At 34.1% G+C, this 72,089-nt stretch overlaps 4 protein-coding genes across 5 annotated transcripts in view; 2 read left to right on the top strand and 2 right to left on the bottom strand.

Moving 5' to 3' along the window:
• The first annotated feature begins 1,598 nt into the window (after window positions 1-1,598).
• On the top strand, window positions 1,599-11,157 carry LOC144964646 (uncharacterized). The gene is made up of 5 exons (XM_078899136.1): window positions 1,599-1,718; window positions 2,662-3,726; window positions 6,116-6,233; window positions 8,454-8,558; window positions 8,797-11,157. The coding sequence occupies exons 1-5, from the start codon at window positions 1,715-1,717 to the stop codon at window positions 9,053-9,055; spliced, it is 1,551 nt and encodes a 516-aa protein (XP_078755262.1). The 5' UTR covers window positions 1,599-1,714; the 3' UTR covers window positions 9,056-11,157.
• Window positions 11,158-14,495: 3,338 nt separating this feature from the next.
• Window positions 14,496-36,328, bottom strand: LOC144964645 (uncharacterized). Of its 2 annotated transcripts, none has more exons than XM_078899135.1 (11): window positions 36,279-36,328; window positions 31,591-31,757; window positions 30,460-30,606; window positions 26,930-27,175; window positions 24,963-26,250; window positions 22,268-22,358; window positions 21,331-21,412; window positions 20,223-20,293; window positions 19,301-19,396; window positions 18,192-18,332; window positions 14,496-17,255 (listed from the first exon to the last, which is right to left on the bottom strand). In XM_078899135.1, the coding sequence occupies exons 4-11, from the start codon at window positions 26,968-26,970 to the stop codon at window positions 17,176-17,178; spliced, it is 1,890 nt and encodes a 629-aa protein (XP_078755261.1). In that variant the 5' UTR covers window positions 26,971-27,175; window positions 30,460-30,606; window positions 31,591-31,757; window positions 36,279-36,328; the 3' UTR covers window positions 14,496-17,175. The 2 variants fall into 2 exon arrangements, with proteins under 2 accessions (XP_078755261.1, XP_078755260.1); XM_078899134.1 differs by having other exon boundaries at window positions 35,983-36,306.
• A 239-nt stretch (window positions 36,329-36,567) lies between these two features.
• On the top strand, window positions 36,568-46,212 carry LOC144964644 (uncharacterized). The gene is made up of 6 exons (XM_078899133.1): window positions 36,568-36,672; window positions 40,949-41,382; window positions 42,243-42,357; window positions 42,940-43,066; window positions 44,247-44,445; window positions 45,797-46,212. The coding sequence occupies exons 2-6, from the start codon at window positions 41,152-41,154 to the stop codon at window positions 46,082-46,084; spliced, it is 960 nt and encodes a 319-aa protein (XP_078755259.1). The 5' UTR covers window positions 36,568-36,672; window positions 40,949-41,151; the 3' UTR covers window positions 46,085-46,212.
• Window positions 46,213-57,164: 10,952 nt separating this feature from the next.
• LOC144964642 (V-type proton ATPase subunit B) overlaps window positions 57,165-72,089 on the bottom strand; it is a 16,967-nt gene continuing 2,042 nt past the window's right edge. Inside the window, exons 2-13 of the mRNA XM_078899130.1 lie at window positions 70,629-70,684; window positions 69,606-69,704; window positions 68,617-68,710; window positions 67,981-68,058; window positions 66,885-67,024; window positions 66,079-66,183; window positions 65,077-65,174; window positions 64,417-64,691; window positions 63,347-63,429; window positions 62,424-62,528; window positions 61,877-62,006; window positions 57,165-60,060 (exon numbers count right to left, since the gene is read on the bottom strand). Coding sequence (XP_078755256.1) covers window positions 59,888-60,060; window positions 61,877-62,006; window positions 62,424-62,528; window positions 63,347-63,429; window positions 64,417-64,691; window positions 65,077-65,174; window positions 66,079-66,183; window positions 66,885-67,024; window positions 67,981-68,058; window positions 68,617-68,710; window positions 69,606-69,704; window positions 70,629-70,684 — 1,436 coding nt within the window. The 3' untranslated portion in view covers window positions 57,165-59,887. The remainder of the gene's footprint in view (window positions 60,061-61,876; window positions 62,007-62,423; window positions 62,529-63,346; window positions 63,430-64,416; window positions 64,692-65,076; window positions 65,175-66,078; window positions 66,184-66,884; window positions 67,025-67,980; window positions 68,059-68,616; window positions 68,711-69,605; window positions 69,705-70,628; window positions 70,685-72,089) is intronic.

Genomic DNA, 72,089 nt, shown 5'->3' with positions numbered 1-72,089 from the left:
CTCGATGGGTGACAATAATCACAAAACTCTGGCCACGGCAGCGTGTCTGTCCTTAGGTAAGCATCTTACACTCCCGATCCCGGATAAAGTCCATGCGTTTTTCTGACCCCTCTGCCCACTGAACAGTGACTGAGTAGCTGGGTCTCTGCTAGATCTAACGTAAACAACTTCACAATAAACGTGCTGCTGTCGATCCGATAGAACAGTGAGCAATCCTTTTTTCTTTGAGGTCTCGGGTTTAAGATGTTGTGCTAAGATTTGGGTCATATGAATTCATTGGTATTTGAATTTATTTTTTAAAATGTTTGGACAAAGTGCAAAAAATGGCGTTTTAATATTGCATTGCAGTATTGATGCTATTCGTTAATGCTCATCTGTTCTGCCACCAGATTAGTTGTCCCACTACAAATAGTTGAACGTTTATATAGCGCAATATCCACCAAATGTGCTCAAAGCACTTTACAAAAAGTCCCAAGCCGACAGTAACACTTAACATGTAGGTCGTAACATGATACCTGTATGGTGATATTACAAATTTTTTTTCAACAGATCCCATGCTGTTAACGGCAAGGCACTCATTTTACACCCATTTGCGATGAGAGAATCTGAGTAGAGTATTTTCCAAGGACTCAACCAGGAACCCACCGATTTGAGGGCTATTGTCATACCACTAGACCACAATGCCGCAGTAAAAAGAAACTAGGTTTAACATTTAACGTTTATTATCTGATTGAGAGAATTAAGTGAAAACTACTCATCCAACCTGAGGTCTAAACCCAATAGCAAAGAGCTGAGTTACGTCATCTTTATTCTTTCTTTTGCTTATAGAGAAGACAAGAGGGGAGGACTGGTGACTTTAATAAGTCTAGTGTGAATAGTGAAGGGGGTTGGCGGAAAGCGCGAATTGGGGGGGGGGGGGGGGTCGGTGCCAGATATGTTTCAGGTGATGAATGGGAATGTGGTAGGAAGCTGAGAATGACAAAAACAAGCTGTCGGACATTAGCAGTCAACAAAATAAGCGGCAGCGGCAGCAACAGCAAAGTAACTATTGCATTCTCACAAAACATCTTTTTCTTATTTTAGCAGAGAACCTTTACGTCCAGTATCGTAAAAAATCGTAAAAGGTTTATATGGAACAGTGCTAGACGGAACAGAAATAAAAATACTTGAAAAATAATCATCTTAAAATCGACTGGACAGTCTGATTTTGGGGATTTTTTTTCCTTTTCTTTTACTCCATGATTTGACTGACACTACTTCATACACATCTTTCGATTAAAACTTGCCAAACTCTCTCAACCCTGAGACTCATTTGAACAGTTTTTGACAAGTCATGTATTTAAAAACGAGTTTTTGATAAAATGAAGGTCAGATTTTTACAAGTCGTGTATCTAAAAAGATGTTTTGACAATTGAAGCTCATTTTAATCAATCGCTACTTGAAGTAAGTTTTCTTGCCATTTAAAAAAAAATGTTTTGTCGAAGAGGAAGAAGACGAAGAATAACGTAGTATCATTATAGTAGTGGTTGATGGTGGTGGATGAGGCGAGGGTGGTGGAGGTGGTGAATGTACAACATGCAAAGTTGTGGCTACGGGTTTGTTTACACGATCGTGTCGTCATCGTGTGAGTAGAGATAGGAGACTAGGGATATAACAGACATCTCAGCCAGCATATCCAAGCATTTTGTGGGAGACTTCAGTACGAACAAGATCCATGGGTAAGACATTGATTGCTTTCGCTTTCAATATTTAAACTTGTATAAGAGTTGATATATTCAGATATTCAACATTTATTCAATATTTTTTAAAACGTTGATACAGTACCAATACAGCACGTAATATTTGCAGGTCTGATAAACGAACATAATTAAGGGCTTCGTTTAACCCTCTCCTTACCAACAATAGTAAAATCGTCACAATCGATACGATGAAACCAACAATTTTATCTTTTTTTTTTTTTTGCATTATAACATTGAACGAAAATATTTTGTTATAATTATAAAAACTTGACACTGTGTTGTAGATATCATTTTGTTGAATAATATTATGTATAGGAGAAGGTACCTGTTGCTTTTCTGTGTGGGTAAGATAAATCTGTTTTTGTGTTGTGTGGGTGTGACCTTTTCCCATTTCATATTGCATTTTAGATAAAAGAGATTATTTCCGCCTTTTATATTATATGCCATGTTGTTTTGTATGTGACCAATGGTATCAAAACGGTATTACGTTGGAGTGCACATAAAATATGCAGGTCTGATAGCCGAACACAATTTTGGACCGATTTAACATTCGTATTAATGGACAATATTTTACGTTGGTTTGAGTGTATTTACATTACTACAATGAGACCAGTTTGGGTTATCAGACCTGCAAATAAGTACGCTTCTGGTGAATCTATTGTTTTAAATTGAATTTTGAGAGTAACCTACAATATGTTAATTAAAATAAAAGCCTTTACTAAGGTGGCACAGATTTGATTCTTAAATTTCTAAAAACTGAAATTTCCTGAGTATGGTAATATTTTTTTCTTGAAACGTTTTTTTTTTCCTTCATCTATTTCATTCCAACATAATACTTGTTTGTTGTGGTAGGTCACATATTTGTCTCAAATATCGTCGATTAATGACTCATCAAATGTTTTTTTCTTGTTTGACTTTATAGGTCACAAAATGATTTCAAAATCACCAGCAAAGACTCAGCTGTCGTTTAGTATCGATAAGATTCTTGGCTCGGGACAAGACAGCAAACAGCTTGACGACGATGAATCGTGCCTGGAAGCGGCAGGTAGTCGTGCCTCTGATAATGTTAATAATGATGACAAAAATGTGAAGCATAGAAGTAAAATTGAGAAGTGCTTAGATTGCATGACATGTTCGTCTCATCCTCATGGCTCACATCCAACAAGAGAATATGAATGCAATGGGAGTGGATTTATTGAAATTCCAAAGTGTCTGATTCGTTCTAGTGACCTAATTTCCCCAGTTTCATCGTTTGAACCCAACCGGCAAAATTCACAAAGTTATTATACAACTCTTCAAAACATACCAAAGATAACGCCTCTGATTCCTGACTCGGATTCACGACCTTTTGACTTGATGCTAAGTCCCCAATCCGGAAGGGTGATGACAAATCCAGATGACAAAGGAAACATGACAGCACATATCCCCACAAATCAAGAACGTTTTTCCAAATGTATCACAGATGTAGAAAACCACTCAGCAAAAAACACGGAAATCACGAGCTCAAGTCAATCGCAAAGAGTCGAAATTTTAAACAAAGAAGCTCAGTCAGCTTTTCAAGACGTACGACTGCTCAGAAAATCCGGTGAATCTAACAACTTCTTACACCTTCAAAAATCACAACTATTTCAAACACAATACTCCAGTGATAACAACGACAAATTGCCTATTTTCTTTCCAAAACCATTCCATGTACCAATCACAAATGACGGATTATTTCTACCACCAACTCCCCCTAAACCAACATTACTTCCGGTCAATTCCAGACTTACACAACCCTCTGACAACAGTTCTCCAACCTGCTTGGACAATTGTGGTAGTTTAGTTTCGGCGTTTAGAGTAAACCCACAGTATTACCCTCATCAAAGACTCGCCATTCCGAGAGATGCAGGCAAGGAAACCCCAGTGCTCGTCGGGTTTCGGCCAAGTCTCCCCATCCTCTCTGGACTTTACGCCACTGGACAATCACGTTACTGGAAAGACGCAGGTATGAAAATTGTCAGAAATAATGATCTAAAACGATGTGTACTTATTGTAGGTCTGATAACCCAAATTGTTATGAGCTCATTGTTGAAAAGGAAATAAGCTCAACCCGACGTGCACCTATTTGCAGCTCTGATAATCCAATTCATTATGGGCTCAGTTTTATCATGGAAATCTAAAAAAAAAAAAATTTAAATGACGCCCAATATTGTCCATTACAACAATGTTAAAATAGGCCCATAATAGCGTTTGGATGTCAGATCTGCAAATATGTCCACGTCGGCTCATACCAACAAAAATATATTACAGCAATGTTAGATCAAGCTCATTCAAAATTGCTTTAGTTTATCAGACATACACCTGCCCAGGGGCGTGGCTATTTTGGTTGATTTGGTGCCTGGCACCGCATCCATCTTTTAAAAACGGATTACAGCATATAAAACAAAAATAAAACTGAGAAATGGTATATACCAACTCTTACTTATTTGAGTAAATCTTTTCTTCATTTTCCCCCTTTCTTTTGTATTTACAAATATAGCATGTTTTAAGTCATTTTCTTCTGATTCTGGCACCACCTTATACTGTAATCACGCCACGCCACTGCACCTGCCTGATTTGCACTTAGTTGTAAAACTAAGTAACAGTCTGCTCTTTTTGTTTGTTTGTTTGTTCTGGTTTTTTTGTTTTGTTTTGTTTTGTTTTGTTTGTTTGTTTTTTTTTTTTGGGGGGGGGGGTTGTTTGTTTGTTTTTTTTGGTCTTTTTTTTTCTCTTTTTTTTTGTTGGGTTTTATTTATTTTTATTTTATTTTTTTTGGCAGGGGGGGGGGGTTGTGTGTGTGTGTGTGTGGGGGGGGGTGGTATTTAAGTGAACGGAAATAATATAGAGGTCTGAAATGTTATTCCCGGTCAAGAAAAGCTGGGTTTTTTGTTTGTTTGTTTGTATATATTTGTTGGGGTTTTTTTCCTTCTCTTTTTTGTTTTGTTATCTGTTTGTTTGTTTTTTGGGTTTCTTTTTTGTATTTTACATATTTGTGTTGTTTGTTTTTTTTTCAGTGAGGCGTTATGGGAGTGGTGTCTTGTATTTTTCTCCTTCTACGTTTGGTATTTTATTATAACATTGTATATCCATTTTCATTTTGTTCTAGTTAGTGCCTGCTCCTCAGAACAACAACAATAATGTATTTTCAATGCTCGCATGTATATTAGTCGATTTAGATTATCTATCCGCAAAACATACGTCTCTTCATGAAAAATACTAAGTCTCAGGCAATAAGACTTTTTGGGGGTAATTTTAATCTTAATTACAGTTATTTGATGTAAATGATTTTTAGTCAAAACAAAAACAAATATTTAATTTTGTCATGTGCGGCAGTTAAGCAGACCTGTCTCAAAGGCTCCCCTCCCCCAAGAAAATCTTCAATTAGTCACGTATCGTAAAATATCACATTCCTTTTTCTAAATGAGCAGTCACAAACTCAAGACAAGATATGTAAATAAATTGTCAATGCCAAATCCAGTCATTTGTTTGTTTTTAAGGGTTTTACGGCGCTTGCCACACATTTAGGTCATATCAGCGCCAGTAAAAAGGATGTACAATTAAAAGGACTTAAGGAAAAAGTAAGACAAGGGGAAAATGTTTCCAAGAGCACACTAACGGTATACTGAATCTGAGATCACCTAAAAGTCTCACCCAGGCACCAGTAAGTCCCCACTAAGAGGAATACACTCAGATGTTTACAAATCATATGTTCAGAATAAAACAAAATAACAGTACATAACAGAGAGATGATTTACAAGTTTTAAAAAATATCATCTCCCAAAACTAACTATACATTTGACTGTTTCCCTCCCAGTCAAGGACTCCGGCCAGGATCAGGACAAAACTAAGTAATCTCATTCCAAGACAAAGACAGAAAGCAATTGGAAAACAGATACAGAGGGAGAGAAGACACAGTAAATACCTCCCTGCCCACTATGGGAGGTCGGGAACCCCACCCAGATAGGGTCATTTGCTTGTTGAAAATAGAACGATGGGTGGAAATAAAAATTCGAAAAACCCGTAAGCATGATATCAGCCTGGTGGCAATGTTGATGGTTTGCCATGATGATGTGATGGTGGTGATAGTGATGATGGTGATGATGATGATGATGATGATGATGATGATGATGATGATGATGATAAAGATAATTATAATGATGATGATGATGATGATGATGATGATGATGATGATGATGATGATGATGATGATGATGATGATGATGATGATGATGATGATGATACTGATAAAGATGATGATGATGATGATGATGATGATGATGATGATGATGATGATGATGATGATGATGATGATGATGATGATGACGATATTGATAATACGTGTATGTCAATTCCAGACTCCCGGCGTCCAAACCTGTCTACCTGCCAGGGCCGATGTGCTCAAGCCAAAAGAAAGAAACCACGCACGTCATTCACAAGATTACAAATATTGGAACTTGAAAAACGATTTCATAGGTAACTATCCTTAATATTTTTTCTCTTCCCCTCCTCATCCTCCACTCACCCCCTCCCCATCCACCTTCTCTACGTCCTCCTCCTCCTCCTCCTCCTCCTCCTCCTCCTCCTCCTCCTCCTCCTCCTCCTCCTCCTCCTCCTCCTCTTTTGTCTCCTTTTTCCTCTCTTTGCCATCCCCATATCCTACACATCCAAGATAATAATCAAAGTGATAATGATGATGATGACCATGATGATGATGATGATAATAATGATAATAACAATACATTATTGCTTAAATTTACAATAATAATAATAACAATAATAATAATAATAATAATAATAATAATAATAATAATAATAATAATATAATAATAATAATAATAATAATAATGATAATGATAATAATAATAATAATAATAATAATAATAATAATAATAATAATAATAATAATAATAATAATAATAATAATAATAATAATAATAATAATAATAATATTATAATAATAATAATAATAATTATAATAATAATTCTCATCAGCATCATTACCATCAAATTATTATCACATTGATAGCGGAATCTCAACATATATTTTCTCCTATTACCTTATTACCTGAAATATGTTGACCGTAGGCCTACAGATGGTATAACTGCTAAGCGACCCAGACTTCAATGAAATCCCAGTCGCATTGCACCTACTATTATTTTGGTAAAAAATAGGTGAAATGTCATATTATCGTTACATCAGCTGTAATTTACAGCATTGAGCCAATGGAGCAGGCGTTTATCCAGGTTTATGTAGAATCAAACGGACAATAGCAATTGCTTGCCACCCTCTAAATAGGACGCTAGTCAATAGCAAAAATACGTTCTGATCACACCCAGCACGGAGCACTCAATACGTAACTACATGTGTCAGATGGACAGACAACAACAAAAATATCGGCTACACACGGAATCGATACTGGTTCCTTTGCTTTTGTTGTGAGCGCTCTACTTTTGAATAGAGCAGTATAATTAGGTGCCCCAAACGTAAACAATAACAAGTTGCTAATGTTTTCGTTAGGGACCGGAAAAAATTACGCACAATATAGGTCTCCCAATTTTGTAGTTTGAGTTGTAGGCAATACACTTTCAGTATTGAAAATATGTTTACATAAAATCTAACAGTTTCAGAAATAATAATATAAGACTAAATTATTCTGAAAATCAGGCTCCGAATAATTCTCGTTTTGTTCACACCAGCGCAATAATTTGCTCTGGTCTAAAAATAGATAGACTGTAACTTTTGATAAATTTTACCTTTTGTTCCATAAAATATCCATATCTAGACATTATTTGATGCATGATCGAGTATTTATGAATATGTGTTTCTTTTGCCACCTAACAGCCAAATTTTAAAGGTTATTTTTTTCTATAATTTACATTGGAACTTGAGCTGTCAAGACAGGAACATGTGGTTTGCCATGTGCTTCTAGACCTTTGTTTACGTTTGGGGCACCTAATTATACTGCTCTATAAAGTAAAGAGAAGGATAAAGGGAGCCTGAAGTGTGGGGTTGTTTAATACTAATGAAAATGTGAAAAGATATAGGGTCGGAGTGCAACAATACAAGCAAATGACGTTTCGGGGCAATCCATTCGTCAGCTTAACATAAAGAGAAAGGAACGATGAACACGACATGTAGTAAACAAAATGTAATGAGTATTGTAGCAGGTGTGTAAAACTCCTGCTACTATTATCATTGCATTTTGTTTATTTCTTTTCAACACTGCCCTGTTTGTTTGGCAATTTAATTTTTTTTTTTTTATTTTGTCCTTTTGCTTTGTTTTTTTGTTGTTTTTTTTTTTTGTTATTGTTTTGTTTGGTTTGTTGTTTTTTTTTTGTTTTCGTTTTTTTTTATTTGGGGGGGGGGTGTTTTGTTGTTCTTTTTGCTTTTTTGCGTTTTCTTGAATTTAATTTTTCTTTTCTTGCTTTTTGGGTGCGGCTTATATTTTTTATTGCGGGGGGGGGGGGGGGGGGGGGGGGGGGGGTTAAAAGCTGATGATGGGTTTGCGCGCAAAACTAGCATTATTTATATTGCTTCGTTCCGAAACTTTACCTTTTTACCTTTTCGTTAGTATTTCTACTTCTGATACCTATATTATTATATAAGGTTATATAGGATAAGTTATGGTAAACTCGAATACAGTAAAAAAAAAATGTAAAAAAGTTACATTGATTTACCATATTTTTTCATAGACAAAAATATCTGGCGTCCAACGAGAGGTCCAGCCTTGCTAAAGGACTCAAGATGACCGATGCACAGGTGAAAACTTGGTTCCAAAATAGGAGGACGAAATGGAGGTAGGAATTGTTCTGAATATTATCATTATTATCACCATCATCATCATCATTTTTATTATTATTATCATTGTTATTATTTTTTTTAATTATTATTTATCAGTATTATTTTTATTATTATTATCATTATTATTATTATTATTATTATTATTATTATTATTATTATTATTATTATTATTATTATTATTTTTATTATTATTATCATTATATTAACCAATTCATTGTTATTATGTATTCAAAGACGTCAGACTGCCGAGGAGCGGGACGCCGAGAGGCAAGCAGCGACAAGACTCATGTTGAACTTAGACACAGACCCTTGCAAGGCATCTCCAGGCCAGTCACGTGATGCTTTGTGCTTGGGGAATTCTTCATTGCACGCCCTCCAAAATATGCAACCTTGGTCTGACGATGATGGCGATGATTATGAGAACGATGATGTTGTTGTTGATAAGTGCGATGATAAAGAAGAACAAATTTGTGTTGATAAGATGAATGAATAAATTATTTTTAAACTAGACGCACATTCAGACGGTTTTTCAAAGATCCATATTGAACGACAACCTTTTCACAAAGACAGCAGTCAAAGTGGTGGACTTCGTTCAGCCCTTGTTCAGCCGCTCTTATTGCTCTATTGGTGAAAAGGACAGGGTAATATTTTGCACAACAAAATAGCAAAACTTTATACAATAACTCCTTTGGGCGAAAAAGCATGCTTCGTTTATAGATAGCTAGATTAAAATTAAATGTAAAAAGTGTTAAACCCGAGACTTTTTTTTCAGAAATCTCAGTTTGAAGACCTGTCAGTCAAGTTACGAGTCATTTATGTATAAGATAAATGACAGCTTAGCACAATGGTTTGGTCTTCGTTTCGTAAGCCAAAAGCACCTGGTTCCAGACGCAATCCACCTTCCCTTGTGTTAATATAAAAGTGACGCCTAATAGGTGACTTGTACTGTGTGAAATGGAAATATGGTTCTATGTGAGCTGTTGGAGGAATATAAGAAGCATTGTGAACGGCATTGAGCATGATAAGCCCGTAGAAATGCTCTATATAAATGTTCAAATTTTTCTTCTCTTATAAATTTTTCATCAATATCAAGAGTATATTTTATTTCACGCAATACGGTCTCGTCTTAAGACATTTGCAATCTGAATTGAGTCTGGTCAGTGGCTGAATAATTGTCCATGAGAGCAAAACTTTGACCCAGTGAAAAACATTTGTTTATTCATATTAACTTACCTGTCACACGCAAGTGTAAATGATTAGCTGGCTGAAGGGGTGGATATTATTAGAGTGTTAAGTGCCAACAGGGATTTTCACTCTATGAAGTGGAAATCTGGATTTATATGACACGCTAAGTAAGAAATTAAAACATAATGAAGTATATTGCACCTGATGACTGTTGAGACGATCTATATAAATGGTCCACGTGTCACATTTTGGCAACCTGAGATTTTGGTTTAAAAAGAATAAACAAATCTTACATTTTGCAATATATATTTTTTTTAAATAAATTAAATTAGCTGAATTATGGCCAATTGAAGTGCCAATCTATAGAAAAGAGGTTTTTTTTTTTAGAAAAAAAAAGGCTTCAAAGTTTAGTAAAAGTCATTTCAATGCCCTCGAATTTGTAGTTTTTGAAATTGCGTTTAAATTGCAAATTTTATTGTTATTTGTGAAAGAATGCAGAAACAATCATATTATCGAGAAATTCTAATTTTTGATTGGAAAATCACAATACACCTTTTAATAGCTATATCTCAAAAGTGCTTTCACCGACATGTTGACCATTCCTATTATTTCCCCTCACATATAAATGTCTATTAGAAGGTCTGCGAAGAGGTATGTTTGTTTTTATGTTTTTAATGGTTTTACGGCGCTTGCAACACATTTAGGTTATATCAGCGCCAGTAAAAAGGAAGAAAATGGGATAGTAAAAAGTTCTAGAATTACAATTAAAGTACCCAAGAGAGAGTAAGACAAAGGGGAATTGGGAACAAATAGGGATCAGATGTAGATTCCAAGAGCATACCATCAATGTACTTAGCTTGAGATCACCTATAAGTCTCATCCGGACACAAGCACAAAATCCAACAAGGAGGAATACACTCAGATGCATACATCATACATTAAAAATAAATATAATAATACATAACAGAGAGATGATTTACAAGGAAAAGAATTTCATCTCTCAAAACAATAACTATGCATTTGACTGTTTCCCTCCCAGCCAGGACTCGGGCCAGGGCCAGCACAAAACCAAGTAACCTCATTCCAAGACAAAGACAGAAAGCATGTTGGAAAACAGATATAAGGAGATAGAAGACACAGTATGTACCCCCCTGCCCGCTATGGGAGGTCAGGATCCCCACCCAGTGCGAAGAGGTAGTTCTCTTACAAAAAAGACATTGATATATATATAAACTTATATTTTTGAAAAACGTAAAGAATTTAATTTTCGTCAGTTTTTATGGGATGAATCCAAAAAAAAACAAAAAAACAATTTAAAAGTTGCCAATCTAGAACCAATGGATTTAACAGTAATGTCATTTTGTGTCAAATGTTAATAAATGGCCTTACCTTTGGCACAACTTATATAAATTGACTTCATTTTTAAGGTTAACTAAAAACTTCAATAGAAATGATACGATGAAAACAATGAGTCCAAGGTAAAATTCAATTTGATATTTTATTACAATTCACACACACTCCATTTACAATCATGGAAAATCCCATATCGTTGGGTACCACGATCACAATTTTATTATACAAATTTACAGATTATACAACAGACCACCATAAATATTACAGGAAAATAAATGACAAAAAAATGTTCAACACTGTTTCTTTTTTCAATAATTTTACAAAATATACTAAGACTTTAAAAACATATTTGAAGGGTTTTACGGCTATCTGTAACTGTAAAAGAGACATCAGTAAAGCAAGTAACTAATTTATATTCAGCTACACCAGTGTGTATTGTAACTACCAGATCAATGTTATAAGGCACCTAAATGTAAGCATATCACTACAGAATTGTCTTTACAAACTTATGGAACATATGTTACTGAACCGATGGGGACTGATCCTAGACACAGCCCTGCCACCTGAATGGGAGGTGTGCAGGTCATTGCCTATACAGAGCATATTGAAGCAGGCTTTGGGTGGAAAACAGGTGCTGTGTTTATAGACCTATCGGCAGCCTGTGATATATATATGTATTTTTTTAAAATGCCTTTTCCGCCACATCATAAGATATCGTGGCCTAGGCATTCCACAAAGGAATATAGATGATATGGTTTGGTGAACAGGGCTCATGCTGAACCTTGCAAAAATCATAAAGTGCAAAAAGACCTTTAATTTGTTTTCTTCTATACTAGGGGAAAGACAATTCCATATTGCCCTAGACGAGAAGAAGAGCAAAGTTAGGAAACTGAAGAATGGAGACCCTCAGGAATCTGTTCTGGGACCAATGTCGTTTAATGTCTACATCAGAGACATGCTGAACATTTCCTCCCTTAGGTTGGGATATGAGGACGACTGGGCCCTTGCTACTACCAGCTTCTACCATATGAACCATATCTGAAGTACCTTGGGGTTACACTGGACCGAAGCCTTACCTATTGGGTCCATCTTGAAGGTGTTGCCCAGACTTCTGCTCTGCACTATGCTATTCCACTGCGGAGTATTGCACTCCAGTGTGGGGTAGGGGATTTACAAAAGAGACAGGAGCAGTGGGGAAATCCCTCTCTGATGTATAATGGACAATGCGCTTAGTATGAGCCAAAACAAGTCCCAGCAACCCTTGTATTTCACTTCCTTGACTCTGGACAGGTTTGCACATGTGAGATGAAATTAGTCTCTTGAGGGGGCAGGGACGTAGACTCCTTGAAACTGAGAGAGAAGTTGCCAGGCTTCTATACCACCAAGAGGAGACACTGGGTGGCTGCATACAGACTGAGATCAAGAACCTGTCTTATGGCAGCAATGATCATCAGTGGAGACTTTTCACCTATCCGACATGTACGCGTTGCGACCAAGAACCTGCAACCGCAGAGCATCTGGTGAAGTAGGTATTGTGTTATAATGAGACTACAAGACGGGTTTGTGACTGAACACAAATGCGGCAACAAATTCGTTGCTTTGATAGAGACGAGACCATTAGAAGCTGCTGCTACCATACACTAAAAAAAAGTATCTTTAAAAATTTTGACCAGAAAAAACATTTTTACATCGAGTATTTTTGTGTTTTGTTTTTACTGGTTTACGGCGCTTTACAAGACAAAAAATATCATCTCCCAAAACTCTACCTATACATTTGACTGCTTCCCTCCCAGCCAGGGCCAGGACAAAACCAAGTAATCACATTACAAGACAAAGACACAAAGCATGTTGGAAAACAGATATAGGGGGATAGAAGACACAAAGGGAGATAGAGTATTATTCAATCATGAGATTAAAGAAATCTCAGATTTAAGAATATTTGACAAGTCTGATAAGATCTTCATTCATTAAAACTTGAAGAAAAACGTTTTTCAATATCAGATTTAAATTATCTTTAGGACCAAATTTCAAAAAAGTAATTTTGTCAGCTTAGGTCAGACTAGCAAACAATTCTTCGACTATTCTTTTGTTTACATTTACTGATGACACTTAAGAGGGGTGGCTATGGTATACCACCAATTTTTCATGTTTTTCCATCTGGTGGTGACATGGTTCAAATGCTGACCCAGCGTTTTACATATTACTTTTATTTGGGTAGATCTCAAAAGATATTCTAGTTTAAGGCCTGTTAAAGACATCCTCTAACAACTTAAAAAAACTGATTTGGAGTATCTTTATCATATTAAACAAATTCAGAATCAAAGTGTGCCAAATAATTGGCTATATCGAGGTCTCCTAATTAAGAGGATAATTACAGAAAAAATGTCCTAACTCAAGAACAATAACAGCTAATCAAAAAATATATTTGTAAGGTGATAAATATACATTTTTTAAACATTATGGTAAAATTACAGTCAATTCTGGCGGTTACCTTTTGAGATCTACAAGTTAGTCAAAAATGACATTTTGAGAAAAATGCAAAAATACATTTCAAATGCAAAATAAAAAAAAAGACTAGACACCTATTTTGTGTTTAATCTATATATCTTATGAGACTTTAAAACAGTACAAAGGATTGAAAATAAGCTAACAGCAACTTGTAAAGGATGCAACCACATATGTTAACCCACTCCCCTAAGAAAAATGTGCAATTTTTTTTTTTAATCCCCATCACCAGTTGCATAAAATTTGCCATGAATCTCCAGAAGTTTGTTCCTCCCTTATAGATTGATAAAAATAGAAAATAATGGTTACATTTAGTTTCGATTTAGACGTTTCCAATGTTACAAAGCTTTGCTATGTTACGACAGTGAAAAATATGGTTGCTAAGGGGTAAAGATGAGGCATTTTCAACATTTTAATCATATTTTATTTTACCCTTACCTTATCCAAGAGTAATTTTTAGGAGTTTTAGACACCTTTTGAGCTTTGAAACCTAAGAAAATGGATTCTACAGATATTTTACACAAGAATCACCAACCCCCCCCCCCCCCCCCCCCCCAAAAAAAAAAAAAACGGTTTTCGTTTTGTTTTGTTTTCTTCTGAATATCAACATTTGAGCAATACAGGAACAAACAAAAAAATTTATAATATGTAAAAATACTAAAGAGAGCAAAGGAAAACTAATTTATAAAATATCAGAACTATGGAAAAATAAACGGTAGTACAGTAGAATTACTTTAAACCGAAATTATGGGGATCTTCTAAACCATTTTGTTTTAATGGTTGGTACTATATAATTGCTCATTTAATCATATCATGGGTTGTTTCCCCTTAAATAAAGTTGTTGAATAAATGACAACTTGGTAACCATTTATTTTTTTTATTTTTTAAAATTTTTCTTTAATTCTTTTTTTTTTTTTGTGTGTGTTTTAAAATTATTTTTGCGGGTTTTGTTTTTCCATTCAAAATTGTTGAAAGAGTTGAGTTCAGGATGCCGTGTTTTTTACATATCTCCGTCTTGCTCAACATTTTTTCATTAACTTCACATAGTATTTTGATTTTAAACTCCAACGTGTAAGCACAGTGCTTTCTTTTAGACATCTTTTATTAAAAGGTAAGGCTAAAATAAGATCGAAAGGTCTTGTGTGATAATTGATAATGAATGATGCGCAGCAACTCAGAGGTGAAGTGAAATGGAAATGAAAAGGCGTGTCAATGCTAAGCTGTTTACTACACACCCCTCTTTCTTTGAAATGCCATTAGGTTCAAAGGCCTAATTACATACACTCCCCCCCCCCTCCTTCCACCTCCTCACACACAAATTTAAACAAAGGGGAAATGAAATGGCATGTCAATGGTAAGATGTCTACACCAACCCCCCTTATTGTCGCGTTGAAAATCCAGCCAAAGCATCAAACAACGAGCGAGAACATGTATCCTGCGTGATTCTATACCCCCACCTCCTCCTCCTTCCTCCCTTTTCGCCTGCCAGTCACCCGTTGTCTTCCTTTTCCAGTCTGTGCCATTGAGGTGTTGGCCAAGCCCAAGTGCAGTGATTGAAGTGTTTGCCTACCCCTCACCCCCACCCCACACCCTCATCTTATACTTAGGCTCTTTGTTTAATATCGCCGGGCATTATTACATGTGGCCACCTTCCCAAATTTTTGAAGAAAAATAGAGAGAGAAAAAGGGAAGGTGCTCTCAAGTTGTTTTGGTTTAAAGAAAGTCCTGCTTAGAAGTATTTCGGTTCATCGTAAGAATTAGTACAAAGATAATAAAGAAACTAGTACAATTTATTAAACTCTTTGTGGTTAATGGTATTTTTCGGTTTAGCTTCTTTCGATTTAAAGTAATTTTACTGTATTGAAGTATGTTTTGACATCACATCTGCAGATAGTTACATTTTCACTTTTTTACAAATTAATAGATACATATTTTTTTTAAAACAATCTCATATTTCAATTATGTGATGAAAATAACCTCAGATGAAACCAAAAAAAAAATCTTTTATTTTTCAAAACCCTAAAAAAACAACCCGAAAGTATGCTCTCAGAAAGGGAGTTCCAACAGTTCAGGTTGTTAGAGCACACGTTTCATACACTAAGCAGCCGCAAACGATCCCAGGTGCAGCAGAGATTCATTTTTGAGCTGCTAACCACCCAGCAGTGATTGATAGCTAGGTCTTTTAGATCTGGTGAAAGGTACTTTGCGATAGACTATAGAAACTAGGATAAACTCCAGCTCCATGGGCCTTAGGACTTACTACATGTTCAAACAATACATTCTATCCATTGGACAACAGTTGGGGGCAGCGTGGTTTATCAGAACGGTCTTTGCTTCTTACCCGATGGGTACCGAGTTCGATCATCCGCCGCTGCGCAGTGTAGCCTTGAGTAAGTCACCTTGCTCAAACTCAATTTGAAGCGCTACACTGCGGCTGACACCTGGGTTATTCTAGTCTTCCCTTGGAATAAACTCTTGAAAAAAATTTCCACTAGTGGATGAATAAAGGGAATTTATTTATTATTATTTATTTTGTTAAGCGTCTTACATTCAAATTATCAAACACATGCTTGTATTCTAACTATTCTAATCATTATGAGTTTGCAATAAAAATAAAAGATCTTATTTCTCAAATAATTTTGAGAGTCATCAATTAAACTCAATTGCACAAATACACACACATACACAAGCACATACACACACAGCATAGAAAGAGAGAGAGAGAGAGAGAGAGAGAGAGAGAGAGAGAAAGAGAAAGAGAGAGAGAAAGAGAGAGAGAGAGAGAGAGAGGGAGAAGAAAGAGAGAAAAAGAGAGAGAGAGAGAGAGAGAGAGAGAGAGAGAGAGAGAGAGAGAGAGAGAGAGAGAGATTCAGATTCAGAGGAAGTTGAAAGTGAAAGTAAGAAGAGTTTTCAAGCAGATGGTTGAGAGCCCAGTCAGGTTTATCTATGATTAAAATGGAGAATATGCCGACAATATGGTGAACTTTTGCCAAATATGATTTTTTAAAAAATCAAATAAAACCCAAGGGTCAAGTCCGAAAGAAAAGAAAATATTTAAAAAAAAACAAAAAACAAAAACATTTTTCTTCAAATATTGAATAAATTTGTTTACGTGTAAAAAAAAAAATCTTTGTTTAAATCACCAGATTAAAAATAGCATTAAAAATAATCTGATGCAGAAGTGATCAGAGAAAATTGGCTCTACTGTTTTACCCATTTTTATTATTCCACACTAACAGAGCAGAATCATGAGCATGTAATTTTTTCAATGTCAAAGATTACCCAATAAGGGCTTTAGTTGTGTAATCAACAATGGGAACACAACAGGGCACAAATATATCAATCCGAAATGGTGTGACTCCAACCTCAACTGCATCACCGTTAATGAAGTTAAAGATCGTCCGTACTTTATAACTGTAGTCTCATTAAATATAAATAGGTATCTTAACTCCATTTATCTTCTATCAGATATATTTATTTCTATCAATTTGAGGTCTTGTTAAATCAAAACACTTTGAATCCCAAGTTCTGTTGAGTTGCAAAGAATAAGATCAATCACGACGCTAGCTTTCAAACATCATCCATGGCACACTTGCCAAAGTTTCCATCCCAAATATCCACTTTCTGTTGTTTTTCCTGTTTTCTTTTCTCTGTTACAAAAAAAAATGCAAAGCCTTAAAAAATATTGGAATACACCATTTAGAATTAGAAATAAAAATTTTTAAATGGTAAAGATTTCACTATTATATATTCAACATTCAACATTTTTCAAGAACAGTCTAAAGTGAAATGGTGTCTCTGCTTCCAACAAACAATATGACTGCATTTTAGTGTCCTTTGGTAAATTACTTCAACTCAGATGTGAAGTGTAAATTGTGTTTCATGTGACCTGTTGGGGTAATATATGAATAATTGGGAAGCACACTGAGCTTTGTAAAAAAAAAACCTTGATTCTAATGAAACAAAAGACATAATTTAACTTTTATGGGAAACGATTGATTTGACTTGTTTTTATGTAAAAGCTTTATGGCACTTGCAGCTTTTACTGATGATATATGTTTTACAAAATACTCAATTCCGCCCACCACATCAATTGTACCCAAACAAACAAAAAAAAAACAAATGATGTGTGATCTTAAATATTTAAATTATGATTGAGAGAGCAAGTAGTTAGAACTCATCATCCCACCAGCGGTCAAAAAATAAAAAAGATCCGAGTGATGTCAACTTCATTTATTTTATAGCTCACTTCAACATCAGGACCATAGACATTAGATATTAGTGTGACTTTGTCTTTGTGTTGAGGGTATTACCATAATTTGGATAGATAGAAATTATGGGAGGTGATTTAGGATGCTTTTTCAATGTCATGTCTGACACAAACACCTTACGAGGAGTGAATTCCAGACATTTGGGGCATTATGGAAAAACGGCCGATCATTATATATTAAGTAGAAAAAGTATTCCAAAACTGTATCATATATTGTTCTTTTTAGACAGCTAGCAAGTATTCTATAAGAAAAACTGCTTAGCAATGGTAAAGCAAGATTCTAAAAATCAAATCAAACAAGTTTGATGAAACCAACCTTTGGCAGCCTTGAGCTTATTCCTCTCTTGTTCCCTCATCTCTTTGGACATCCTTGGTGCCACACCCAATGCTCCAGCCACCAAACGTCTGGCTGCCATGGATGTGGTCTGGGGTCTCTCCTTGTATGGCTGGAGGAACTCTGTGAATTGACAACAGTGTTTTATGTTAATGAGAAGAATGATGATGATAATCTTATACTAAGAGCCGTTAGATCATGTGCCCCTAAAACAAGGTCTGCTTAAAGGATATTTTGAAGAACATAGTAAAATTCTAATAATTTTTGAAATAGCTATAGATAGAACGAAGTTGATGTCATTCAGGCCTTTGTTATTGTTTTCTGCCATTCATGTTTATGAGTAATTCTCACTTAACTGTATTAACCAGACTATAAACTATTAAGGTTACAAGTAGTTTTGTGTGTTGGTCCATTAAACTTCTGGATGTCAATGTTGTGAGTTTCTTAGCCAAGCACACACTATCTATAGATAAATTTTTCATCAAACTTTAAATCAAACTAAAGTATTATATAGTATAGATGATGCTGCTTCTATTAAGGAGGACCGAACCTGACAACTGTCAGTGTCTAATTCCAATCTATGAAATTTCACATCAATGTTTTGCTAAGATCATAGCGTTATGATATAAAATGTTGCTTTTATTGTTGGAGACTGAAACTGATAACTGTCTGTCTAATTCTAACCATGCAAATGCCAAATGTGACAGTTGTATTTAAACAAACTAAAAAAGAAGCCATTCAGAACATAAGGATCACATTATCCAAACTTCTACAGCATTAAACAGATTTTTTAAAAACGTTTTCTACCCTCGAATAGAATGCTGGTGTATCAAAAATACTTTCTGCAAGGATAAACTTAGACCTATTATATACTGATGAGTAAATAGGAGGAAGAAGGGGAGTAACTCAATTCCAAGTGGATTCAAACCTGGTTTAACTATAAATCAAGAGCTCACCTGAGCTGACAGGACTCCCCTGTGATATATGAGCATATTTTCGTATTTTCATCTGATCCAAGCCATCAAAAAAATTTAACAATGCCAAAATGCCCTTGTACACATAGAAGCAGACTGGTGATAAGCAATACAAACCTTGACAGCTTTTGGCTTTATTCAGTCCCTGTCTTGATGCCTCTGACATGGGCCGTATCTTCAACATGGGATGAGATATCTTGAGGGCTTCCCTGGCTGTGTCATGAAATACAATTAAGGTGAGGATGAAAGAAATACCTTAGAGCATGACCTATCGCTAAACTTCTTCAATTTCATTTCGAGTCAATAAATAAATTAAATTAATTAAAAACATTAATATATTCACAATTCCATAAATATTTTTAAAGCTCAATGCACTTAACAATATTTTGTTTCGTTTATTCTTCCATCAGGTTATTTGGAACTAAAATTTCCATTTCATCAGTAAAAGATAACTGCCGGGCATCATTTACAATATTCACCACTAACCAGGTATCTTATTCATGCTTAAATCAAGTCATGTACTGATATAATATGTGTGCTAGTGCCACATTTCAGGACACATTCATTTTCACGGAAAGGAATAAGGAATATTTTCAAAATGCATTACTGACAAAGAATGTGAGTCTTATGGTGAAATCGCACAATGTAGCAGTTAACTTCTAATGTTATGGATTCAGATGAAATCATTTCTATACACTTTTTTTTGTGAAGTGAATAGTTTTTATTAATGTTGGCAAATATGTTGAAACAATAACTGATAAACGATCATATTAGTATGATAGAATCCTTCCAAGTATAGAAAAATCTTGACAGCCAAACAACACCCGATGCTGAAGAAAACACCAGCTTAGCAAGTGAAATACACAATTTTTTTTAAAAAGGAACATAGAAGTGTCCTCATACTCGCAAAAAGTAAATAACACTCCTCCATTAATTTTTATACAACTTTAAGATCTTTAAATAAACCACATAAATGTCGACCTTAATTCTACTTATTGACTTTGACTCCCCCTCCCTCCAAACTCTCCTGAAATCTTACCAGCAATGGTACTTGAGAAAACACCTAGGGCATGTGTGTCATCTACCCATTTAATGTCAAAACCTTGAGGTCTGATGAAAGAAATTTATATTAAAAGATAAAAATGTCAGAAAATAATTAAATACCCTGCTATAAATAGGTGATATATGAACGGTTAGGATGTATGAGTAGGGTCCATTACCATCCAATTAAAATGAAGTAGATTTCAAAATCAATATTCTGAATGGTTGGGTAAACATTTGCTTCCCTTCAGATTAATCACTGATTTATTTAGAAAGTACCTTTCAACTGATCTGAATTAGATCCAGTTGCCAATTTACAGCTGGTCATGCAACAAGGTGTAAACAAACATAAATTTAATTGACGAGGGTTTTGATATAAAGGATTGTCCATACGTTAGATGAACTCCCCACAAATTAGTTAACCGAACCCCTAGATCATCATAATGGGTCCTGATAGCTCAACAGGAAGGGAGAACTAAAATCACAAGCAAAGGGATCTGTTCCAATCCCAGTTGAATCAAGAATTTTGTTCTGACCTCTCTGTACACCCTGCAGTAATTGGGTAGTTAGATTTAGTAGATTTGGTAAAAAGTACTTTACAATTGAATAACATCCACTCCAAGCAATTGTTATTGCCCTCTAGCAAAAATCTTTTTCTGAATCCAACACCAAGCTCAAATTTATCTAATTATACCATCTAGCAATTATTTCTGGACAGACCGTCAATCATAAGGTTTTTTTTCCTAGGTATAATGTCTAGCTCAATTTTGTTTTTGTTTTTTTGGATAAACCCTTGAGGACAATTTATAGCTTTATTTTTCTATAAATGCTATCAAGCTCAATTTTTCTTTTTTTTTTTTTTTTTGGGGGGGGGGGGGGGGGGGGGGGGGGGGGGAGAGGAACCTTCAATCTACATTTTTTAAAACTTATTGTGCACTAAGTAAGGATAATATTATTACTATTCGTGCAGCTTCTGCAATAAATCCTTCTTCATCAACATCATTAATCGCTTTTACAAAATACAAACAGGTGATGTCTAAGTCGAATCTTGAAATTCTGTTTTGTTTTGTTTTGGTTGGTTTTTTTTTTAACTTTTGAATACTTACAGAAAGTCTTTGAAGGCCCCAATGATGTCATGAGTCCCAAACTCAGGTGGGAAGTTGTAGATTTCAATGATATGGTTGAAAACTGCAAACATGACCCAAGAGTAAAATAGTTTTAGTATATCTTAAGCTCAGAGAAGCATGGACTGTAAAAAGCATTAACCAAAAAAATTAACAGAAGTTCCAAAAAAGAACAAAACACTTGACACAGAAAGTTTCAGGCTCACAACCCTTCTTCAGCAAACAGAAAAGGCAATCAAAACGGTAATGCTTCACATAAAATCCAAATGGACAGGGGTAAAAATCCTTCTTTTGTACGCCCAATCAGGATACACAGTAATAATGCCCTATTTGTAGTAAGTCAGTCACGTATAAAAAAATAATTTAAATGAGCTTGTATATAGCGCAATGTCCTTTAAATGTACTCAAAGCCTTTTACAATGGGTCCCTGACCACCAGCAACATTTAACATTAGGATGGGAAATGATACCTGTTAGGCAATATTACAATTTTTTTTGGACAGAGACAATGCTGTTAACCACCAGGTACTCATTTTACACCTGAGTACAGTGAGAGAATGTGAGTAAAGAGCCTTCTCCAAGTACTCAATTATGCACTCGAACCCAGGACCTTCCGATCTGAAAGCGAGTGGCATACCACATAGCCACACAATGGATTAGAAGGGATGTCCTATTTGTAGCTAGCCATTCGTGTTGAATAAAAGGAATATAAGAATTCTAACATTTTAAAACTTTTCACCCAATATATAGGGGCGGAAATTCAATTTCCAAGATTCTAAAAATAAACACAAATTGAGGTCTACAATAGATAAACGAATGCATAAACAATAAATAAATAAATAAACCAAAACATTAATTAATTACAAAATGAAGTAATAAGACTGAATTTCAAAACGAAATATGATCACAATGACCATCACCTTCATAATTCTCATCTGGCTCTTTAGGTGTGTAATTCAAATAGTCAATTTTGGGTCTGTCAATCTCTACTTTCCCAACATGAGCTGTAATCTGTAACAAGGGAGAGAAAAAGAGGTAGAGAGAGAAAAAGTGAAAATGATGTATCTGTTTAGCTCTGCCCAAAAGATACAGAAATTCAATCATTGTTGAGTGGGTAAACTCAAAGAGGCGTGGTTGAGGAAATATAGGGCATTGGTTATGTCACATCAAATTGCCAGATGACATAGTCAAATATGTTATTTAATTGCTGATAACCTTCTGCTATACTGGCATATTGAGGAAGACTGCAATGCCCGAAAATTCTATTTACAAACTGTAAGAACTGAAAATTTTCAAAAACATACATTCTTCTTCTCTTGAGTAGTAATTGTCAAGGGTTATACATAATACAGGCCTGTAAATGGTTGGTGAGAACTTTTTGAACACGCGAAAATAGCCCAACAGGGAAAAAATAATGGATTAATTAATAAACACAACATATATATGACATGTCAATTGACTGGTCAAATCATATCACTTTCCCCAACTTATTTATAATACAATAAGCAGGTCCTTATTTTATGGTACCAAAAAAAAAATCCCAATAATTTGAGAGAGGGCACACATTTCTGGTCCAAGATCTGAGTTGTAAAATGAAAGGAATAGAAAAATTCCTACCTTTTTGAAGGATGTTCTAGTGCTTGACATGAGAAGCTGCTTCTTCGCTCCTGCCTGTGTTAATTTTTTATGCTGATTCTTTCATTTACAGTATTTAGATTAATTCTTACAAAAAAAGAAGAAGAAGAAGAAGAAGAAGAAGAAGAAGAAGAAGAAGAAGAAGAAGAAGAAGAAGAAGAAGAAGAAGAAGAAGAAGAAGAAGAAGAGAGAGAAGAGAAGAAGAAGAAGAAGAAGAAGAAGAAGAAGAAGAAGAAGAAGAAGAAGAAGAAGAAGAAGAGAAGAAGAAGAAGAAGAAGAAGAAGAAGAAGAAGAAGAAGAAGAAGAAGAAGAAGAAGAAGAAGAAGAAGAAGAAGAAGAAGAAGAAGAAGAAGAAGAAGAAGAAGAAGAAGAAGAAGAAGAAGAAGAAGAAGAAGAAGAAGAAGAAGAAGAAGAAGAAGAAGAAGAAGAAGAAGAAGAAGAAGAAGAAGAAGAAGAAGAAGAAGAAGAAGAAGAAGAAGAAGAAAGAAGAAGAAGAAGAAGAAGAAGAAGAAAGAAGAAGAAGAAGAAGAAGAAGAAGAAGAAGAAGAAGAAGAAAGAAGAAGAAGAAGAAGAAGAAGAAGAAGAAGAAGAAGAAGAAGAAGAAGAGAGAAGAGAGAAGAAGAAGAAGAAGAAGAAGAAGAAGAAGAAGAAGAAGAAGAAGAAGAAGAAGAAGAAGAAGAAGAAGAAGAAGAAGAAGAAGAAGAAGAAGAAGAAGAAGAAGAAGAAGAAGAAGAAGAAGAAGAAGAAGAAGAAGAAGAAGAAGAAGAAGAAGAAGAAGAAGAAGAAGAAGAAGAAGAAGAAGAAGAAGAAGAAGAAGAAGAAGAAGAAGAGGTGCGGTTGTATGTGAAGGAGGAAAAAGAGAAAAATTTTAATAATCATGGTCGTGAGGACAGAAAACTTCTGCTGAGAGCAGTCTTTCAAGGAAAAATATTTATTTCACATTCATCATTCCCGTTGACTTTCAAACGGAAACAAAGAAAGCAATGGAAACAAAGAGAGCGTAGGATCGGAGATAGTCAACCAGAAAAATATATGTGTATCATTAGCAAAATAGAGAGAAACGACGATCCGGCACATGCTGTGTGTTTTAGTTGATTACTGACTATGCGTGTGTTCGACGACTCGAGACAAGATAGGACACACTCACCCCTCTCTCTCGTCTGTAGCATAGAAGGCAGTAGGAGGTGAATACGTCCAGCGGAGCATGCAGATGGTGACAAGATGGAATGGTAATATACCTAGCTGACTAGTTTGTTTTGTCTTTGAAGCGACAAATAAAGTTTCTTTTTTTTTAAAGTCAGTGCTCGAAATGGAATAAAAACTGATTTTTTTTAGGTACGAAACAAAACTCTTATTTTATTTTATTTTTGTTGGTTCTGTCTTTTGAGGTGACGAATTTTATGTTTACTTTAAATTTTTTTTCTTTTTTAATGTCAGCACTTAACAGAATTTATCGAGTAAAATCGTACTGTCAGAAATCCAACAATTGTCGGAAGATTTACAGGTCTGATAATATTTTTTTTTTAAATCAATGACTGATCATTAAAGGAAGATCTTTATTCATCTCAAAGAAATCATTAAGGAAGATCAAATGAATGCATCCAAAATAAAAAATGTCTTAGTCCTTGCTATTTATCTTTTTTTTTTAATTTTCAAATAAACAAATTTAAAAATTAGACATTTCTACAGCTGTCTACAGATTCACCGTGCTTAATGTCCCTCACAGTGCCTCATCTATTCATTCAGCATGCTATATGGAATACAATTCCTACCTCATACAATACAAGTCACTTATTGGCAACATTATTATATTTGCACTCTTACAAATCCATTACTATCTTTAACCAGGTATTCATTCACACACAAGTATGGTGAGGTAACAATTATTATAAAATAGTTGAATTTATTACAAGACAATACACTGCACTGCTGGGCCACCAACACCACAAAATATATAAATAAAATAAATGGTCAACTTACATCTGCAAGCACTGAGTCATCAAGACAGTCACCATCATCGTCAAACAGAGCGTCCCATGAGTCATCATTGTCCGCACCATCGTCTGCAGATTTTTCAGCAGCTACCCTCGGTGACAGAGACTGTTTCAAAGCAGAAGATTTTTCTTTCTCTTCCTCTTCAGGTGGAGATTTGCGTAACTTACTTTTACTTTTAGGTTTTGTCTCTTTCCCTAACTCACCAGCAGAACTGTCACTCTTTTCGTCACGTTTTTTCTTGGTCTTCTTTTTCTTTGTTTCAGATTTACTTTTTTTCTTACTGGACACAGAATCATCGTTATCGTTTTCAATGGAAACTTTGGATTTTTCTGAATTAATAACATCGTCAGATAAAACATTTACACTTGAATCTTGCTCTAGTCTCTGTGAAACATCATCACTAATATTCATTCCATCTGCTCTTTCACTCGTATCTACTGATACTGGAACTGTCAAATCAGAGCTACAGACATTCTTATCAATAACATGTACATTTTGGGAATCAGAACCTAGGCCATTAGTCTCTTGAAGTTGATTACTTGGTCCCTGTGAGAAAAATGGATTACTAAAATTGGCATTAGAAGATATATTAAGATCTGCCTCTTGTGGAAGTTTAGGAGATGGCAAGAAAGCAATGACAGCTGGATCATAAAATTCAAATGTTAAGTTACTTTCATCATTGTTAGCTCCACTACAATCAACATTTAAGGCATTTTGTACACAATCATCAGAATCTACGGATGGAATATCTGTTGCCATAGATGTATTAACACTCTCATCAGTGATAGACATATATTGTTCTTGATCTGCCATGCACTGCTCACCAGATGGTACCTCAATGGCTTGTTCAGATTTGTGTAAAATGTGTTCATCCCTATCCTCTTCGTCATAGTCATCATACATATTTTTAGTTTCTTGATCTTCAATGACAAAGTTTTTGACATCCTCATTCCCATGGGAATTTTGTATTTCCTGTTGATTTATCAGGCCACTTGGTATATCTGTATCAACTTCCTGTCTGGATTCCCTGATAGCTTTTGGAACATACACCTGAATTTCAGGTTTTCGCCTGCCTCTCCCTCTGCCCCTAGACCTAGGCTCATCTTGTTCTTCTGTATGAACAACACCACTATTTTGCTCTGGATGGGAACTCAGCTTTTCAAATTGAGATGATTGCGAATTATTCACATTTTCTTGCGACTCACCAGCACCTTTTTTGCCTCGTAAAAATGGAGGCACATACACAGCAGCTGCTTGTTTCTTTGGTTTTGTTCTGTAGGAAAAAAATGAAAGTATAGATCATTATAGACAATTTATATTTTTTTAAACTCCATACAACTGTCATTTGCTTTAAAATGATGAAAACATTTTAAGATCTGCCTAAGATTTTGTCCTGTAAAATTTTGAAAGTGTCCATAATTGTTCCATGTAAAAGAAATACTTCAGAATTAGAAATCACACTTAAGAAGGGAAAAAGTGAACATGCCATCTAAGAAAAAAAAAAATAAAAAAATAAAATGTGATGCAATAATAATGTCTGACCATTAAGTATATATATATATATATATATATATATATATATATATATATATATATATATATATATATATATATATATATCAGTATGAAATATGCTGTTCCCTTTTTTTTTCTATTTGATTAATGTGACTTTTATCTAGTAAAATATTCCGACCTGCAGAAAATATTTTGCTCACTAAAGAATATTACAAAATACTACAATATCTGTTATTTCAGTCTTGTCACATTAAGATATTATCTGCTTGTAGTAATTATCCATAATATAAGAGACATTGAATAAGTGGACCCCTAATTAACCTCTTATATTATACAATGGGAATAATGAGAGGGCTGGGGTTGATAAGGGTTGAATTTTTGTATTTTGATAAATCAATTCATAATCTAAAAGATTCGAAAGGTCTGGGTTTCATTACCTATCCATCCCACCTTCACCAATGGTATTCTCCACACTCATGTCACTATCATCCTGTTCAAGGTCACTGACATTAAACAGTTTTGGAGTATTCCAAATCTCCCTCTTCCTGTTCTTTACTTCTCGCAACCTGACCCAGTTGGCCACACGTTCTTGGCTGGATAGGTTACGCCATTTGCTGGATGATTTTGTTTGTCTTGTTCTATCTTCTTTTGGCTGTGACAATAGCTGAATTCCCTTTTCTCCCCTGTTAGAAATTATTTGAAAAAGTTTAAATAGAGCAAACAAGTAGGTATGAAGATACATATGATGATGATAATAAACATTCCAGCCAATACCATTACTGCTGCTGCTTCTTCTCATCCTACTACTGCTACTGCTCCACCTTTTCATCCTGCTCCTACTTCTACTACTACTAGGTTTTTCTGACAAGTCTTGACGCCTACTGAATATCTCCACTTGTATTTAACTCACCAGTATAAACTGTACATTTATTTATTCTTCTATTAGGTCACCAAATTTTGTTTCGCTGCTATTTCTTGATTTCGGTTTATCGTATTTGAAAGAACCCCTACTCCAACATGTCAGTAAAAAAAATCACACAAAAAAATTATGCAATAAACAGCGTGCTGTGGCTGAGTACTTTACTACAGACAGATGTGCACACGTAAACATACATAAACAGTTGAAATGTGTTTATGGTGACTCATGGGTATTCGAACACTTCAAAGGTGGGTTATATGCTTTACTGGAACTGATGCTGTCTCCCCCAACAATAATGACCATGCTCGCAATGGTCATCCACAAAGTGTATCAACAGCAGCAAATCAACCAAAGAAATTGACAAACTTAATTGAGCTAATCGCTGGATATAACAATATGACATTTCACAAAGGCATGGAATTTCATAGGGAAGAGGAGGATATATATCGTTCGAGAAATTCTAGGTTACAGAAAGGTATGTGCCTGTTGGATATCGAGAATGCTCACATAAACGCATGATCTCATTGAAAGGGGAAGTTTTCTTGAAGTCATAGAACAACCCCTTTACAGTTCTGATTTAGCTCCAAGTGACTTTTTCCTTTTCTTAAGACTTAAGAACAATAACAGATCCCCAGGCGAAGATGAAATTCCCGCTGAATTGCTGAAATGCGGTACCCTCTCCCTGGATCTGAGCATTGCAAACATAATGAACAAAACATTCTCAACACACAAAGACTGGGACATAAACAGCGGTGTCCTAATTACAATACAAAAACCAGGAAAAACGAAAGGACCCGTAAACAACCTGCGCCCAATAACATTACTGAATACCATAAGAAAAACACTGTCAACTATTGTCCTCAACAGAATTAGACCGAAAATAGAAAAATATCTATCACATAGCCAAAGCGGGTTTCGCCAAGACCGAAGCACATCGGACGTTGTATGGACACATAAATGGTTGGCAGCAAAGGCACTCAAAGAAAACATATCCATAACAATAACCGGAATCGATATGTCCATAGCCTTTGATACGATAGACAGAGGAAAACTTTTGGAGATACTAACAGACATAGTAGACGAAGACGAGCTCCGAATAATCCGATTTCTCCTCAGCAACACAAAGATACAACCAAGGATATACGGGGCCACAAAACAGACGCAGTTCGAAAGTAACATCGGGACCCCACAAGGAGATAGTCTGAGCCCGATTCTGTTCACAATATACTTAGAACACGCTCTGAAAGAAGTTCGAAAAGTCATTCCAAAACCAACGACTCATATTGAGAATGCAATCCCTAGAGAAATCGCCTATGCAGATGATGTAGATTTTATTGGATCAACACCAGCAAATATAGACATCATACAAAATACCCTCATGAAATATAACCTCCAAGTCAATGCCAATAAAACCGAATTTACAACAATATCGAGGAACAAAGAGGAATGGAAAAGAACAAAGAAAGTCGGCTCACTAATTGGAGACACCGAGGATGTACAAAGAAGAAAACAGCTATCAAACGCCGCACTCAGTAAACTCACCAATGTATGGATTAGAGGTGACAAAATAAAGAGAAAAACCAAACTGAAACTGTACCGTGCTCTTGTAAAACCGGTACTTCTAGATAACTGTCGCACTTGGGCGTTGAAAAAATCCGAAGAAGAACATCTGGATGCTTTCCATCGCACACAGCTAAGAAGGGTACTGGACATCAAATACCCAAAAAAGATCTCAAATGAATCACTCTATAAGATCACAAAAGAAAGACCAATCTCCCTTGACATTTTACAACAACGATGGCAACTTTTCGGTCACATACTATGCAGGGACAAAAACATACCAGCTAACCAAGCCATGTCGGGATATTTCCAAAAACACGGGAACCTTTTCAGAGGAAGACCGATCACAACAATCCCTGTTATCCTAAACAAAAACCTCACAACACTTGGACAAAGCATTAGTCTCATAACGGCAGGGGACCTTGAAAATCTGAGAACCCTAGCAGAGGACCGGCAATATTGGAGACACCTCACACAGGAAATACTGGAAACAGCCAAGGCGACCCGATCTTTCGGTCGAGACGCGAAAGGCATCTAAGTCAAGTAAGTCAAGTAAGACTTAAGAGACACCTTAAGGGGGAAAATTTTGGCAGTGATGGCAAGGTGCAAGTGGAGGTGGCGCGATGGTAACGTCTTCAAAGTAATTTAAAAGGCGTCCCTTGCCAACAACAACATTTCACATGGAGGATGAGACATGACGCCTGTTAAGCGATATTACAATTTTTCTGACAGAGAAAACACCATTAACAACCAGGCACTTACTTTACAACTGAGTACAATGACAGAATGTGAGTAAAGAGCTTTTTTTCAAGGACTCAACTCAGTTGGGGACTCAAACCTTAGACCTTCTGATCTGAAGGCGAGTGTCATACCACATAGCCGCACTACAACTACTACTACTATACCACAACTGCTGTTACAACTACTGCTACTACGACTACTACTACTATACCACAACTGCTGTTACAACTACTGCTACTACGACTACTACTACTACTACTACTACTACTACTACTACTACTACTACTACTACTGTGACTACAACTTCTACTTATGATGATGATGATGATGATGATGATGATGATGATGATGATGATGATAATGATGATGCCAATGATTAATTATGATTGTCCTTCTTTATTACAAGGAGGCGAATATAAATCAACCTATATAACTGGCTACTTTTTAAAAAGAAATCTATGGATCTCATTTTGCATAATAGGAAAAGCTAAATTATTTTCTTTATATTATCAAAACCAAGGTGATGATGGGAGATATAGAAATAATGAGAGGGAGAGAGAAAAAGAGAGAGGGAGAGAGGGAGGGAGAGAGAGAGAGAGAGAGAGAGAGAGAGAGAGAGAAAGAGAGAAAGAGAGAGAGAGAGAGAGAGAGGTAAAGAGAGAGAGAGGAGGGGGGGGGGTGAGGTGATAAGGGAGAGAGAATGGGCATGAATTCCAACCTAATTGTCTATTATTTGAATAAACAAACCTATAACAAGCTTCAACAAAGGCTATGACTGTTCGTCGATGAAACTGTTCTCCAACAGAAAATGTGATAAGATTTGAGAAGTCTGACTCTACAACCTTATGAATGAGTAGACGGTGGTAGCTTGCAAAAGGAGGGAACACCAGAACTCTAATGACAAAAAAAAAAAAGAACAACAGACATCAGATTTTAAGAACTATTACATTCACATATTTTCAAAATATTGTAAATAATGGTTTTATAAAAATCATTTTAAAATTTGGATAATTCATTTTCTATAGTCGTAAAAAAGCAAAATTGGTATTTTACAAGTTACAATTTTTTTTTAATATGTAAAAGCCAATCAAATCAATTGGAAAATACCTCTTGTACAGAGATCTCATCTGGCAACGATGATGTTACAGTGCAACAACGGTTGTAACGACATCATGTCAAAGTCCTGTTTATTCCTAGTATATTATTAAAAATGAAATATTTAATATAACGACATAAGTGTGGGAATCCAAATTGTCTAATTTTCTCATTTCAAGGGCCGAGATCCTTTGCAGTGGCACCCATGGAAGACAACTAATGGAAATGCTGGCTATTTGATGAATCAGAGAATACTGTCGACCTACTAATGAGTGCATCTGAAAGTCAGTCCGGTGATTTGTCAGTCATCTAATCATTTTTAAAATTCCCAGCCTCTAAAACAGCATTATTAAGGGACACTACAAACTCATAGTTGACTGCCTCTCGTTACTATGTATGCACTGCCTTGCAGTTTACCTTTCCTGTTTCTTTATCTCATGTATTTATTGGACATAGTGACATTTTGTTATAATTACACAAATTGGCAGTCCTGACAATATCATTATAAGCGGGTTGAACTGTATCTTACTATCATTATTACAACGATAATTATATTTTTGTCTGCTCTCTTATACTCAAAAATTGAAAGCTTATATGATCTACTTATTCACTAGTAGAAAATGACAGAGGCTTAGAATGACCATTCTATTATCACAACTTTTATTGTGATATTTTTGGTTGACTAAGTCCTACATACAATATTCATACCAATTATAAGCGGAGAAAATAGAGAAACTTGCAAATATGACCACAATTCTTTTCTTTTTCTTTTTTTTTGGTTACCGATATGAATCCCTTGCTTCTTGGAAATGAGTAATGTCTCTAGAAACGTCCTCAACAAATTGGGAGTCTTTGAGGTTAAGATATCCTATATCCTGAAGCGACGCCAGTGTGAATTGACAGTCTCTCTTGAAGGTTTTCCACACAAAAAATGGTTTAGATTAGAGTTACTGAAATAAGAACGATAGAATTTATCATATGAAAAATAGTAGTAGTAAGTAGTATTTGTAGCAGTAGCAGACATGCCTACCCTGTTCGTATCAACAACATCCCCTTTCCAAAAACTCATATAAGGAACACTTAATGTGGTGACATTCTCAAGTGCGTCGACCAACGTTTAGAATGACATAAGTAAAATTAAATAAGTGTTCAATTAAAGTTGATAAAGATAAAGTTGACTGGCCACCATCCTAAAATCAAAATAGTTATAGTTGTGTGGGAAAAATGTAGGGAGATTTAACATTTGGGGGGGGGGGGGGGAACATGTGGACCAATTCATGACCATTTAATCAATTTATTTTATTTTTTGGAAACAAATAAAATAAATTTACTAAAGCAAGTTAAATCCAATATATTCAAGATCCATAATTTTGTTATCATATTAATTATTTTTTCTTGTCCATCATATTACTTTTTTTAAAAAAGTCATTAAGGTGAATACATGATTTTTTACTGCTGTTTAAAATTTTGAGTCACTACTGTTAAATTACCTCCCTTTACTGTGTGTTTACATCTAGATTAATCTTAAGATTTAGGATCAATGTCCAATTGGCAATGCTTTGGATCCCCCCAAAAATTCACATACTTAAAAAAATCTCTAGACTGAAATTCAAGGAGAAAAATATGACATTCATCTCTCGTATAAAATATCGTAGTGTTTTTATGCACCTCCGTTGACGGTGTATCTTAACGGATCGTTTTTATACACCTCCGTCACGCATGCGCATTCCACCCAATTTCATTAGCGATATTGTGTTTCTGTATTTGGACATGGCGAAAGTTATATTGTGACATCTGTAGGATGTTTTTGTTAATAAATTTATATAAAAATAATAATAATTTAAAAAATCGAAATATAAAATCAGAATATAGAAGTTGCATTGAAGGAAAAATAATGTTTTAGAAAGACCTTATTAAATGTGATGAACAGTCCGGTGGCTCCGTAGCCCAGTGGACAAGCTGTCAGACTCCAACCTTGGAAGTACTGGGTTCGATTCCCATTGTAAACTTTTTTTTTTAAAGTTTACTTTATTGAGAAAGACATCATTTTTTTTTTTTTTGTTTGTTTGTTTTTGTTTATTTTTCAAAAACGTTTTATCATGTTTTTAAAAAACTTCGATTTTAATTTTCTAAAATTATTTATTTATTTGATATCAGTATTTGTGTGCCATGTTTCTTTTTTACTTTTGATTTTTTAAATTATTGTTATTATTCTTTAATTTATTATCATTGTATAAACGTTCATAGGTAATCACTAAGCAGCGTGCTAAACTACAATCTAAAACTATTTAAACCTCATGGACGTGTAAGCAGCAACATTTTTATTAATTTACCATCACCGCCAACGGAGGTGCATAAAAACGGTGCGTTTTTGTACACCTCCAACGGAGGTGCATAAAAACGCGACCATAAAAATATGGTCACATGGCTATGCAAAATACGCTAAATCATCAGAAAAAAATACATCAAAAGTGGCCATCTAATAACCATCTGAAGATAAATTATATCAACACATAAATGGTAGATAAGATGAAACTTCTGACAAACTAGGCTTTTGAGGCTCTTCACAAAATAATAATAAAATAAGAAGAAGAAGAAGAAGAAGAAGAAGAAGAAGAAGAAGAAGAAGAAGAAGAAGAAGAAGAAGAAGAAGAAGAAGAAGAAGAAGAAGAAGAAGAAGAAGAAGAAGAAGAAGATTACAGTTCACTCGCTTAATCGCACATTGGTTAATCACACACTCCCCTTATAAAATGAAATAAAATGAAATAAAATTCCCTTTATTCATCCCCAAGGGTCTTTAGGGTCTATCCCAAGGAAAGACTGGAATAACCCAGGCATCAGCCGCAGTGCAGTGCTGCAAAGTGAGCTAGGGCGAGCTGACTTGCTCAAGGCCAAGCAACGAGGCGGGTAATCGAACTCAGTACCTTTTGGGTACGAAGCAAAGGCCGTACCACTGAGCCACGCTGCCCCCCCCCCCCCCCCCCCCACTGCCCTTTAAAAAAATTCAGAAAAATATTATGTGCTACTCATTGCCTAAAAACTGATTTTTTTCCCTATATAATTCCTCCGCTTATTCACACACCTTCTCCGCTTAATCGCAAGATCTTGATTCCATCTTGATTAGAAAAAAAAAAGATATCTAAAAAAATAAATTTAAAAGTTATGATTCATTGATTCGTTATAATGGACAGAAATATAACCATCAGCGGTGAACTGATATTTCAGCTACTGAATCTGTTCAGCCACAAAAGACAACTCTTGAATAACGAAGATGGGGATGAGTCATCAGAGTCTGACACACCACCCCTGGCAAACACTGAAAAACTTGACACGCTGGACAAACTATGCCACTTTATCAAAGATGAATGCTTGACAGATGATCTACCAACATTGGTGAGATTGAAGTCAAGGGTTTTTAAACAACTTGCAAAGAATAGAGAATTATCTTTCTTGCAATCAATAAAGTCACATTTTGTTGTCGATGAAACATGAAAAAGAAAAGAAAAAATAAATAAATAAACCACCAAAAACAAAAAAAAAACAAAACAAAAAACCTTTCTAATGAGGCCATATTTTGAACATGACAATCCCAAACCCGTTGAAAGCTCAGAGGGGCAGGTCCTACATGAATGGTGCATGAAAGCTGGTGCATAGATGCTAATTTTAGCTTCTCCACTTAATCGCACATTCCACTTAATAAAATTGATACACTAACCCGAACTCCTGAGGATGTGCGATTAAGCGGAGTCGACTGTAATAACAATAATGATGATATTATAATAATAATAATAATAATAGTAATAATAATACATGATGATGATGATGATAATAATAAATAATAATAATAGTAATAATAATAATAATAATAATAATAATAATAATAATAATAATAATAATAATAATAATAATAATAATAATAATAATAATAATAAAATCCTCAGTGGTCATTACCAGAAATGCGGAATATTATTTGTTTTGCGGGATTGTAGGATCAAGGGCTATTTTGCGGGATGATTCCGTCAAATGCGGAATGGTAGGCATGTCTGTAGTAGTAGCAATGGTAATAGGAGTAGATTTTTTTTTTAAATTTTAATTGAGCTTTTATATAGCACAATATCCACTAAACGTGGTCAAAGTGCTTTACAAGGGGTCCCTAGCCAACAGCAGCACTTAATATGTAGAACAAAACATGGCGTCTGTTGGGCGATATTACAATTTTGTTCAGAGACAATGCTGTTAACAACCAGGCACTCATTTTACACCTGAGTATGGCGAAAGAATGTGAGTAAAGAGCCTTTTCCAAGGACTGAACTATGTACTGCTTGGGACTTGAACCCAGGACCTTCCAAACTGAAGGTGAGTGTCATACATTACTAAACCACAGAACAGCAGTAGTAGTAGCAGACTGTTTTCAAATGACAATTACACAAAGCCAAAATCGAATTTATGCTATTGAATTGCAAAAAGGATCTTAAAGTTCAGTTGAGCTTGGCATACTGATGGAATGCTTTTCTCCCCTGTTTTAAACACAAAAATATGGTAAACCCTAAGAAAGAATAAAAGGGCAAAAAGAAAAGAATAAGTTATTTATTCATTCGCTATACTATGTTGATGAATTAAATGTAAAATAACATGAAGAGAAAGTGAAAGAGGAGAATTACTTTATTCATCTCTTTGCAATCGCCTGCTACATTGGCATAAGGAATGTTACTGCCATTCATTCACATTCAATGCTTTTTTCAAAAGCAAAATAACAACAAACTATGGATTCTACAAATGTTATAAACAGTTGGAAACAAAACATGTTCCATGTTGATGAAGCAATAGAAGTAGAAGTAGAAGTGAGAAGTAGAAGTGATGTAATGCAATTACAAAGAGTTTAATTCATCCCCGAGTCATGCTTTTGAAAAGTTTTGTAACTATATTTTCATTCTAACATTTCATTTCGCACCATGGCGTCAACTGGGTCGAACATGAAACCAAGTGTGACCACTGACTGAAACGTTCCTTACGATTTTTGACAGAGGTAACGTTGCTTACAAACTTACAAAGAAATTACAATCTATCTATCTTTTACTTATGATTCTTCTTCTATGTTATGATGTAGATATCTAGAAATTGATAAGTTAGAAAATTGCAAACTAAGCTGTCAGGTAGATAGGTTCTTACTCTTACCACGACGAGTCAAGTGAAAATAACTCAACAGTCCTGACTGAGTCCTAACACTAACACTCTTAACACTAACAAGGCACAAGCAAGGCCAAGAGCTGAAGTAAGGTAAGAGTCCGGGAAGTTGCCGGCTGTTTTTCCAACTTTTCTAATTAGATTCGCTTTAGTTCTAAACTGACATTGCGTCAAGTAATCTAATTTTAAAAAGTGCTTTAACACCGTTCGAGATATAATTCACTGAACCATCTAATCAATGGCTCATCGTCTGCTCAATGATCTTTCAAAAAAAAATTACAACAAACCTAACGACTGGTGCAGGAAAACGGGAGTACAAATTTGTCAAGTTATTTCCCTTCCTATCTGAAGTGTATATTGTTATGAAAACAGTAGAATAAAGCAGAATTGTCTTTAGATCCAGATCATTTTCATTTCGATTTTTTATAGAATATTTTTATTTTAAGAACAATATTTCATACAGTAAAAGGAATAGAGAGTTAATACCAAAGTGATTTTTTTTTTTGGGACACCAATTGTGCTGCCCCTCCCAAAAAAATCAATAACTGTCCTTGATGTTTGGTCACTTCCGGTAGACATCCAATGGCGATTATTTCTCCCGTCTGCTAGATTTAGCTTCTTGTTTACATCAAAGGGAAAAATACAGAATTCTAATAAAGCACATTTTATTGGTCTTGCGAGGTGACATATTATTGTTCTTTTATTTTGTTAGACTTAGAAAAGATATAGAAAACAATAATTATCTAGACGTCTAGATCTAAAATTGAATTCAGAGGAAAAAAAGACGCTGGGCCTCGTCCTCTCGACAAAAATTGACAATTGGTGCCGTTTGGCTTTGGTTTTTATATGAAATTCGTTTTTTCAACAATTACACGCTCTCCTGAATGGTGCAAGTCTATATAGTTTCATTTTCCTTTGTTGATTTGAAACTGTTATGTCTTTAATTAGGTTTATTAATCTATTTTTTCACAATATTAAAATTATAACCTCAGCCTCAGCTCAGGCTCAAACTTTCATTTTGGAAGAACTTCCATACTAAGCGCCACTCGAGGAAAACCCGTGATCATTCATCATACTGTCGTGATCGGATTTTTCCATTTCGTTCACGATAGGTAAAATAAAGAAATAGTCTCCACCGAAGTGGGCGTTCTCCATATATGTAGAGGACATATATTATTATATATGGGCGGTTTAAAAGTGTCATGCATCAAGTTATCATATCAAGGCATCACGCGAAAAGTCCGGGTATGTTCGTCCGGTAATAAAAACAATAAAAACAGTAAACACTTGACTAATTTCAATCAATAATCTATTAGGAATATCGTAGTAAGAAGAGCTTCCAAAAAGGAGGGAATGTCGCTTTTATACACATAGTGACGTCACAAACTCACAGGAAGAATAACACACAACAGTGCATGGAACTCACAGGGACACCCAACAGTTTACCAAACATGAAAACAATTCACAATGGCAACTTACCAAACAACAAAAAACTGGAACACAATGAAACACAACAATTAATATGTTCCGACAATACATTATGATATCCAATATACATGGCTATAAGATTTTATTTTATGATAGATATATTCAACAGATTCAAATTCAAACTTGAAATAATCAGGAGTCGTTTATAGATATCACTATTTCAATGTGCAATATTTTTGACAGTAAAGACATTTTCCATAAGGAAGTATAGAATAACCATTAATTTAGATTATATCAGCAAGAGATGCTTTAAAAGACTTACCTATTGGTAAAATGTTTCAAATTATATTTTTTAAATATATATAAGATAGAATCGATGTAAAAAGAATTAATTAAATTCAAAGTTAAAGGGGAAAAAAAGAGCCTAAATATGGATTACTTCCTCTGTTCTGAGATTTTGGCATTTGGCAGAATATCTGGAAGAACAATAACCAAAAATTCCTGAAATTGTTCTGCTGCTTTTTTAGTGGCCATAAAGAGAGTTTAATACTTATAATATTTCAGCTACTTTTAATTGTTAATTTAGCTGCTTTTGCGGGATACAGATAAAATATGGGATATCTAAAGCTACAGCAAAACTTTCAAAGATGGCCGCACGGCTGTATCTTGATTGCAAAGTCTTACAATAATCCATTAATTAAAGAACAATTAGTGAGAGGGTGTAGTTGTGTGTGCATATATTATGTATTGTATGTAAGTATGTATGTGAACAGTGTATGTTTGTTGTTTTTTTCATTTTAAATGATTGATTGTGGATGTCTCATCGTTAGCCCTGTGATAGGCCTATTGTTTTATTATTAATTCTGAGACATGTGGATGGTGAATGTTAGACAAGCCTAACTTTATGATTTTGCTTGTCCAGGGAAAAAGGTCACCGCACTTGCCTGGAAATAGGTACCACATTGTCACGAATTCTTAAATGAGGAAAGAGTTTTTATTACTTTGATAGATACTCAATATTTTTCAAGAATATATTTCTTGACAAGTTGAGCATCTTACCTGGATACCTACCTGGATACCTCTGTATAGAGCTTTTAGACTTGGTGTAGTCTCCTTCGCTCCTCCTCATCTATTAATGATTGGACCAATTTTTATAATTGAACTTGTTTCCTAGGGTGTTGCTTATCTCCAACTCTGCTTTGAATTTATTCAAATTTTTTGCTGATACTGTGGTTTCTTGTAGTTTATTCCAGTTATTTACAATTCTAGATGAAAAAAAGTTCCTTCTTTCATTTGTTTTAAAACGTTCTTTTTTCAGTTTCTTGCTGTTTCCTCGTGTCTGAATGTTCTTGTTTGGTTTAAGGAATCCTGCCTCTACCCTGTCTATTCCCTTTACTATTTTATATGTTTGGATCATATCTCCCCTTCTTCTCCTGTAATCTAAGGTCGGGAGATTTAATTCTTTCAATCTCTCACAGTATGTTTTGTCTTTCAGGTGTGTGATAAGTTTTGTTGCTCTCCTTTGCACTCTTTCCAAACAGTCTTTGTCTCCCTCAAACTTCGGATACCATATGCAGTTAGCATATTCCAGCTTTGATCTAACCATAGTCTTGTAGATGGTAGTCATGTGTTTTGTTTTCAGATTCTTGAAATTTCTTTTCACTATTCCGAGTGTTTTACTAGCTTTAGATTGAACATCTTTAATTTGCTTCTTGAAGTTTAGCTTCCTATCAATAAATACTCCTAGGTCTTTTTCCCCATTGGATTTCTGCAGGGGTTTTTCTTTCATTATATAGTTTGCTTCTCTGTTGTTTTTTCCTAGGTGAAGAACTGCACATTTATCTACATTGAACTCCATCTGCCATATTTCGGACCATTCTTCAAGCTTTTTCAAATCTTGTTGTAAGGTGTTTCTTTCTTCTTCTGTATTAGCTACTCCATAGAGCTTAGTATCATCGGCAAAGATTTTACATTTAGATGATAGATTGTCTGGCAAGTCATTGATATAAATCAGGAAGAGAACTGGTCCCAGTACACTTCCTTGTGGAACTCCACTTGTTACCAGTCTCTCTGTTGATGCTGTTCCATTCACTATCACTTTTTGTCTTCTATCTTTGAGGAAATCTCGGACCCATTTGACTGTCTGATCATTAATTTGATACTGTTCCAATTTCCTGATTATGCGCCAGTGTGGAACTTTGTCAAATGCCTTTCTGAAGTCGAGGTATATGACATCTAAATTGTTGCCTAATTCCAGGTCTCTCGTCCAGTCATCCATTGTTTCAAGTAGGTTTGTTACTGTAGACCTTCCCGCCATGAAACCATGTTGATCTTTGCTGAATAGTTTGTTCTTGGTCATATGATCAACCATTTCTTCTCTAATCAGCTGTTCCATGAGCTTGCAGACGACAGATGTCAGGCTCACTGGTCTGTAGTTTTCTGGATTTTTTCTGTCTCCCTTCTTGAATATGGCTGTGACGTTAGCTTCTTTCCATTCCCTTGGTAGTCTTCCTTCTTTCATCGACTGGTTAAATATCTTGGTTAGGGGTTCTACTAGCTGCTCTGCTAAGTTTTTTAGGATGTAAGGATGAAGTTTGTCAGGTCCAGGTGATTTACTCTCCTTTAGGTTTTGTAGTCTCTTCATTACTCTCTCTTCAGTAATCGGCCATTGTGTAGTATCTATATTACTTCTTTTAGCAATATCTGGCAAGTTTTTCTGGTTCTCCACTGTAAAGACACTTACAAAGAAGAGATTTAGCACCTCTGCCTTGTCTTCATCTTCAGATGCCCAAGTGCCATCTTCTTTTTTTATGTCACAGGTTCCCTGTCTTGTCTTAATTTTACTGTTTACATAACTCCAGAATACTTTAGGATTTTCTTTCGTTTCCTCTGCTATCTTGTTCTCATACTTTTGATGCGCTTGTCGGACTATTTTAGTAGTTGCGTTTCTCACTCTTTTGTATTTGTCCCAATCCTCTTCCTTTTTGCTTCTAGAGTATCTTCTATTTACTGCCTTCTTCTTCCGTAATGCCTCTCTTCAAATAAATTGACTGACTCCTTATGTGTATGTTCAAAGAGAAATATAAATATATTGTACAAAATTTTGCAGGAAGACACAATTTATTCCGTTCATTGAAGTTTGCTGTCAATGATAACTAAGTATTTTGCATGTTCAGTTTCTTATGATTTTATCATGAATGATGTAATTACATTTTATAAGTTTGATTGTCATTGTTTTCAGTGTTTATTTGCAAGTATACTGGAACCATTGTCTGTAAATAATCTTAGCTTTATTCCTGGTGTCAAATGCTTATCAATGTCGTTAAAAAAACGAGAAAGACTAATGATCCTAAACTGTTCCCAGAGGAACTCCTGATCTTCCTGAGCCAATTATTATTAATTGTTATTAAACATCTTTTTTTTTTTAAATATGAATTGATCCAGCAGTGCATTTTACGCTAGAATAAAAAGATGTCTTGTCAGTGTAAAGCAATATTGGTCTCAAATTTACTCGTTTGTCTTTTCACAGATTTGGTGATTGATATTCTTCAACAAGACGTGATAACTTTTTTATGTTATTAAAAATGTAGTCCTTATATAAAAATGATTAGGTAGTCGTCTGGTTTTCAGAAATTAGATAAAATCTGAATTAGACAAAAACAAAAATGTGACCTTTTTAAAGAGATTTTTTTAAAATTTTAATTTTATCAATAATACCAAAAAAAAAGAAAAATGGGAAATTCAAGATCAAGTAAAAATTGTGCTGTTTCGTTGGGAATGCCTCAGAGAGAGAGGGATTTGCACATTGCTGTTATGGGAAATGATAAGCAGAATCTTCGTTCTGTCTTAAGTCAAGGGGTAGACATCAATTATCCATGGAGTAATCCTGCAGTTCCTAGCGTCAAAGACAGTACAACTCCACTCATCGCTGCAGTATCACTGAACCATGTTGAAATAGTAATGGTATGTGCACCTTTTGTTTCTTTGTTTGTTTTCAAATTCTCATTCAATAGGTAAAAGCAGCTTTTTGGTCTTGCAGTATGACAATGTGCTTGGAAACTGTAGATTAAAGATGTGAATTCTGCAGTGGCCGGTGTAAAGTTGAGTTTTTGAAAAATGTTCCTTACTCATTTTTTCTCAACTTACTGGAATGTAAACTGAGTACCTAGTGGATAATAATAATAATGGTATAGATTTATAGTGCGCCAAACATCCCTTCATCAGGAGGGCTCTGGGCGATGATAGCTTTGTCTCTTTCAAAAAGAAATCATGGTTGTACCTTACAAGCTGCTCATCCTGCATATTCAGTGATACTGTTGTCTTAGGACACATTGTGAAGCACTTTGATCACATATAAATGCTTACTTTTTTAAAAATACCATATGGGGAGGGACACCTCATGAAAAACACTAAATGTGGTATAAAATTGCTTTTAACACTCATTACAACACACTATGATTTACATTTGAGGATCAAAGGCTGTCCTCAAAGCACTCAAATTCATTTAGAGCCATCAATAATGTGTTGGAATTGTGGAATGTGTTTTTGGTTTGTTTGCTGTTTGTTTTTTATTGTTGTTGTTGTCTTGTTTTGGTTTTGTTTTGTTTTTAATTTGTAACTGGTCCTTTTCTTCATCTTAAGGGTTCATTGATTCATAATATGATTATATAGGTATTCACTATTTATGTTAGAATCACTCTTTGTTTAATAGACAAAGTAATGACTTACTGATGAAGAAACCTGTTTTGCCCAAAACCAGCTCAAAGTAATTCATTTCAAGTGAGATTTTTTTTTAGCACAATGCAATCATTTATGAATTCCAGATACTATTACGTGGTGGTGCTGCAGTAAACAGAACAGATAGAAATGGATGCACAGCATTATACAAGGCCGCCTATCATGGTAGATGTGCTCTGGTTGACATTTTAGTCAAAGCAGGTAAAACATGATTGATATGATGAATATTCAGAGTTTTTTTGGTTTAGATTTTTCAGTCATTAAAATGCCAAGAGTCTCTGACTATTTTTGTCGCAAGTTCTTGAGGGAAGAGTGTGAAATTGAAGTATTAGAATTTTTCCATTAGGCTTTGAAGTGTTATAACTTACAAATACCATGTAATATCATTGTATATGATGTTTTATGAACTGAATGGATTTACAATCAAGAATTAGAAAGCACTCTTTTCCTCCATTTCTATTTTAAAAATATAGTATTTATAAAATTTACATATTTTTCAGATATTCCATAATTTATAGTGCTGGATTTCATGAACGGACCAAGTGTCAGTCAGCACAAAATACGTATATGAAAATATCCATCACCTTCTCATTGTTCAAATATCCATTCCTCAAATATAAAGTACACTCTATTCATAAATAAGTTGTCTATAGGAATTGAATACTATCTATTAAATGTCATTTAAGGGATCTGTTAAAAAATGCTGCCATAAAATAAAGATCACACATCAAGGATTCTCATTACTTGCAGTTTTCATTCAACCTTTCTTTTTATTTGATTTAGGTGCTGAAGTTGATAAAGCAGACAAAGAAAATCAGACCCCTCTGTACATTTGTGTCCAAAATGCAATCGTGCATTCCAGCTATACAACTGTAAAAAGACTATTAGCTGCTGGGGCATCTGTCAATATGTAAGACATGAACTGAATAGAGTTGTATACTTAGTTTGTTCCTGTTACTGATGTTTTGTTTTTGTTGTAGTGATGGTGTTGGTGGTTTTTGTGGTAGTGATGTATTTTTGATTGTTTTATTTTGTATAATGTTTTTGCTGATCAAAGTGTGATCCTGATTTGCAAGATATGAAAGCTTATAGAGCTGGAGTGCCTCTCAGTTTTTTGGCTACTTAAAATATGAGGGAGGTAGCGGAATGGTTAAGATTGTGGCATGGGAGTTTACTGGGTCACTCCCCACTTCAGACAGTTGTTTTGAGGTTATTATCCTTGGGAAAGATTACTTATCCTCAATTTTCTCACTCTGAGAAAATGGGTGATTCTGATGACATCATGTATGGTAGATTATCTACATTCCCCCATAGAATAGCAAGCCTTCTAATGATGTGCGTTGAAGGGCATAAATGTTTTTTTTAAACAGACTATTAGGAGATATTTTCGAAAGTATGCCTGAGTTATAAACTCTATACATCGAATCACTGATAGATGGACATGGAATTACCTGTCTCTGCTATCTTAATTCCATTCATTAAAGCCGTAAAGAAATGAAATGAAGCAATAAAATCAGTTTTAAAAAATGAGGGAGTTGAAATGTGAAGCGAGAAGGTTAACAAAGGTCAGTGTTTGCAAAGAAAAAAATCAGCCATGTGGAAGATTTGTATGTTTTGTGTGTGGATTTTTCATTGCCTTCTACTTATTCTTTTCCCCTCGATTCTTGCAGTCATTATGAGTTTTTCCATGTCATCTTTCCTGTATATTTATTGAAGGTCACACAATAACAATACTGGTTTTCTCTCTCCATTGCAAACAATTGTAGTCAAGTTTTATTGTTCTTCAATCCTGTTAATAACATTAAAAAACATTTGTTGATTCATTAACAATTTAAATAAAAACTTCCTAGTAAAATTACATTTCACACAAATTGTTCTATTATTATCTTTCTTAAACAAGACTTTCAATGAAATAGAAATTTGAAATAGCTACAAAAAGAATTGATGAACATGCACATTAAAGAGAGCTCATAGAAATTGATCAAAGTAACATTTATCAAGCAAGAATAGTTTATACAAAAGAAATGATAATGAAATAAACTTTCAGTCCTATACCTTCGAAATGATTTTTCTTTCACATTGTATTTCAGCTGTGATCGCTATGGTCGTGTGCCCTTGCATAGTGCAGCACACTGGAAGTTAAAAGACCTGATACGCATTCTTTTAGAAGCCCAAAGCTATGTGAATGTGATAGACCACAAAGGGCGGACACCCTTGTATGTGTGCGTGGCTTCATTGAGTACTGGCCTCTACAAAGAAGATCTCAAGTATCAGATTCCTTGCATTAAGGTGAGGGATATCGTAATTTGTGAATTTTTAAATCATGCTATATCCCCTTAACACACTTGCAACTCTCAACTTGTAGGATGAGACATGATGTCTGTAAGATGCTTTATCCTCTTATATCCTCTTTTTCACAGGGCAATGCTTTTCCACTCAGATTCTCATTTTACAACTTAGCATTGTAAGAAAATTTGAGTAAAGAGCATTCTACTAGGACTCATCTTTAAGTAGCCCACTGTGGCACTCAATCCCATAACTCATAGGTCCAAAGCTGAGTGCCATACACTAAGACCACAAAGCTGAAGGAGAAAGTATTTTATTTTTAAATTACAAATGACTCAAATTTTGTAATGTTGATCATTTCAATTTTGTTTCCAATTTTTCCGCCTTTTGTTCAACCCAATAAAAAACATTTGATTGCAACTTCGGAGTCATTTAATATATGGAGGAATAATGATAGCATTGGTAATGAATGAAATTGAGATATAAAAGAATCTCATTTTTTAGTTATGGTCATCCAGATTCGATTTTATCATGTAATAAAGTAGGAAAGACTCAAACATGTTATTACTGAAGGATTTATTTTTTGTGAATTCTAAAAATTAGAAAATTTGTATCAAATTGCAGGTTTGAATGGCTGTTTATTTGTTTATTTAACAAGGGAACCAAACTGTTTTGAAGATTAAAGATCATTATGCAATTTTTCTATCAGAGATGATAGAATTCCGCCAATTGGTAGATATCTGCAAATTCAGCTTTACTTTGATTTTCCTCAAATTGAGATCATCCAATTTGGATTTCCTCGCATTCCGCTTCCTCACAGCCCTTGACCAGAAAAGCCTGCAGAACCATGTCCAGCTGCAAATGGATTCTGCTTTCTCAAGGCTACTGGCCAAAAAAGTGACAACTCGATTATAGTAATTTCTATTATGACAGCCCTTTTATTCATTATAGACTGTATTTGCTGCAGCAAATATTTTGCACAGATGCATCGAATAATTATACTCCATTTTGATTTTTTTGCCACCATCATCATTATTTATACGTTATGACACCATTATTATTTTTAAAATTGTAAGTATGGTCAGTGATAATATGAATTTGTAAACAGAATTTTTAATCACATCATTATAAAATTTTGCTCTTTGTGTTAGCAGTTCTACCCTGATTCTCTCATGCTCACAGTAATGGACAATATTAGATCTAGAGAATATATATGAAAATCAAATGAACTTTCAGGAAAGATTTTGGTTTACAACTGTTACTTTATTAAAAGAAATTCTGTGACCTGTGTAGATTAGAAAATAATGTAACCCAAAACCTTTTAATTTTTTTCTCACCCACGCAACAAAATTAGATTTTATATGCTGCTGGTTGTGATATGCTAAATTTACAAGACTGGCTGCGATGGAAAGGATCAGGCATACCTCCTGAGTTGCTGGCTGGAGACGAAAATTTTGTCACATGGTACAACACAGCAATGTCTTCACCACCGTCTCTACATAACCTTTGCCGCAAAATCATTCAGCAAAGACTCATCACCTATGACTGTCCTGGTCTGGTCAAATGTGTGGCCCAGTTGCCTGTCCCACCATCCCTCAAGGTTTATCTGTCCAGGAAAATGTTTCATCTTCCTTTACCCTAACATTTTACTGTTGATGTTCGTTAGAATTTTTTATTTGTTTTTCTCTTTTTGTTTTTCTTTTTATTTTAAATTATTATTTTCTTATTAATAGTATTATTATTGGTACAATTATTTTTTTCTCTTCATGTTGTGACTATAATTATCATTTATATTGATATTATTATTATTTATTATTATTATTATTATTATTATTATTATTATTATTATTATTATTATTATTATTATTATTATTATTGTTATTATTATTATTATTATTATTATTATTATTATTATTATTATTATTATATTATTATTATTATCATTATTATTATTATTATTATTATTATTATTATTATTAGTATTATTATTATTAGTATTATTATTACAGTATTGTTGTTAATATGGACATCTTATTAAACATGGCGTTGCTGTGACCTGAAAACATAATTATTTTTCAAATTGTATTACTCTCTCCCTCTCTCTTAATCTTAGCAGAGTGATCTGGTCAAGTAAAAACAATCAACGAAAGGAAAGAGAGGTCCACTGCTTTCTTCTTTTCTATATCATTGCCCCAAAGTATTTTTTTTCTACCTATAATTTCTTTATTTGTTTGTTTATAATATTAGCAGGCCTAACTATTTTCACCAAGATAGTAGTAACAGCAATGCAGCTTGTGTGAAAATAGAGTTCCATCACTTTTACTGCTGGCTGGGTGAAAATGGTAAGACATGATTTCAGGTTAAGCTCTATTGAAACCCCAACAGTAATGAGCAAATTATTCCTCCGTTGATTTCTTCTAAAGAAAAAAATCATTTATCTTATGTATTTGTTCCCCCTCTTAGCTTAAATTCTGTTAAACTTCCAGGTTATTGTCGATGTGATTCATTTTTAATTGATGAATTTAGAGTTTTAATTAATTGTGATGCACCCCTTTGTCAAAATCAACATCAACCAAAACTAGTCAGACCCTTTTATGATTTAAAAAACATTTGATAATTTTAAAAAAGAGACTGATTCAAATGAAGACACCCCCCCCCCCCTTTGTCTACAAATGTGTTCTGCAATGTAGTAGTACAACCTCAAACATATTCCTAATTACTGTATATTGGAGTATTGACAATTTTAAAAAGATGAGCTGTGGACTTTATTTTCTTCTTTGTATACAATAATTGATTATTTGATATAACAGAGAATGATGAAAATCATGACAATTTAAGTAACTCATAGCGAAGGAGTACCGTTTTTTTTTAATGATAATAATTTTTATTTCATATGGCGTAGCAAAGTTCAGCATGCTTGAAGCTCTTTTAGTATGAGTTTCAACAACTTGAGATGATTTTTAGCATTCTTCAATCTGTATGCCTCGATAACCCTGACAAATTTCTTGGAACTGGAAGGTTGACTAAATTGCATATATTGAAAATGTTCTCTTGTCGTATTATTCGTAGTTTCCATTTGATAAAGATGTTCCATCTCACTCATCAGCATTGAGCCAATGTCAAAAATTTGCTGACATCAGGGATGTGTTAATTTTACTTCATGTGTACTGTTTATATTATTTTCATCATTTACTGCACGTTCCATGCAATCTTCACTTATTATTGGCTTATTGGAATCATTGATTACTATAACTTTATAAACTTGATAAGTGACCCTTGATTTCTATGTGAGCAAGGGAAGTCACTCGTAATGTCTTATATCATTCTATCTCGGTTTTATTTTTCTGCATTACTTTTTATCCTTGTCCTGAATTAAGAGTACTTGGTTTTACCCAGGCTCTAACTGAGATCCTTTACTTAGAGAAAATTATTTTTAAAATTATGTTGGGGGGTTTTTTTTGTGTTCTTTTTTTTTTGTGATTTTTTTTTGTTTTGTTTTTTTGTTTGTTTTTTTTTTTGTTTTTTGGGGAGGGGGGGGGGGGCAATGATAATGTTTTTACATTTAGTTGGTTTTTTCGTTCATTTTATTTCAGTTTCTAGTTTATTTATACTTTGTTGCCTGTGTCTTGGTTGAACTTAAAGATGGTCGCAGGCTCGATATATGTGATCTATTGTATCAATCTGGTATCATGTAATAATAATAATAATAATAATAAGCATATTTCTACAGAGGCTTTTGCCAAAACCTCAAAAAGCTTAAAAACCAATTAGACCTTGCACAGAATACAATAACAGTACGAGACCAAATCAACCAATATCAAAACAATAAGACAATGAAGACGGATCAAAAACATCGAATCATAAGTCACACAAAATACATTAAATATTCAACCAAGTAAGTATTTAGTAAAAAGATTTTTTTTTTCAGACGTATTTTTAAAAATACCTATAGAGCTCGAAAACGTGGGAATGAACAAAGTAAAAAAAAAAATCAAGTTTATAGCGAAAATGGTCATAGCAGGGAAGGAAATCTCAGTGGTGTAAACTTTTTTTTTAAATATTTTAATTCACTCAATTAAGCTTTAAATTCAATTTTAAGAATCAGATTCACCCCAACATAATAACGTTTAGAGACAATGGGTCACAAAGGATAGTTTGGAAGTCTTTTTGTTTTGCTTCTTTATTTTTATTTATTTATTTATTTGTTATTTGTTGGATTTTTTTTCTGCTAGGAGACAAAGCTTAACTCTCTCTATATATTCCCCTTCAAATATCCCTTTATCTTTCTTTTTACTCATGCTGTAATGGTTTTAAGATTTTACTAGTGCTGTAAAACGCTAAAAAGAAGCAAACAAAAACAGTCTATGAACAATCAAAATTTTATATGATGACACAACTATTATCTTAATGCTGTCATCAATTTTTTTTAAGACTGCAATGACATACCAATCAACCATGATATCGTTTGTACATATTCTGGTTACTCTATTATCTATATATATATATATATATATATATATATATATATATATATATATATATATATATATATATATATATTACGTATATATTGTTATTTAGCTCACCATGCACTTCAACTTTATTTCTATGCTATAAATAATTTGTGTTATGCACCACGTCAGTTTGGTGAAAATGACATGTATTTTATGAGAAGCTTTCATTCTAAAACATGTGGCCCATCTCTCTGATCAGTATTAAATTATCTAAGTTACCACCATTCCACCGAAAATTGCATTTTAATCCTTTAAGTGGAGAGATTAACAAATTTTCACATCATTATTTCTCTCACTGTTTATTTGGACATAACTGAAGATGTAACCGTTTTCACCAAGGATAGAAGTAACAATATTATGATCCAGGACTAAGTAAAGCCCAGTTGTAAAGCTGTTAATGCTCTCTTAATGAAAGTGTCGGCCATAATGTCTGATTAGAATAAAACCAAACCCGGTTTGTAAAGCAAGGGCATGTAATAGGCATTTTACATTTCATATTTTTACCAAGTAATTCATAGAGTTTCTCTCATTTTTAGTAAACTGACAAGAACAATTTTGTTTGAAATTTAATTAAAAATAGCAATAGACTTTACTCTTGTTATGTTTTCAACCGGTAGACAGAACTTGGACTTACAGGTGTCTTACAGGAAATTGTCTTTTGATCAGTGGAATGCTGGCTGTCTGGACTGGTGGGATCTACAACAGTCCACAATTTTGCTATCTGCTGTATCCCCATATATCACTTCTCCTTTTTCATACAACCTCTAGTCCTTATTTTGAAATAAGCCTGTTTGGTTTCACCTTCGTGCTGCGTGAAGTATTTTGCATGGAGGAAGTTAGTTATATGGATGAACCTTTTTTACTCCAGGCAGGCAAATTTTTTGGGATTGTTTTTTTTCTTGTAATTTTCTTTCTGCACAATGTTAGGTAGTTATTAGGTGGTTAGTGATTATGTGTAGGTACACTGCTCATACACCATAAATTAACACATCAGCATATACTTCATTCTCGTCTGCAAACAAACGGATATAATAATTCCCCCACCCCCTATAGACCATCAGGGAATCAAACAGGCTCCAACCAGAAATTTTACACTATTAACAATTTCAGCAAAAGGTTACAAATTTATTTATCCAAAAGATCATTGCCACGGGCAGAAAGAATCAAAACTTGTATAAACAAATGCAACAATAGGCAAAGTGACTTTTGCAGATCATGTCATTGAATTTGAACTTTAGAAAAAGTTACCAATTTATATCTCATGATGACAGAGTTCTAAGACAATAGTACCCGTGGTCTTTTCCCCCCTTTTTTTTTCTTGAATGTTTTGTTCCAATCCTATCATTATCATAAGAAAGCAGAAGTTAATGAATTACAGAGGCTGGGTGGGGATCCTGACCTCCCATAGCGGGCAGGGAGGTACACACTGTGTCTTCTATCCCCTTATATCTGTTTTCCAACATGCTTTCTGTCTTTGTCTTGGAATGAGATTACTTAGTTTTTTTCCTGGCCCTGGTCGGAGTCCTGGCTGGGAGGGAAACAGTCAAATGCATAGTTATTGTTTTGGGAGATGATATTTTTTTCCTTGTAAATCATCTCTCTGTTATGTATTAGTATATTTGTTATTTTTTAATGTATAATGTAAGCATTTGAGTGTGTTCCTCTTTGTTGGATTTTGTTCTTGTGTCCGGATGAGACTTATAGGTGATCTCAAACTAAGTACATTGGTGGTATGCTCTTGGAATCTACATCTGATCCCTATTTGTTCCCAGTTCCCCTATGTCTTACTTTCTCTTGGATACTTCAATTGTAATTCTAGAACTTTTTACTATCCCATTTTCTTCCTTTTTACTGGCGCTGATATAACCTAAATGTGTTGCAAGCGCCGTAAAACCCTTAAAAACAAAAAAAACAACAGAATTACAGAGGTAGATTGTTGGTTATTTTAAATACTTGTGGATGGTATCATGCCGTAAACCGATAAAATACACTTTTGGAATTTTGTCCAACCTTTTTTACTTTACATTTAGATGAATTACGATATCCTTCAATTTGTCAAAAGTTCTGAAACTGAGACTTAGTTGTTCACTTCTTTGAATTCTCGGGTTTAAGAATTTTTGACATGTCAAGGGTTATTTTAATTCATTGTCATTCATATAAAAATTTTGGTGGCCAAAATTACAAGAGCATTTTTTCAGCTTGTGTTTTGTTTTTTTTTGTTTTTTGTTATGTAATGGTAGATATGCTGAATACTTAAAACATTTTTGTTTTATATTAAATAATGAATAATGTCATGATATTTTTTGAAATATTAATTTGAATACAATTATTGGGGTTAGATAATAGACGTGTATAATCAGAGATAAAAAACAGGTTGATTAATGAAGACTCATCGCTGTCTGTCATACTGGTAAAAAAAAGCACTTTTTGTTGGATTTTTTAAAAATTTGGCTATAAAACTTTTTCTTCAAATATCAGTCAATTAAAATTACCCCCAACTTGTCAAAATGTGTCAGGGCTGAACGTTTTCTGGTCAAAATTATTTTTAAAATAGATTCTATATTATTATATTTTGTTAGAATACGGTAGATTATTGATATATTAGAGTTGGTTGAAAATAGAGTGACAGGGCTTGAAACCCTGAGATTGGGTGTAAACTGAAGATGAAATTGAATTCTTTGGAATAATGATAAAAAAAGTGTAACAATGAATTGCTACAGCTTTAAATAGAACAAAATACAAAACAAGGAATGATTCAGGCCCAAAATCTTACCTCAGCAACTAGGTGGGGTTCCTGACCTCCCATCTATCCTTCTATATCTGTTTTCCAACATGCTTTCTGTCTTTGTCTTGGAATGAGATTACTTGGTTTTATCCTGGCCCTGGCTGGGAGGGAAACAGTCAAATGTATAGTTATAGTTTTGGGAAATAATATTTTTTGTCTTGTAAATCATCTTTCTGTTATGCACTGTATAATTTTTGTTTTACATATGCATGCTTTGTAAACATTTGAGCGTGTTCCTCTTAGTGTGGACCTGTGCTTATGCAAGGATGAGACATTTAAGTAATCTCAAGTACTCTGATAGTGTGCTCTTTGAATCTGCATCTGTTCCCTATTTATTTAAAGTGATTCCCCTTTGTCTTCCTTTTCCTTGGGTACTTTAATTGTAATTCTAGTACTTTTTACTATCCTCTTCTCTTCCTTTTTACTGGCGCTGATATGACCTAAATGTGTTGCAAGCGCCGTAACACCCTGTTAAAAAATTACCTCAGCCAACATCAACAAAAAAATTATGAAATGGGAATGGAATTTAAGAAATTCAGGTATACAGGAGTAAAGTTTCATGACATAATCCCTTCAGTATTTTGTAATGAGCTGATTTCTCATCAGGGAGTGCACATTTGACCAATTATCACTAGGCAAATGTTTTGCCTGCAAAGGGACTACCATAGTTTTGCTATAAGTAGCTTGGTTACGAAGAACTTGTGATTTGTTAAGAAGATGTTTGGATTCACATCTAGGGCTGTTTGAAAGGTCTGTGATATTTTATGAAACTGAAAGAATATTTATACTGTAATATTCATATTTGCTCTCTTTCCTATGTAGAATATTATATTATTTGCTAAAATTATTATATGTTTATAGCTTCTTGCAGGAAAACAAAATACAAAGATTTCACTGATGATATTTGATTGTCTTTTTATCTATTTGTTTGTCTTTTGTGTACTGTATATAATTTTTTGTCCACTTTCTAAGTATATGAAGTAAATATCATGTTATAGATGTGCATTATTTATTTAGACTTTGCTTTTTTTCATTGTTTCAGTAAATCAATATTTGTCTGCTGATTCTAAATTAGACACAATACTGCTTGAAATTAAGATTTGTATAATTAAAAGCAATTGCATAACGGTGCAAAATATGCCAAGTTGTAGCTAGTTTTTCAGATAGCTCTTCTGTGGCACATAAAACTAGATATATAAGTAAAATCGGAACCTTCACATTTTCACAATGCTTATCCAGGTTTTACACAATAGGTAAATTGAATGAGAAATAGATACGATATGAATTGTTATTTATAAAGCTCAATCACACCATACTTCTTTTTAAAGAATCCCCTTCGTTCTTATTTTTCTATTACTCTAAAATACAAATAATCCAAAAGCGTCTCAAATTGCTGATAAGAATGTGTTGGTGATCATGCTGTTGTGTTTGGTTTTGTTTTGCTTTTTAAAAGCTGTGTTAGTGTTAATAATTATTTGAATCTGTTTTCTATTGATTCTACCTTCATACGTAATTCTACTGGCATACTTGTAATTATCTAACCTTGGGTTGAAGAAAAAGGATCAGAAAATATACCAGGTAACCAGAAGAAAATGTAATTCAAAGAAAAGGCAGTGAAATCAAGAAATGTGAAATATTTTGTACGAATACTTCCCCAACTAAGCTGAAATTAACCGGATATTTTGTTTTTAATTAACAAAGATGTTGAAAGTCAGAGGATTGATGCAATTTTTGTTTTGTTTCTGTAAGCAATTTCTAGATTCTTTTCCACATTTGTTTTAATCAATTTCACCAGGCTTTAGGCGTTTTAGGAAAATCGTTCGATCTATTTAAAGTTGTCCTTCTATTAATCCCAATTTATTGTGTGTGTAAATTCCAAATTCACTGGTACATAAGCTTTGAAATTTCTTTCTAAAGTTTATTTTTGTTTGTTTATTTGTTTTTTTAAAGTAAAATTTTACAGTAAATCTATCAAAAAGGTTGTTAAGAAACATACTGCTTATTGCAATGATAATCATTTTTATTTTTCATATTTTGATATGTACTAATTTTTTGTACAAATATGGTTATGACGTTACCTAATTTATTTGATTTTTTTTCCCCTATAATACTTTATTTTCTGGTCAGCTGGTGAAGTAATAAAGGAGGCTTTTTGGTAGGGCTTCATTAACAAATTTTCTCAATAGATTAGGACAAAAAGATATTTTGAATAAGTTTCAATTTACAAGTTTCACCATTAGAGTTATTTTTAGCATCTTAGATACTGATATATTTTTAGAATCTTAGATACTCTAACCCCCACCCCTCCCATCTCCTCCTGTTTTCCAAGCCTACGACCCATCATCAACTTGCAGTTGTCAAGTAGGTTCAGTCAATAAGAGATCATTTGTGACCAACCGTCTCAGATTGGTAATATGTCCTGGTGGCCATGCCTCTGAAAACGGAATTGAAGTCTGTTATAAAATTTGGATTATTTTGATATTGATTAATTTAAGACAATGAATGTAGTTTATTAAATTTTTTTTTTTAATGAAAAGAAATTTATAATATAAATTGTGTAATTTTGATCAAAACTATTTTTCTAGTTCATCCTGAGATAATGCCAGATTACTGCGGTAGGTCACTTTTAGTATCATAGAATTTGACTCGTAATAATTTCACTTTGTCAGTCTTATTTACATGTTGAAGTCAAGGTTTTCTCCTGATCTTCCTATTCTTGAAGAACATGTTTAATGCTATAATGATGTAAAGTTGTGTATATACTTTTAGAAAATGGGAGTAAATCTTACACTGTTATTCAATCTCACTTTATACTATATGGAATAAATACTATGATACTCAACCTTTCAGATCTTTGAGCTTATTTATTTGTTACCCAAAACAGAGATAAACCTTCTGTAAAATCACCAGGGTGTCTCCATCATTCAAAACTGAATAAGAGAGCTACCAGGATGAGAGTGAGTGGAATAATAGAACTATTTAGTGTCTTATTCATCCGGTTTTGTTGACAAAGAAGAAACCACTGGGTGGGGTTCTTGACCTCCCATAGTGGGCAGGGAGGCACTTATTGTGTCTTCTGTTTTCCAACATGCTTTCTGTCTTTGTCTTGAAATAGGATTACTTAGTTTTGTCCTTGCCCTGGTCGGAGTCATTGACTGGGAGGGAAACAGTCAAATGTATAGTTATAGTTTAGGTAGATGATATTTTTTTCCTTGTTACATTTTTTTGGTATATTTATTGGTTTGTAAACATTTGAGTGTCTTCCTCTTAATGGGGACTTGTGTTTGTGTCTGGATGAGACTTTTAGATGATCTCAAACTAAGTACACTGATTGTGTGCTCTTGGAATCTACATCTGTTCGATATTTGAACCCTTCCCCCTCGTCTTACTTTTTCTCGTGTGCTTTCAATTTGAAATCTATAACTTTTTTGACTGTCCCATTTTCCATCGTTTTACTGGCGCTGAAATTAACTAAATGTGTTGCAAGCGCCTTAAACCTTTAAAAACAAACTACAGGAGTAACCCAAAACATTCACATGATTCATCTTAGTACATTAAACTGAAGCTTCTATTCTATTTTTATTATTATTATTCTGGCATGGCAGTCTTTTGCATCGCTTATGGCCGCAAAAATAATCGAAAAATATCATTGATTTGCACTGAGGCCGCAAAATCTGACATTTTTTTGCAAATCTTCGTGATTAGGCAAAGAAAAAAAAAGACAATTTTTTTTCTTTTAATTTGATAGCTCACGTAGAACGTGAAAGATAATTCATCAGGAGTAGTTTCTTTTTTACTATCTCATTTTCTTCCTTTTCACTGGTCTGATATGACGCTTACTTTTGTTCCAAGCGCCGTGAAACCCTTAAAAACAAATACCCTTCTCTTTTGTGAACTAATTATGGGTTTAAAAATTAATCGCAATTGTTTTTAACTTAGCCATCCATGCCTGGATTCTTTTGCAGGGAGAGGGAGATGTCCAAATGGATGTAAATTTTGTTCCTCGTAAATTATTTTTTAATATCATATTATTTCTAAGATTAATATGTTTTTTTCTTATAACTTACTTCTTTATTTTTAAGGGTTTTACGGCGCTTGCAACACATTTAAGGTCATATCTGCGCCAGTAAAAAGGAAGAAAATGGGATAGTAAAAAGTTCTAGCATTACAATTAAAGCACAAACGAAAAGGTGAGACAAAGGGGAATTGGTTCAAATAGGGAACGGATGTAGATTCCAAGAGCACACCGTCAAGTTTGAGATCACCTAAAAGTCTCATCCAGACACAAGCACAGGTCCCCACTAAGAGGAATACACTCAAATGTTTACAAATCATATAATATGTATGTAAACTAAACATAATTACAATGCATAACAGAGAGATGATTTACAATGAAAAAAATATCATCTCCCAAAACTATAACTATACATTCGACTATTTCCCTCCCAGCCAAGGAACTCCGGCCAGGGTCAGGACAAAACTAAGTAATCTCATTCCAAGACCACGACAGGAAACAATTGGAAAACGGATATGGGGGGGGGGGGATAGAAGACACAGCATGTACCTCCCTTTCCACGATAGAAGGTCGGGATCCCCACCCAGTTCTAACTAACAACTTAAGCCTGCCCGACTTGATAAGATCCTGTGCTAGCGTGTGGGTGGGACTTTTATTACTTTTAATTAAAATATCGAGTGGTTTTCTCAAACGTTATACCAGTTTGAGTTGTTTGTTTTTAGGTAATGTCAGCGCCAGTAATAAGGAAGATTTATAAAGGAAAGTTGTAGATAAGCATCAAAGACAAAGGGTACTGGGTCAAATATGGAACAAAGATTCCACAAGCAATCCATCTATTTGTAAATTCTAACATTAATCTAAAAGTCCGTCCCATCCAGGCACAAGCAAAGGATTACTCTATGAAGGACACACTCAAACGTTTACAAAGTACAATATTTAGAACTACTGATTATAATTAAACAGAACTGTAACAGATGATTTACAAGAAGAAGAAAAAATCTATTACATTCGACTGCCTCCCTCCCAGCGAAGGATCCCTGTCAAAAGAGGAAAAAAGAGCAATCCCAATCCAGAACAAAAGAGAGGTTTAGCAGGTCATACATATTAATTACAAGATCATTATAATATGTAAAAAATAGTGCCGCTATGCGATTATTATAAGACTCACGGATATGTTTACATTGTGACATCCAACCATAATCTCATAGCAACACTATTTTTGACGTATGAGAAGGATCACGGATCATGTGATAGAAACGTATGATCTGCTAACCTCTCTAAAGACAGGTATATAGGAGAAGTGACCTCCTGCACACCAGGAAGGTCAGAAGATCCCCCCCCCCCCCCCCTTCCCAGCCAGTATGAGTTGACGGGTCATAATTAGTTCCAATGACAAAAGAAACAATTATTCAAGTCTTACTTAACTTCATTTATTTAGTCAGTAGCTACAGACAATTATAAATTATACATATTTTTTTCATTAAAAAAAAAAAAAAATAAAATAAAACAACTGATGATACAATGTCCCTGTACAATGCGATCTGATTAAGTGGGTGATGAAATATTATATAATGATGATGAAGATGACTGATCAATGTACATTCCAACAGAGTGATTAGGGGCTATGAAAACTAGAGACTAAAGGAATACATCGCAAATGTGATTTTATAATCTCCAATGAATAAAGATCCACATTATCAATATTACAAGGAGGGCAGTAAAACTAAAATTAGATACGTGGGATGAAAAAACATAAATGAATAGAAAATAAGCATACCCAGAGTGCAATAATCGCATGCATGTAACCACTATTCTATTGAGTGAAAAAAAGTATTTAAATAAAAATGCTGCTCTACTTTGAGAAAACATTTTTTCTTTTAATTTTGACTTCAAATATTGATCAATTAAAAAGACACAAAGAAGTCATTTTGAGACTTTTAGACAAATCGAGGGTCATTGTAATATCTTGTCTATATTTGTTGAATAAGTTTTCTGAGTAATATTTTTTTTAAATAAAGGATATTTGTCAGAAACAAGGGAATTTGATGGCAATTCTTAAAATCATTTTCTACAGTATACACTATTTGAAAAAATACACTTATGTGATCTCCAACCATTCACTTTTTCTAAAGTGTAAACCAGTACCATATTCTTGTGACTCTCAATGGTTGAAATGAAATAAAAACTACTGCTCTACATTTAATGCACTAAGGATGACAGTTGATAACAAACAAAATGTAGGTGTATTAATGAATTCTGAGTAACATATATATTAATCAAACACACAAGCACGCTTACACATACCATTTCTGACTAGAACATATTATATCGACATATTTTATAAATGATTTGATTGTTTTTTTATACAATAAATATAAAAACACAAAACTCATCCATCAACAGAGGTATGCATCAGTAATGCTATTATGACAAGGGCTTCAGATTCTTCTTTAATGAAAACAAAAATAAAATTTGCCTTAAGGGAGTTTGAATGTAATTGTTAAAGTCACATGATCCTCTCTTTTGAATCCATGACACACATACAAAACAAAAAGATGAAGAAAAAGACCTTAAAGCTTTTCAAAACAATCCAAAAAAAAAGAATGAATGAATAAAGAAAAATAAACCCCATCATAAACGCTAATACTAATATATATTCTGACATACAAGATGCCCTACTCACAAAATCATAAAATCCACACTGCTCAGTCACTCAAAATCATACATTCATCGCATAACATCTGATATCAATGGAATGGCAATCATCGTTTGAATCCACAGATATAGTCACCTATCTGGGAGGGCATTTGAAAAAAAATTTTAAATCCTTTATCACCACTATTGCAAGGGGAAAGATTGAGCTTTCAAACAGTTTGGTTTTTGTATTTTCTCTTCATCCAGCTGTTCTAGTTTTAGATTTCATTTACAATTAGCGCACTGTGGGGCTCATAATTTATTTTAAAGCTAGAACATTTGATATTGGTTATAAATTGAGATATTGGTGAGGGGAACTTGAACTATTCTACTTCCCCACTAGTGCTGATACAAAAAATTCAGATTTGTATGGGATAAGTAACCAATCCTTCATGTTACAATAAAGACTTGACTCACATAAGCATTCCCTAATCATCTTTTTAAAATCAATTGAATTTAAAACACCAAGGACATAAATAAAAAAGAATTATTCAATAATCAGACATACACTACTAGACATTGGAATGTCAACATATTTCATGGTTTTATTTCTTTTATTATAACTTAAAAGCAATCAAAAAAGGTATATCATATAAACATGGTAAAAAAAAAAAAATTGAGTACTTGTTAAAGCAACGATTTCTTGTTTTACATTCCATTCATAATTAAATAAAATATTTACAAATCACCTGCACATCTACCTGTATACTCACTCGTTATTTAAATAGAATAATGTAAATGGCTTTTTCGGACAAATACATCAACAAGGAATAAGATAAACAGCAGATCAATTTGACATGTATATGACACATCGAAGAATAGAAATAAAACAAAAACACCATATATCTACTTGTGCATTTATATATCCCACCAGTTTAATACCAAGTAAACCAAATACAGCATTGCTGTAACTGACAACACCGACACTTCCAACCCCTTAAACTCAGGTTTCAAGAATCAGTAATGACAAGTCACAAAATTTGCTACTTTCATGAAAATGACAACTCTTCATACATTTTAACTGAATTTTTGACAGCTATGCTAATGAAAGGTCATGGAAAATGACAATTGTGATCTAACGAAATAAAACATTTTAACAAAATAAAAAAGAAATTTCAGTTAAAATACAATCTTTTTTTCTTGCAAGTATTTGTGAATAAACTTATTCATTAGAAGTCATGGGATACATTAAAAGACTGACAAAAAATGACAGCTGTGTTCTGGTCAACACATACAAAGATACACATAATGGATGCCGTTGCAATAAGCTAGACAGCAATTTTAAAATCCTAAACCTATAACACAAAATGACTAACAAAAAAAATTTTTTTAATGTACTAATTTAAATATGCAAGATAAAACATCCACAACAAAGAATTACAAGTAAACAAACTACAAACTCTACACACAGATCTATCTGGACAAGCATTTATGTCATTAAAGGGCCGTAACTTCTCCTTCTTCCTGTTGGGCACCACCAGGTTGGGCTCTTGGGTAGTACTTATCTGAAATTTCACCTGGAATCCTTTTCAGCATTTCTTTGGGGAAGATTCGGAGCAACTGCCAACCAATATCCAAGGATTCAAACACACTGCGGTTTTCATAAGCACCTGGAGAAAAAACAAGACATCAAGTCATAGTTTCAGAGAAGAGACATGATGTAAAACCTACAGAAAAGTAAGTCATCAGAAAATTGCCCAATTTGACATAAATAACACTTTTGAAGATTACTTTTCCATTTTTGGCGAATCTGCGATTTTTAGCATTAAAAAAAAATAAAAAGGATGGCAATTTTTTTTCACTGTAACTAGTGACACGATTGCACAGCAACTTTTTCACAGTAATGTTTTTATCGAAAAGAGCTCTATAATCGCCATGCTATTCCCAACTGCTGTACAGCAAGATTGCTCATTTTTGATGAGAAGATAAAGAGGCGTGGTCCTTGTGTAGCTTCACTACAATGTATCAAAGTGATTCCAGATTGGCCCAGAGACTCTGATTGGTAGGCAACACTGGGGATTGAACCAGGGACCATTTAAGATGGACACCAGTGGAGATTATACCAAGGATGAGAAGTCAGTATTAGAGGGGAGGAAACCGAGAGTGATGTAATCAGTAATGTGGAATGAACTAGAGAATACAGAATGTAGACACAGGTAAGAAGTGAACCAGGGACCATGAGATGTTCAAATGGAAAGTAAACCCAGAACTTTGAAATGCTATAGGAGGTGTACACCACTGGGGAGTGAACACGGTACCAAGTGATATGGACACCTGTGGGACTATAGGAGGTAGACACCTGTGGGGCGTGAACCCGGGGCTATAAGAGGTGGACACTACTTGTGAATAAACTCAAAACGACTGGATTTGGAGTGGGCCTGGAACTATAAGAGGTGGACAACACTGGGGTGTGAACTCGGGACCATCGGATATGGACACCAGCGGGGAACGAACCTGGGACAATGGGAGGTGGACAAGAGTGGAGAGTGAGTCCAAGACTATGAGAGGTGGACACCAATGGGAAGTGAACACAGGGCTATGAGAGGACACCACTGGCAAGTGAACCCGGGATCATGGGAGGTGGACACCGGTGGGGAGTGAGCCCTGGGCTGTGGGATATGAACATCAGTGGGGAGTGAACTCTGGGCTATAGGAGGTAGGCACCAGTGGGGAGTGAACCTGAGGCTAAGAGAGGTGGAGACCACTGGGGAGTGAACACGGGACCACCAGATATGGACCACAGTGGGGAGTGAACCAGGCCTATGAGAGGTGGACAATTTATGGCAACTTTTGTCACTTTATGTGGCAACTTTGGGGGGGGGGAATGGCAACCAATGCAAATGATAGCTATATAAAAAAAACAAAAAAACTCAGCTCATATTTTTATTTACTTTTCACAAACTATCATAAAACATCAATGTTGTCCAGTGCTGTTTTTTCTCACCTATGGATGATTTAAAAAATGTAGTTTGGTCCTTAAACTTGAGGTTTCTATATAACAAAGAAGAAGAAAACTGAAGCCTAATTTGTTTAAAACAAAAAAATTGGAAAAACAGCGTTCTTTGGATATAATTTTCATTTACTGACATATTTATTTTATGTGGATTTCAATATCTTCATGTTGACACCAAATTCAATTTGACATACCATTATACATGACCAAGCACTCATCTCACAAGAAAAGTTTATGATTTCACGTGTGTCAATTTGTATTTGTTTTTACTCTTTTTTTTTTTTTTTTTTTTTACCATGGATTTATTGGGACAGGTAAATATATTAGTTCTGGTGGAGAGTACTTTGCAATAGACAAATGTTCTATCTAAAGTAATTGTCACTGTCTGATAACAATCAGAATCTGGGATAGACCCTGGTTTCATGGACCTCCTGTATCTAACCTGGCCATGGCCATTTGACATATACACATACCTTGTGAGATAAAATTTTTCTCAAACTTGGTGAGGAACTCAATGAAAAGCAAATCCTCAGCAGTCAAAGCCTCTTCTCCTACCACAGCCTTCATGGCTTGGACATCCTTGCCAATGGCATAACAGGCATACTGTAGAATTTTAGAATTGAAGAAATCGATCATGCGATCTATCAAGGTTAATAATGTCTAGCTATGTGACTTTTTCTTATTTTCAAATTTGAATTCATAATTCATTTTCTTAAATATATAATTTGGGTTAATTAAAACCATAAATGAAGTTTTAATACTGTTTAAATTCTTTGTGCTGGAGTGAAAATCCCCAATGATTTATAACCAGATCTTTAAAAAAATTAAAATAAATCTAAAAAGTTTTGAAAAATACATTCAGGATCTTATGAGGCAAATCCATCTATAGCCCATCATGATACTCAATTTAAAAATTGTTAGAAACATGTTCGTCAAAAAAGAAATAGGACAATCTTAATGTTCTAGAAGAAATTGTCAGTAGACATATCAAGACATAATGATAAAACAGTTAACACTAACCAGCTGGTTGGAGACATCTGCATGGTCCTCTCTAGTCATGCCTTCTCCGATGGCAGATTTCATCAAACGAGACAGTGAGGGAAGTACATTGATGGGTGGGTATATCTGGGATTAGAAATGCAATGAGAAAGTAAAATAAAAAATATAATAAGCAATTTAACAGATGGATAATAGTAATTATGTGAAATGCATTCCAACCTCCCCAAAATTAACATTAAAAATGTGTAAAAAAAAAAAAAAAAGAAAAACAATCTGGCTAAAAATGCATGAATTAGACTTAATAACATGCCTTGGGCAGAAGAAATCAGTAAAAGGACCAGTGGTATGATTATTATGGACTCTGTTTTATTTTGTTTTTAAGGGTTTTACGGCGCATGCAACACATTTAGGTCATATCAGCGCCAGTAAAAAGGAAGAAAATGGGATAGTAAAAAGTTCTAGAATTACAAATAAAGCACCCAAGAAAAAGTAAGATATAGGGGAACTGGAAACAAATAGGGATCAAATGTAGATTCCAAGAGCACACTATCAAAGTACATCAAAATGCTATGATCAAAATTGCCAATCCAATTCCAGTATGACACGATTAGACTTTTAAAAGTCAGGATTATTAATCATTTAAAAAAAAAAAAATAATCCTATCACTTGGTTTCATCATTACATTTTCAAAATTCAGATTAACTTATTTTCTATTAAAATATGGGGGCAAAATAAATAGAAAATTAATATTTAATCCTCGTATCAATCTTGATGCATTAAAGTAATGAGACCCTGCAAATTGAATATCTCTGTAAAGCAATATTATGCCATAGACAACATTCAAATATACTCACATCAGTCATTTTACTAGTGTATCATTATAGACAGGAAAATTGAATTATTTCAAGTACCCATGAACTGATTCAACTAGTTCTAACACTGACCTGTCTGTTGTGAAGCTGACGATCAACATACATCTGTCCTTCTGTGATATAGCCAGTCAAATCAGGAATAGGGTGGTTGATATCTACAACATAAAATAGGCATGATTATTAAGGCAAGATTCAACTATTTGACATAAAAACGTTACCTTTAAATAGCATTTTGTGATCTTATCATTCATGGGTGGAGAGTGAAAATCCTTTAGAACTGACAAGGTAATCAACATTAAGTAGGATCTAAGAACAAACAGGTCTAGGTATATAATTTCATCTCATGATCACATATTGTTTGTTTATTGCTTTAGGTCTCTTCCAACACAATTGAGGTTATATGAGAGACCGCTGAAACAAAAAAACAAGCAATCTAACAAAAATAGTACAAATGTAAATCAAAATCATAACCTAAAGATATCATAAGCTAAATTATAAATAACCAAGAACAAACAGGCAGAAGATTTACAGATAAAAAAAATATCCCCTGTCAAAAATACAATCACAAACCAAAGAAGCAGGATAGGCTAGTAAAGAGAAGAAGAAACGACATCACTATCGGATCGTATACCCATGCGAACATCATAGGTATATGATTCAAGGGTGATGCTCCCATCCAACCACCCGCATGATCACATATATTAACTTAACACACACATGGCTATTATAGACTACATTACTTATTTGGTTACAATTTTCTTTGGGGATGAAGTAAAATGAATAATGATTAATGTCCAAGAGGAATCATCTTTTCTGTTAAACTGTCAGGCGGCCCATGGTCGTTATGGATAAGTCTGTGAGTGTAAATATTAGCTGTATTATGAATCAATATTGGGCTGTTCAATTTTGGATGGTGACACAAGGAATGAAGCATGAAAGTAATCACAGCTTAACTTGGTATATATATATATTATATATATATATATATATATATATATATATATATATATATATATATATATATATATATATATATATATATATATATATATATATATATATATATATATATATATAAATAACGTTGAAAGCACAAAAAGAGCCTAGTTTGGAGTCTATATAAGTTGCACCTCAGCACTTACCATCATTAGGCATAGTAAGGATAGGAATCTGAGTGATGGAACCGTTTCTCCCTTCAACACGACCTGCACGTTCATAAATGGTGGCCAAATCGGTGTACATGTAACCAGGGAAACCACGACGACCTGGCACTTCCTCTCTAGCAGCCGACACTTCACGTAAAGCTTCAGCATAGGAGGACATGTCAGTGAGGATGACCAAGACATGTTTCTCACACTGGTAGGCCAGGTATTCGGCTGTGGTCAGGGCAATACGGGGAGTGATGATACGTTCAATGCTGAGAGAAAAAAAAGAAATAATAATAATAATAATAATAATAATAATAATATGACGGGATTTGTGTGATTTTAAAGAATCTGTTTAAAGGTCTGGCTTTTGTTAAATACTCTGTCATGACTAATAACAATTAATCAATCCAATAGCTGACAGACTGGCAGCAAAATGATAAGTAGGATTAGATTCTGTAATCTTTGAAAACGTATCAATTGTTGAAACTTTGAAGTTATTTCCTAATATTCTACTGCAGCTAATACCTCAATTTTTGAATCATTTGTCATTTTTTAAGATAAATTAATTAATTTTTGTTGGGTATTTTTTTATAAATTGTTCACTCCTATTTTCAAAAATAAATATATTCATTGAAGTTTTCACCAACAACTTACGTAGGATCATTGGCAAGGTTCAAGAAGAGAGACACATTTTCCATTGAGCCATTCTCTTCAAAGTCCTGTTTGAAAAATCTAGCAGCTTCCATGTTTACCTGAAGCAGATATAAAATATGGGAAATTTTGAAATATCATTATTATATGTCCGGCACTCAAGACCAAATTTAGATTAATATATAAATTGTTTCATACCATGAAAAAAAAACCCCTACCAATCTCCCTTCAAACACAACAATATTCATATTAATGGTTTGGTTATATTTCATCCCTATCTAATAATTGTAATGAATTGATATTGTGTTGGATGATGGTAGTAGTATGATTATGTTGGGAAGGTGAATGTAATGGTGGTGCAATAAAGGTTTCTAAAAGAACGAACAGATAAAATGGTTCCTATAAAATTTGAAATCTACCTTTTCTCCCATCGTCTCAAATTTGTATTATGTCAGGTGATATAGATGTTAAAAATTGGATCTTTTAAAATATGAGAGTTGGACCAAGTTAACATAGTTTCATGTTTCATTTTGTATCAATTTGAAATTCCCTTTTCATTACCTGGTTCCCTCCGACTTAACACTGCATTGAGGCCGTGGGTCACAAATTGTTTTTTCATTATTGTTAAATGGTGCTTGCTTCCTCTTGCTTTTTTTTTTTATGATGTTTCGTACTGTAGGTGCTTGTGATGGCAATAGACATTATGTTGGAAGCAGATATATATCGTTATATTATTATGGTATCAGTAGTTAAGTGGTGACAGTGAAACTTATGATGCTGAGTTGGTGACAGTGGTTGATGAAACTTTTGGAACTGTAGTGCTAAGGGTTATGATGGTTATAATGTAATAATAATGGCAGTAACGGCATAATATAAGGGTTTTCTTTAATGCAGAGTGCCTTATTCAACCGTTTGGATTTGAAAAAAAAAGTGAGAATGGGAAGAAGGCAAGCTGCGAGCAAGAATCAGGCAAAATATTTCCAGCCATGGAATCATAACACTTACCCCCATAGCAGCGAAGACAATGGCAAAGTTATCATGACTGCTGTCCATGACACTCTTGCCTGGCAGTTGGACCAGGGAACCTTGACGGCAAATCTGGGCTGCAATCTGGAAAATCAAATCAAATATTTTATACATATGCAACTCAATAGTTAGATTAAAAAAAGAATTCAATATGATCTCAAACAAAAGTGTATCAACTCAGTATAAGCGAAACACAAACTTAAAAAGTTATTATATATTCGTTTTGCTTAGAGAGAAATGAGTGGATGCAAATATTGCCAGAATCATCACTATATCACAGCATTTCTCATAATGAATCCGGTTTTAGCCCATTGACAAACACACACCATTTCCTGGGTCAATTCTTTGATTCCTTCGTCCTCTTTAAATATCCTTATTTGTTATAGCTTACTCCTCTCTGGGCATCCTTCACCACTTTTTTCGAGATCCACGTGGCCTCTCTCCTGTTCTTACCTGCATATTTCAATCCACCGCCTGTTTAAAAATTAAATGCCAATGCCACTCTTCATTAATTAAATCCAATATGATAAGTGTTGCTCAGTTTATAGAGCACTTGCCTTACACAAGGAACGGGATTGGTATCTTGTCTCGGGTAATTATTTATTCTTTCTAACAGCAGTGAATGGTTAGCTAAGGCTGTTAAATCTGACAGAAAGTGAAAAACTAGCGTTGTACCAAAAGAAAGCAAATGATCATTGCTGTCTATTTTACACTAAAGAAACAAGGATGATAACCATCTCTCTAGGCCTCAAGGTTCTGAAAATCTATAAAATCTATATACTTACTTCGTTATGGGGCAGACCAGCAGCAGAGAAAATTGGAATCTTTTGGCCTCTAGCAATGCTGTTCATGGTGTCGATGGCGGATATACCAGTCTGAATCATCTCCTCAGGATAAATACGAGACCATGGGTTGATAGGCTGGCCTGTAAAAATCACATTCACAAAAATTTTATCTAAAAAAATAGAATAAGTGGTGCCTTCAAATATGAAACTCAAGTCCATCAATGCATGTCTTGTTTTAGCTACAATTTTATTCCAATCTGCTATAAATAAAAACAAATATTCAAGGTCTATATTTTCTATTCAAGTTAATTTCAAAATTCACGATCTTTCAAATCTCTTATGGCCAGAACTGTGATGAAACAATCAAACATTGCAATATAACAAAACATTTTTTTTATAGAGAACCAGCTGAGATCAAAACAACCTATTTTTTGGAAATAAAAACATAGACAAAGAGGGAAACTTATAATCCAAATATTAAACATTATTTCCGCTTTGCTGTCAGTGTCACTGTGGCAAAGCAGTACATTCTTGGACACACAAAGTAGGTCTAAGGATTTGTATAAGCAATTTAACACGTTAAGAAAAGCATTTCTTTTCTTCTTCTTCAAATAAACCGACTAAATCAGAGTGATTATTATTATTAATGTCAATATGCATAGCCAAGAGTAAAAAAAAAAATTAATGGTACTTTCCTTAAAGCATGTGCATCTTTAAAGATCTCAACATCACCCAGAAGCTTGATACCAGGAAGCATGTTGTTTTATTAAGCAAATGCATATGGAGGAACATTAAAAAATTGATACCCAGACTGCCTAATTTGTATCTTGCTTGACCTCAATTGGTATTGCTCTACATTTTACACACTCTTGTCCACCCAGTAGTGATGAGCAACTAAGTATGTTAGATCTGTTGGAAAGTACTTTATGTTTGATAGACTAGTGTCCAACCCAAATGATTGTATGCAATCTGTTAAAAACTACAGAATTTAGAAAAAACCCTGGTTCTGTTGTCATTGTGATCTGGCTTTTTAATACGCTGAATAGAAATGTTAAAATATTGACAAATTTTTTTAAATGAATAATTTTGAACAAACCTTGGATGTCTAAGAAATCTTCTGATAATACACTGGGGCCATTGTCAATTGGTTTACCAGATCCATTGAAAATTCGACCTTTGAGAAAGTAATCAAATTTGAGATATCTTTATTGATCAATTTGATATTCATATAATATAAAATAAATGAAAGCCCGAAAGAAGAAATTATGATAAAAACAGATAATATATCAGGTGTACATGAAAGCAATAGAAACATAAGTAAATCAATTCATTCGGACATCAACACTAGCATTTCAGCCTTTCATCAAATTCATATATATCCTTGTTAAATATGCCTGGAGTATGGAAATAAAATATTTAGAGTAAAATTATAAGACACTTAAAATCCAAAAAAGTTTTAACAATTCTAAAGAAATGTTTGAACATGAAAACTTCCAATCATCCTTCATTTTGAAAAAAAAATATTTAAAATCCTATCATATTATTGCATTGGATTTAGCTGCTCATTTGCATCCTTTTCTGCATTAAAGTCAAATAGTTGTAAAAACCATGGTCTCTGAATCAAAAATAAAGTATAACAGTTCCCAAGGCACCTGAGTCTTATAGCAAAGGATAACAAGTGCCAAAAAAGTGTAACAACAAAGAAAACAAAAAAAAAGAAAAGAATCCTCACCTAACATGTCTTCCGAAACAGGCATTCGGAGAATATCACCTGTGAACTCACATCTTGTGTGTTTGGCATCAATACCAGATGTTCCTTCAAATACCTGTCAAAAAGAAATGAATAATCCAAAATTTCACTCAGGTCAAAATAAATAAATAAATTTATTTATTTAAAAAATTAAAATTTTTAACAATTTAAAAACCAATAATCCTAACCATTCTCCTACAATTCTCAAAAAGGAAAAAAAAACTGACCCACATCTATCACATTCACTTCAAGACTGCAATCAAAAATAAAAGTATCGGGATGCAAAAGATCTGCTTTTAATTTTTATTTCTTGCAATTAGAATGAACCAAATAATTTATAGAGGCTTACGATTTGTTTCTCTTCTCCTTTTGGAAAAAGGAAAGACCATTTTTTGTCAAGTAGCATTAGTATAAAAAATCGAAGGCCATTTAAAATGTAATGTGGGATAAGATGATCTAGATATTTTTTTTTTCTGTTTAAAAATAATGAAATCTTGGCATTTTGCTTGGTTGAAATGCAAATATAATAAGCTCAGGATCAAATTCAAACCTTACTTTAAACTATCTGCAATGACAAAATGTGATCAAATAATAAAAGTTCCAATTAATGAAACAAAATAAGACCAATATAAAAGTATCTGAAAAATATTTATATCTAAACGTAGATAACGAGATTCTACACATCGACAAATCATGTTAAGGGAGGAAAACACAATTGCTTCAAAAAAAAATAATGTTGAAGCCAGTATCTTCTTCATCATCTAATTCTACCAACACAGCTGCAGACTGTCGAATTTTGTGGCTGATATGTTGTTTATCAGTTCATGAGATTGTTGTAGATTATTCTAGTTCTTGTTCCAGTTTCTTTTTTATTTAAAGCGCCAGTGGCAGGCTGATTTTCACTTACTCTGTGATTTTACTTATCTAAATATAGTCTGATAGAAGAGAAATATTTTAATTGTGTAACAAACCTGTACGACAGCTTTGGAGCCCATAACCTCCAACACCTGTCCACTCCTCCTGGTTCCATCTGCCAATTCAAGATTCACAATTTCCGCAAATTTGGGGAACTGGATGTGTAATAGAAATATATTTTCATTTGTGTGATTAATGCTTTAGATGAAGGGTGGTTTTTATAACTACATCAAATATTAAGTTATCTAAAATTTCAATTAAATATATATACTTTAACTTTAATCATCAAAATAATCGATGCACTAATTCACAGCTTTAGCTTACCTTTTCTTTTTTATTAACAAAAAAAAAGGATGGTTTTAATTAAATATTCAGAGTTGCCAATCTACTATGTCACTAAAACCAGATAAGCCTTTAAAAAATCAGGATTATTTCCCAGAATCAAAAGCACAAATACATTTTTTTTTATTTTGTCCATAAAAATTATAAGAAACTGGGCAAGTCTTAATACTGAAATCTAATAGAAATACACCATAAGCAACACTTACAAAATCAATTTATCAAAATACATTTTGTAATCATCGTTAAATTATTTTTTTTAAAAGGGTCCTATCACATTTGCTTCAAAAAAAAAGTTGTGTTCCCATTTGGATGTGATAATACATGCGTTAAATGTAAAATAGCAAACATTTTAACAATTGCACATCTCATTGGAAAGTGTTGTAAATTTCATTTACTAATTACTGATTATATCAATGACAGTTTTTAAAATTTCAAAAATCTAAAAGCAGTCATGTCACTTAACCCAGGTAGTAACAGGTTTTTATACCTGGTTGATATGCTTCAATAACTCCCTAAATTTTTATAACACTTTCATCCTTTCCAATGAACATGTGGAAAGGAAATGTAACTGTTTGCTCAATTCAGCACTTATTATCAATTATCCTATGCTAAAGAACAACAAGATCCAGCTTACTTGATATCAAAACTGTTGTTGAACAATTTTCATCAAAGCAAATGGTTGACGTACTAAAATGATAATTGGAAATGTTAGTCTACAAATCTGTTTAAAAACTTACTTTTACATTATCCAAGATAACAAGTGGTCCATTGACACCCGACACTGTTGCATATGCTGAAAATAAAGAATATTTAATATCAATTATACAATTAGGCACTCTATATAAAATATATCAAATTAAACAATTAGGTATAACTTTCAATATATCAAATTAAACAATTAGCTATCAACTTTTTAAAAATATCGCATCACATTCGTTGACCTCTTACAAAACCACTTGCCATGTTATTTAATTTTGTATGTACACATCAACAACCAAGATATTATTATTACATGCTACATTAAATATTAGTGTGTATTCACCCCGTTTAATTTTGGTAGTGGTTGTGTGTCTGTGTGTGTGCATGTTTTTGATTGGAAGTGTGCTCGTGTGGGACAAGGGATGAGTTTTTACTCTCCTGTAACTATTCTATAATATTGGAAAGGGAGCGTCATTCGACACCCGAGTTTTGGGTGTATTTTGTCACAGGATAATTCGAAATCCGAGTTTCGGGTGTATTTTGTCACAGGATAATTCGACACCCGAATCTGTGGTGTGGATTGAAAGCAAAGAATTCGGCATCCCAAGCAGGATCGAATTTTTTTTCATAAAAAATATTGTTGTTGTTTTCTTGGAGGGGGGACGGTGACAAAAATTCTACAATTGTTCGTCTTTACAAACACACAAACCATCAACTACACGACCATCTCTCTCTCTCTCTCTCTCTTGCTTCCTTTCTTTCTATCACAAACACACACACACATACATACGCTCTCTCGCGCAAACATTAATCACACGAACCCCCTACCACTCTCTACTGAACCAAGGATTACACACTTGAGACACATCAATAACCCCACCCCACCCCATCCTGAGTATAGATGCTGTGCGCTTGACTAAGAAACTCACAACATTGACATCCGAAAGTAGAATGGACCAACACACAAAACTATGTGCAACCATGAACGTTTATAGTCTGGTTAATATAGTTTACTCATAATAAAACAACAATAACAAAGACCTAAGTGACGTCAACTTCGTTGCAAGCAAGAAATCAAGAAACGTGACTGTGGTGACTGTGGAACTCTGGACTGCAACTGACAAGGAAGACGATTGATTTGATTTCCCGGGTTTTCTACGGTCACACGTACTGCGCATGCGCAATTCGGGTGTCATATTATCTGGTGACAGAATACACCCGAGTTTCGGGTGTCGAAAAACACTCTGTATTGGACATTGCCTCAAATAAACATTTGAATTGAATCATAATCAAAGTGATTAATAACTTCGTACTTTACTGTGACTGTAATAAATAATGATATATTTTACACATGCGATTTTCTCCCTTAGGTCATCCACTCCCTTATTTCATTTTTGAAACATAAAAATTAATCTTGAAATTTGACAGTCATATCTCTCAATCTGTGACACAACTAAGACTAGTTCCACTGGCTCATACCTGACCTCAACATAAAACAA

Source organism: Berghia stephanieae, chromosome 2 (genome assembly GCF_034508935.2).
Source record: "Berghia stephanieae isolate SIO BIC M18660-M18661 chromosome 2, UCSD_Bste_1.3, whole genome shotgun sequence".
NCBI classification, from domain to species: domain Eukaryota; kingdom Metazoa; phylum Mollusca; class Gastropoda; order Nudibranchia; family Aeolidiidae; genus Berghia; species Berghia stephanieae.
This window is presented reverse-complemented; position numbering and strand designations above follow the sequence as displayed.

What these genes read in the sequence shown, in the direction of transcription:
- LOC144964645 (XM_078899135.1), bottom strand. Translation starts at nt 26,970, where the DNA reads ATGAGTGTGGAGAATACCATTGGTGAAGGTGGGATGGATAG. An exon ending in TAAAGCCAAAAGCTGTCAAG is followed by an intron (nt 18,333 to 19,300) that starts GTTTGTATTGCT and finishes GTCAATTCACAG; the next exon opens with AGTTCCTCCAGCCATACAAG. An exon ending in TAAGCTCAAGGCTGCCAAAG is followed by an intron (nt 17,256 to 18,191) that starts GTTGGTTTCATC and finishes TTTTTGTAACAG; the next exon opens with AGAAAAGAAAACAGGAAAAA.
- LOC144964646 (XM_078899136.1), top strand. An exon ending in ACGTTACTGGAAAGACGCAG is followed by an intron (nt 3,727 to 6,115) that starts GTATGAAAATTG and finishes TGTCAATTCCAG; the next exon opens with ACTCCCGGCGTCCAAACCTG. An exon ending in AATAGGAGGACGAAATGGAG is followed by an intron (nt 8,559 to 8,796) that starts GTAGGAATTGTT and finishes ATGTATTCAAAG; the next exon opens with ACGTCAGACTGCCGAGGAGC.
- LOC144964644 (XM_078899133.1), top strand. Translation starts at nt 41,152, where the DNA reads ATGGGAAATTCAAGATCAAGTAAAAATTGTGCTGTTTCGTTGGGAATG. An exon ending in TGACATTTTAGTCAAAGCAG is followed by an intron (nt 42,358 to 42,939) that starts GTAAAACATGAT and finishes TATTTGATTTAG; the next exon opens with GTGCTGAAGTTGATAAAGCA. An exon ending in ATCAGATTCCTTGCATTAAG is followed by an intron (nt 44,446 to 45,796) that starts GTGAGGGATATC and finishes CAACAAAATTAG; the next exon opens with ATTTTATATGCTGCTGGTTG.